The sequence below is a fragment of the Saccopteryx bilineata genome, chromosome 5 (assembly GCF_036850765.1).
Source record: "Saccopteryx bilineata isolate mSacBil1 chromosome 5, mSacBil1_pri_phased_curated, whole genome shotgun sequence".
Taxonomy (NCBI): domain Eukaryota; kingdom Metazoa; phylum Chordata; class Mammalia; order Chiroptera; family Emballonuridae; genus Saccopteryx; species Saccopteryx bilineata.
The window spans coordinates 141,771,628-141,843,716 of NC_089494.1; the positions used below are offsets into that span (position 1 = coordinate 141,771,628).

Consider the following 72,089-nt stretch of genomic DNA (forward strand, 5'->3'; position numbering starts at 1 on the left):
GTGTCTAAGTCATTACCAGGTGGTGGTAGTGGTGGTGGTGGTGGGATGTCTACTGTGTGAAGATGCTGGCCAGAGGGAGGATTCAGGTCCTGGGTAGGATGAAGTGGGAGGCATAGGTTTTCATCCCAATTCTTAAAAAGGCCTGCAATTTAAAACACATGAATTGTTTAAAAATGCTCAATGTCACTAATCATCAGAGCGATGCAAATTAAAACTACAATGAGATATCACCTCATGCATGTTAGAAGGAAATAGCCAAAGGTGAAGATGTGGAGAAAAGGGAACCCTCCTGTCCAGTTTGTGGGAATGTAGATTGGTGCAGCCTCTGTGGAAGGCAGTGTTGTGGACTGTAAATGGCAAAAAAACCATTGTAGATTGGAGGCTTGGCAAAAGGCTAAGTTCTCCCCCCTTCACCTCCATATTGGCTTTGATGCTGAGTATTTGCACCCACTTCACTTGCTTCCTTGAGTTGCTGGAAGCAATTTACATGCCTTTCCTCTGACTTGTTTGTTTTCAGATGTTGGTAGATTTCACTAATGCATCCTGTTTTGCGTTGGGAGAGTTCCTGTTTTAGCCTGGATGTGTAACTTTGTATCAAGGACTTTCTTAATTTGCATATGGCTATATAATAAAACAAACTGGGGCTATGGTGCACTCGGATATTGCCATCAGCATTTGAAGAGTCCTCCCGGTCCCATTTTTTCTTGATGAGTATGTTTCCTCAATTCTGCACCGTTATTAGGAGCTGCTCTGGTCCGCGGCAAGGCAGTATGGAGTTTTCGCAAAAAATTAAAAGTAGAACTGCCTTTTGACCAGCAATCCTACTTCTGGGAATATATCCAAAGAATCCAGAAACACTTAATTCAAAAGAATATATGCAGCCTTCTATTCATTGCAGCATTATTTATAATAGCCAAGATTTGGAAGCAGCCAAAATGCCCATCAGTAGATGAGTGGATTTTAGAAACTTTTTAATGATTGCATGGTATTCCATTGTGTAAATGTACCACAGCTTTTTCTTCACAACTTGATCTTGTTGTTTTGTTGATGAGCACCATTCTGACAGCTGCGAGGTGATATCTCATTGTGGTTTTTATTTGCATTTCTCTGATGATCAATGACACTGAGCATCTTTTCATTTGTCCATTAGCCATCTGTATGTCTTCTTTAGAAAAGTGTCCATTCAAGTCTTTTGCCCATTTTGTTAATTGAAGTGTTTGGGGGTTTTTTAGTTGAATTTTATAAGTTCTTTATAAAATTTGGATATTAATTCCTTATCAGATATATCTGTGAATATGTTCTCCCATTCAGTTTGTTGTCTTTTCATTTTGTTGATGGTTTCCTTTGCTGTGCAAAAAAACTTTTTATGCAGTTTGATGTAGTCCCATTTGTTTATCTTTTCTGTCATTTCTCAAGCTCAAGGAGATATATCTGAAAAAATATTGCTGAGAGAAATGGTTGAGGTTTTACAACCTATGTTTTCTTCTAGGATTTTTATAGTTTCCTGTCTAATATTTAAATCTTTAATCCATTTTGAGTTTATTTTTGTTTATGGTGTAAGAAAGTAGTCTAGTTTCTTTTCTTTTCTTTTTTTTTTTTTGCATGTACCTTTCCAGTTTCCTCAGTCTCATTTTTTGAATAGACAGTCTCAACCCCACTATATGTTCTTTTCTCATTTGTCATATATGAATGGACCATATAGGCAAGGGTTGATTTCTGGGGTCTCTATTCTGTCCCATTGATCTATGCATCTGTTTTTATGCCAATACCATGCTGTTTTGGTTACTATGGCCTTATAGTATAGTTTGATATCAGGTAGCACGATTCCTCCAACTTTGTTCTTCTTTCTCAGGATGGCTGTGTCTATTTGGGGTCATTTATGGTTCCATATACATCTTTGGAATATTTGTTCTAGTTCTGTGAAATACACCATTGGTATCTTCATAAGAATTGCATTGAATATATAGATTGCTTTGGGAAATATGGTCATTTTAATAATGTTAATTCTTTCTATCCATAAACACAGTATCTTCTTCCATTTCTTTCTTCTGTGTTTTATAATTTTTTGAGTTGCAGTTGATATTTTGTTGAATTGTACACTTGAAACATGTATAGTTTTGTGAACCAATGTCACCCCAATAAAACTAATAAAAAATAAAATAAAACTTATGAATTGTTTAATTGTGGAAAGTTCTATATAATATTTTCAGACCACAGGTAACTGAAACAGCAGAAAGTGAAACCATGGTAAGCAGGGATGTTGTATACACACATTTATGGCCTGGAAGGATTCATGCTAGTGATGACTCTTGGAAAAGGAGATAGGGAATAAGACTACAGAGAGAAATGAAGGGGATGCAAACTTTATCTGAAGCATTTTATTCATACAGACACACAGATATGCACACCCACAAATCCACGCATTACTACCAGAGGATCACATTGGCAGTGCTGCTGGTGAACAGTACAGGCGTGTGTGTTAGATTACTCGGCTACTCTACACTTTCAGTATTAAAATTTTTTTTCATACCCCCAAGTGTGCTTTGTACTTTTATTTTTATAAAATAAAAAGCATGTATTTTATGGTGGAAAAATGACCCAAAGTAATTATAGTGGTTATCTTTTGGTGTTGGGATTATGGTGATTTAAATTTTCCCCTTTTTGCATATCTATTTTCTAAGTTTAATATTTATTGATTTGTTTATTTTTCATTACATTTATTGGGTAGAACCTGTTAACACAATTATATAGACCTCAGGTGTCCAATTCTACAGTGCATCATCTGTACACTGTATTACGTCTTCACAGATCCAAGTCATGACTTCGTCCGTCACCATTTATTCTCCTGTGCCCCCTTCCACAACCCCCTTCCCCACAATCACCACACTGTCCTTGCCCATGACATTTTTTTTATCCTTTTTTGGTTTATCCCACCACCTTCTTCATATTCACAAAAATGGAAAAAGTTATTTACATGAGTTTAGAATCCATGTGAGAAAGGAATTTAGAACCCTGAGTGAGGTATTTTTACCCTTTCCTTCTTGTGCTCAGTGTGTCTGACCAGCACTTGAGTGTTAGTTGTTGGGAAAAAAACCGAATTAAGGGGGACTCTCTTTTTCTCTTTTTCTTCTTCAAAAAGAAGAGTTTAGGGTCAGCAGTGACCTGCATAAAATACATGGGCAAGGACAGGCTAGTGGCAGACCACTTTCTGTAGACAGGAGAAAAACAACTTCTATCTTCATTTCTAGCTTAGAGCAGTTATCTAAAACAGTGATTTTCAACCTTTTTTTTTCATGGCACAAACTCACACTAATTACTAAGGTCAGTGCCCCTGACTAAATACAATCATTTTCATCTCATGGCACAAATAAATTAGTTACTAAAGAAGAAGAGATCAGGGCCCCTTTTTCTTTAGTAAATAGTTTATGAGTGCGTGAGAAACAAAGGTTGAAAATCACTGATCTAAAAGATCTGCAGCTAAACTATGAAAAAGTCAGTTCAAAATATGAATTCCTTGAAATGATTTTGATTTTTTTCATTAAGATGTTTTTATTTAATAGAAGAATTTGTATTGGCTGGTACTTCCACTAGGGTGTCCAAATATATTGTCACCCATTCTAGGTAAGGTAAGAACAAGTAAGGACTAGCAGGGCAATTTGGCATATGATGTCATCTTAACTAGGACCATTAGAAGTTCTTTGTGCAGCCCGTGACCCAGACTGCCGGGCATCCAACATTCATTCAGTAATGCAAGGAGTGTTTATTGTGGGCCTTCTAGAATCCAGGCACTATGTAGGTCCTGAGAAACCAGCAGTGACCATGACAGACTTGGGTGACCCTCTCTGAGCTCATCATCTCCACTGAGAGCACCGGCCCTGTCTTTGGAGATGTCTCCAGGGCCCACCACTCTGATGTGGTAAACAGCAGACTGGTGTTTAAGCCACATATGAGACTTGCATATTTAAACCTGCATTTGATTCCTCCATGGTAGGGAGTGGCTGGGGGGGGCAGACATATGGAACAGGACTGCAGTTAAGTATTGGGATAAGTGCAGTCCATCATCAAGAGAAGAAACTACTAAATAATTATGTAATTTATGAATTGTAAGTGTAATAAGTGACTTGAGTTCAGGATGTATGCCAGGAGGATCTGACCTGGTTTAGAAGCTCACAGATTTTCCTAAGGAAGTGACAGTAAGCTAAGACCTAGAGGGTTACAGGGTGTTAGGCTGGTAAGAAGGAGAGAAGGGGCTCCATGCAGAGGTCCTGTATGTTCAAAAGTGAGAAGGAGCACATGGCACATTCATGCACTCAAAGGATGCCGATATGGTTGAGACATAAAAAAGAGACGTCCATATGTTTGGTTTATTTCCTTATTTTCCTAAATCTTTAAAGAAAAAAGGAAAAGAGGCACATCCTGTTCTTAAAAGCCACACATCAAGAAGCATTTAACAGCAATAAAAGGCTTTCTGGAGGTTTTGAGTAAAGCAGTCTGCAGACACACCCCGTCTCCCAGGAAGTGCACAGAAGTGCCATGGACAGCCAGAGAGCGAGAGGAAAGAGCCTTTCCTGGTGCTGGCCTGCGGGATAGAGCCAGCACTGCTTCAGCTCTGCCAGGCCTGTGTCCCTGTGACTTGTGCTGCTGGGGTCTCCCTATTGACTGGGATAGCAGCTGTGCTCTGTCAGGGCCCCTGCAAACGTTTTTATGAGCTGACTGGTTTGATATCCCAAACTCCCTTTTGCTGCTTCCTGTGTTAGGGTTTTACCTTTCTTTTCTTTTTTTTTTTTTTTTGCATTTTTCTGAAGCTGGAAACCGGGAGAGACAGTCAGACAGACTCCCGCATGCGCCCGACCGGGATCTACCCGGCACACCCACCATGGGGTGGCGCTCTGCCCACCAGGGGGCGATGCTCTGCCCATCCTGGGCGTCGCCATGTTGCGACCAGAGCCACTCTAGCGCCTGGGGCAGAGGCCAAGGAGCCATCCCCAGCGCCCGGGCCATCTTTGCTCCAATGGAGCCTTGGCTGCGGGAGGGGAAGAAAGAGACAGAGAGGAAGGCACGGCAGAGGGGTGGAGAAGCAAATGGGCGCTTCTCCTGTGTGCCCTGGCCGGGAATCGAACCCGGGTCCTCCGCACGCTAGGCCGACGCTCTACCGCTGAGCCAACCGGCCAGGGCCGGGTTTTACCTTTCAAGGAAACTAGAAATCTTGTTTCTGGGGGCAATGACAGAGATGGGGTCCAACCTGGCTGATCAGTGGGACAGGGCAAATCTGGCACTGATGAAAACGGGCTTCTTGTCTCTGCAGGACTGGCTCTTCCATGTTTTCTGGAGTAGTACTTCCCCTACCAGCGTCATCACTGGAAGGTCCATTGAGATGCTTGTTCCACAATACATTAAGTTACTGAGGGGAGAGCGTCCATGAGTAGTGAGCAGATTTGTGCTAAGGACTGCATGACCCCACCACCAGGCAGCACTGTCCAGCTTCTGGAGCTGGGACCCCCGATGTGGGTCAGTACTGGGTGCCTCAACAAAGCTGCATGTGACACAGGGACACGCTCTGTCCAGCCACAGCTCCACACAGTACAAGGACAGTTATGGGTGGACATGCTACCCAACATCATCATGCTCTTTCTCTCGCTCTGGCTTCCAGGTGAAGATATTATGATTGTTATATAAAGTGGCACCAAAAACCAGATTTTGGAATCAGAAAGATCTGGGTTTGAATCCCAACTTTGACACTTGAACTCAACTGTAAAATGGGGCCATGGATACCAAGTGCACAGGGTTGTTGTAGAGATTAAATGAGATGATGTTTGTCAAACATTCGGCATTGTTTCAAAGGGTGGGGTGCACTCACTAGCCCTTTGGACCAGGGAGGAAGTAATCTTTTTCTCCCTTATTCTCTTTGGTGGAGCTCACCTGCTCTGCAGGCTGGTCAGGGACACCAGGGGTTTTAAAAAGACAGCCAGCAAAGGCTTTCAGCTTCTGCCCATTATTATACATGAACTTTTAAAACGTGGGCTAGAGAACTTTTGGAGGCTGGTCCTCCTCAAACTCCAAATTAATATTGTCTTTCATTTCAACTCACCTGTGCCTCTGCTGTCTGGTTTGATAAGATCTTCCAAATGACAAAACAAGAATAAAACTTCCCAATCCCAGCCCAGTTAGTGAAGTGCCATGTAAAATAAAAATTAAAAGTTACTGGTCATTGAGATTTTTTGACATTTAAAGCATATCACCAATTTCTTATTGCTTCAAACCATAGTTTGAGGTTCCCTAAACATACTTTAGAAGGGTCACAATTATGCCTATGTTTCCCAGTCATTCTGGGGAGTCTCTAAAGGGGACCTCAAAGGCAGCGACCAAGCAGAGAGGGGAAGTCACCACAGCCGGCTGGTGCCTGCCGTGCGCTGCGCAGGGCTTGCTGGCGCGGGGCCCTGGCTGCAGTAGTGCATCGTGGGGCTCCCTGCTGCCATGTGGATGGTGACTGCTATGAGGAGCCCAACATTCACACACACACAGCCACAGGCTTTGGAGGTGACGGGACAGTGCCCCCAGCTCTGTGCTGTACCGTCTCCTGACCCCTCTCCCTAAACCAGAGCCTGTTCTCCTAAACTATCCTTTGAAGAGCTCAGCCTGTTCTGACTTGGAATCTGTTCGTAATCACACAGGGAAGTGCACAGTTCCAAACCACCCGGGGGCTGCCTCTCTGTGAGGCAGGCGCTCCTGGGAACGCGGATGAATGCAGACAGCCTGAGTTAGAGGGCCATGTGCCCCGTTAGCACCTGCAACTCTAAAGTCCCACCCCAGGGGCTTGCCTTGCCTCACACCTCACAAGAGCAGGAGCCGAATACACAATGAGTTGGCTCTTACTTATAATAGTAAAAGGGAATTACTGATTGAAGGTCAACGTGAATCAGGTGAAAAGGCAAAGTAAGTGAGAAAGTAGACAAAATTGCTGTTGTTACACGTTCAAAAATAAAGCACCATGGAGTGTATAAACATTAACAATAAAAATAGTAGTGATTTGAAAGTTTTATTTTGGATTAATATTCTTTCAGAGATTTATTTGAACCAATGAGAAACTTTTAAATTCATGGAAAACATTGTTAAGTAAGCAGAGTAAGCATTACTAATTTAAGTGATTCAGGACAAATATGCCCCGATTTGAAAACAAGTTTCCAAAAAACACATAAAATTCATAAAATAGACTGAGGACACAAAAATATATATTACCATTTTTGTCCAAAATACTCTTACATTAAAACAAAATCATGGTAAGTGAAAAAAATTGCTTGAAGGCACATCAAATTTGCCAGAATTTCTTTTTTACTATTTATTTCTTTATTATTTACTGTCATTTTTATCAGTGGTTGTTGTGTCATAAGCTATCAACCTATTTGGTTTTGAACAACTCCAAGTAACTTGTTAAGTGCAAACTGCTTGTGGGGGATCTGTTGGGTCCCACTCTCCATGGCAGAACATCTAGAGCAGGGGTCCCCAAACTATGGCCATGGGCTGCATGTGGCCCCCTGAGGCCATTTATCCGGCCCCCGCAGCACTTCCGGAAGGGGCACCTCTTTCATTGGTGGTCAGTGAGAGGAGCACATTGACCATCTCATTAGCCAAAAGCAGGCCCATAGTTCCCATTGAAATACTGGTCAGTTTGTTGATTTAAATTTACTTGTTCTTTATTTTAAATATTGTATTTGTTCCCGTTTTGTTTTTTTACTTTAAAATAAGATATGTGCAGTGTGCATAGGGATTTGTTCATAGTTTTTTTATAGTCCGGCCCTCCAATGATCTGAGGGACAGTGAACTGGCCCCCTGTGTAAAAAGTTTGAGGACCCCTGATATAGAACATGAGCACAGACACAGGAAGCGGTGCTGAACTTTCAGTTCTAATAATTTAGGCTTCACCAGCCACTGAAGACAGTTTGCAGGCGGGTGTAAACTGACCACGTCTCACTGTGTCTTGTCAAAATGGGACCCTCAGCTGCTCTTCCCAGAGTCCCTGCTTGTGGATTGCCCAAGGGCTTCTGCTTCCACAGTTATTGTTCCGATGCTGGAGTGAGAGTTTAGTCTAGGATCTAGAGAAGACAAAAGTCTCAGGATAGGTAGAAATGGTTACCTCCAGGCTTTAACAGGGATCCTCCCTTCCATTCCTGACTCAACCCCAGGCCCCAGGTGTGGTAAGCTTGACTGCTGCTGGGGACATTTCTTCTCTGTTGTACTTCATCTTGGTGATGCTTCTAGGTGCCTATACCCTGTTCAGGGCAACCTGCCCCTTGCCATCTTCATTCTCTGCATCATCCTTTGGGGTATCTCTGGGAGTAAGGGTGAGGCAGAGGTATCTGGGGTGGAAACTGTCAGATGGCTGCCTCCGGGGATGGGAGTCAGTGCCCGCTGTCCAGGGAGGTGCCTCTCCCAGCTCAGCCCAGTCCTGGTCCTGCTGTGGGCCTCGCCCTCCGTCCTCAGCAGTCCGCTCTGGGACCGTACGTGAGGACGAGCTGACACGGGACAGCTACCCATGTAATGGAGCACTGTTATACTTCTGCAGTGCTCACACGCAAGTCTGCTCTGTTCCCTGAAATCAGGGTCATGCCTGAACTGCTATGCAAATCACCTCGCTTTTGCAAGAGAGAAGCTTTGTAACATAATTTCCAGCCATAAATACCATGTAGGGGACAGACTGGTCTAAGGAGTCAGGAACCTTGGGTATGGTCATGGCCATTTCGTTTATTTATCTGGAAAATCCACAGGAGTTGGACCTAGTGACATCTCATTCTCTTCTATCTGTGGCACTTTATGGTTCTAAAAGTCTTGCTCTGGGAATGATCCTGATAAAATAGCATCTCTGAGCAAAGTGCCTTATGGGCTGTGGTTGGGTGACAGGAAGAACACAGGTGTGCCAGGTGTTCTACCAGCACTTACCTTGACCAGGTGGTTTCTTCTAAAGACATTAGTCCTCAGGTTCGAAATCCGAGGTTGCCAGCTTGAGCGTGGGCTCATCTGGTTTGAACAAAGCTCACCAGCTTGAGCCCAAGGTCCCTGGCTTGAGCAAGGAGTCTCTCATTCTGCTGTAGCCCCACGGTCAAGGCACATATGGGAAAGCAATCAATGAACAGCTAAGGTGCTGCAATAAAGAATTGATGCTTCTCAACTCCCTCCCTTCCTATCTGTCTGTCCCTATCTGTCCCTCTGTCACAAAAAATAAAATAAAAAATAATAAAATAAAATAAAGACATTAGTCCTAAGCAACGGAGATTTGAAGGGAATCCTGATGACTCCCAGAAGCATGTCCTCAGGACAAGGCTTCAAGTTCAGCGCTGAAGTTAATGATGCAGTATAGCTTCACCAGCTCTGAGAGCTGCCTTCCATCACTTGAGATGCCTGGAATGAATCCTGGGCTGCAGGATTGGGAGCCAATGCCGTGAGCAAAGTGGAGCCAAGACTGAAATTAATCAGGCAGTCTCGTTTATTTCGTAAAGTGTAGAAAATAGGTGATTTTAATTGCTAATTGTTCTCGAGACCCCTACCAAGATTTTTTTTTTTTTTTGTAAATGTGGCTTAAATGTTCCTGACTGGCACAGTGGAGGCATTATAGGTTATTCAGGGGCTGATGTGCTGCTGATTGATGTACAAAGAAGAGTAATCAAGGTGGGTTTTTTCTAAATATGGCTTTTAACAGTTACAAAGAAAATGATTTCAAGGGGTATGTGTGGAAAGGGGAACAAGCTGTAAACAGTCATCAATCAGCCAAATATTCCAATTACTAAGACTATTCACCTTACTCATCTCTTACCACTTCTCCCCCATAATCAGCATCTAAATGTAAAAGGAATTATTCTTTTGTTCTTAACGCCTAACTCTCAGGAAACAGGTCAAGGGTCAGACAGAAGGGCATGCTGTGCTCTGGGACCCCAGGCCTCCCCTGGATAACTTCACAGACACAAAGCTTCCTCCCTGACACAGGCAGGACAGCAGCCTCCGGAGGCTCCCACTCAGGTGAATAAACAGAAGCCTCAGTGGGCAGGCCTGCCCCAGAGACCAGCTTTCCACCCCTGCTCCCCAAAACTAGACTGGGGAGGGGGGTTAGTGCGTTTTAATATGGAAGAAAGATCAGAATATGAGAAAGGAAACTGGATAGCTGTAGAAAGCAATGGACTATGCATTCTTTGAAGAAGTTAGCCTAGAACCTAGGGATTGCAGATGCCATAGACAAGGTAAAAATAATCACCCTAGGGGTTCTGAAAGGGAATCCTTCCTTCCATTCCTGACTCAGACCCAGTGTGCAGGTGCTTTGAACTACACATCATATCGCCCGACCTCCCGACTACTGGGTAAGAAAGGGGAAATGGAAATGGACTTCAATTCCATGGCCAGTCATCAATCGTGTCTCTGTAAGGGTGTTCGCTGAGACTTGAGTGAGCCTCCTGATTGGCAGGGCATCCGGATGCCACAGGGAGAGGGCTCAGAAGCTCTGCTCTGGGACCTCACCCTGTGTGTCCCTTCACTGACTCGTCTTGATTTGTACCCTCTAGAAATAAATGGTAATAATAGGCATAGCATTTCCCTGAGTTCAGCAAGTCATTCTAGTGAATTATTGCACCTAAGGGGGGGGGGGTAGAGCACCCTTGAATTTGAAGCCAGTTGGCCAGACATGCAAGTAGCCTAGGGTCCCCTAAACTTACACTGACCTCTGACATGGGGGCAGTGTTATTGAGGACTGTGCCCAAACCTGTGGAGTGGGCACTAACTCTGTGTGGTTAGCATCTGAATTGCATTGCACTGCAGTTAATACCTATATAATATTTTATTTAGACTATTTAACATTAACATTTATATTATATAATGTTAGTTTTATTCATTTTAAAATTAATTAAAAATTAATTTCCCAATTACAGTTGACATACATTATATTATTTTCAGTGTACAACATAGTAATCAGGTATTTATGTACCTTATGATCACCCTGATGAGTCTAGTACCCATCTGACACCATACATAGTTATTCTTATATTACTGTCTATATTTTCTATGCTGGCCTTTAAATCCCCATGACTATTTTGTAACTTCCAATTTGTACTTCTTAATCTCTTCACCTTTTTCATCTATCCTCCTAACACCATCCCATCTGGTGACCACCAGTTTGTTCTATCTATGAGGTGTTTCTGTTTTATTCTTGTTTATTTATTCATTTATTTTTTTTATTCCACATGTAAGTGAAATCATATGATATTGATTTTTCTCTGATTCATTTCACTTAGCAAAATTATCTCTAGGTCTATCCATGTTGTTGCAAATGGCAAGATTTCATTCATTTTTGTGGCCGAGTAGCATTCCTTTGCATATCAATATGTATACCATACCTTGTCTGTTCATCTATCATTGGACACCTAGGTTGCCTCCATATCTTGGCTATTGTAAATAATGCTGCAAAAGGTATTTGAATATACCTTTTCAAATTAGTTTATTAGATTTCCTCAGCTACATATCCAGATGTAGAATTGCTGGGTCATATGGTAATTCCACTTTCAATTTTTTGACGAACTGCCATACTATTTTCGGTAATGGCTACATTAATTTACTATACTACCAACAGTGCATGAGGGTTCCCTTTTCTCCACATCCTCACCAACACTTGTTGATTTATCGATGATAGCCATTCTAACAGGTGTGAGGTGATATCTCATTGTGATTTGATGTGTATTTTTCTGATAATCAGTCATGTTGAGCATATTTTCATAGGTCTGTTGGCCATCTGTATGTATGTCTTCTTCAGAAAAATATCCATATCTCTGCCCAAAATGCTTTTGCATTTTGACATTCCTTACAGATTTTAAGATATAAGTCACTCCAGTCACTTAAGGGGTATTTTGTTAACAAAGAGAAATGTGTAACCAACCTACCAACACATAATCCAATAATCCAATGATCATTCATTAGTTATAACTCTCTGTAGTTATTCAAACAAGTCACTGGTTTCAAGTTCTTGCTATATTGGTTCTTTTACACTGTGTATATGTGTGCACTAATTTGATATGAGAGGTAGGCATGAGGTTCCTGAATATGAGAATAATCTATAAAGTTGTTAATCCAGCAAAAATAATTAAGATTCTCTTCTGTGGCCAAAGAAAACCATACCTGGAGAGATAAAAATGATGTTCCATAGAGCCTCAGCTCGGTGTGTGGAAGTCCCGGGTTTGATTCCCAGCCAATGCACACAGGAGAAGCGCCCATTTGCTTCTCCACCTTTCCCCCTCTCCTTTCTCTCTATCTCTCTCTATCCCTTCTGCAGCCAAGGTTCCACTGGAGCAAAGTTGGCCCAGGTGCTGAGGATGGCTCCAAGGCCTCCGCCTCAGGTGCTAGAATGGCTAAGGTTGAAATGAAGCAACAGCCCAGAGGGGCAGAGGATTGCCCCCTGGTGGGCATGCCGGGTGGATCCTGGTTGGGCACATGTGGGAGTCTGTCTCTCTGCCTCCTCGCTTCTCATTTCAGGAAAAAAAAAATTGCTATACTTGCCCTGGCCAGATAGATTGGTTGGTTAGGGCTTCATCTTGAAGCTCAGAGATTGCCCATTTGATCCCCAGTCAGGGCACCTACAGAAGCAGATCAATGTTCCTGTCTCTCTCACCCTTCCTCTCTAAAATCAATGAATAATTTATTTAATAGCTATACTACCTTCCCCTGCATTTCTCAGCCTCGCAGTGTGAGAGCGGTACACAATCAGTACTAGGTTTACATGGCAAAGGCCTCCAGAAAGTTGAGGCTGCAATAACTCTTTCTACTTTTGGGAAAAGTCCTTCTTAAATGAAAATGTAGTCAGAGTGAAAACTATTGTGGCAAACAGTATTCTGAGCAGGAAACCCCTGGGGAACAGTGCGACAGAGGTAGATACTAAACGGGGCAAAGGAACCTCCCTGATTAGTTGGCATTTTCTGACTTTTCTCTTTTCTACCCTCTTAGTCCAGGGACTGTATCTGAGGTTCTAGGAGAGCCCCGGAGTGAATTTTGTTGTCTCTGACAGTTAGCTTGACTTTAATTTCTCGGCTGTAAGTTGGGTGAGACGCAGAGAAGAGGACAGGCAGCGGAGCCCAGCAGAGTTTGCCTTCTAGAAAGACAAAAAGGCAACCACATTTAATATCAAGGAAATGTGGCCACCATATAAATATACAACTACTCTGCCTAACTTCCTTTCTAGAATAAATACATTTCTTCAAACTATTATATAGGGATAGAAAATAATGTGGCAGAAGCCAACTCACAGGCAAAATGAAACCGGCAACTAGGAATTTTTTTTAACTGCTAGCATAACAGCTAGCAAATGAACTCTGTGGTCCTTAAAAATGATTTATATTTTTTATAATATAATGATAACCAGTTATTAATGGTGATTTATATGTTTGTATCAAGATCTCCACTGGCTATACTATAAGGAATATACTTTAAACCAGGGGCTTGCCTGCGGCCCCCTGAGGCCATTTATCCGGCCTCCGCCGCACTTTCAGAAGGGGCACCTCTTTCATTGGTGGTCAGTGAGAGGAGCACATTGACCATCTCATTAGCCAAAAGTAGGCCCATAGTTCCCATTGAAATACTGGTCAGTTTGTTGATTTAAATTTACTTGTTCTTTATTTTAAATATTGTATTTGTTCCCGTTTTGTTTTTTTTTACTTTAAAATAAGATATGTGCAGTATGCATAGAGATTTGTTATAGTTTTTTTTTATAGTCCGGCCTTCCAATGGTCTGAGGGACAGTGAACTGGCCCCTGTGTAAAAAGTTTGGGGACCCCTGCTTTAAACCCACTGAAGTTTGGGAGCCAGAATACAGCAGATAGTTTGTATTTATAGGCAGCATTTGGCACGAAACATCAAGCACCTCAGGATAAGGTCCTCACAGTCCAAAGGCTGTGAGGGCTTCAGCCAGAACCACCATCTTCTAATAATCGCTAAAATGACAAAAACAAAGGGAAAAAAGAGACAAGCCTGTTATATGTTCCCAGGTCTCTTAGGAGGCATGGAGCTGTTCCTTTGGCCACATACATGAAAATGCACAAGAAAAGGGATATTGGAGACATCAAGGGGACGCCCCACCAATGTGACCATGGCAAAACAGAAGAGTCTACAGTGTTCTCAGCATGTCTAACCTTATCATGCTGGGTAAACTTAACAAAGTTAAGGGCAAGATTCTTGCCAAGAGAATTGCTGTCCTTGTTACGCATATCAAGAACTCCCACAGAGAGACAGCTTCCTGAAACACATGAAGGAAATAATCAGAGAAGCTGCGGCAGAGGTAACATGATTGCACACAATCATTAACATTCAGCAAACTGTACACTAAAACAAGCGCATTTTACTGTATGTAAATAATCAGGGCGGGGGAGTGCTTGATTCTGATTATGGATCATAGGAACTAGAATAAGGGGAAGAGGACTAGATGCTAGAGACTTGTGTTGCAGACCTGGCTTGGCTTCTCACCCATTATCTGATTTTGGGTAATTCATTTCATCTGTCTGAACTTCCATTTCAAATACAAAATAGGAAATAACATACTGTCTTTGTCTCCCACACAGAGAGTTTTGTGAGGGCAAAGCTAAAACTAGCAACTAGAAATTGCGGGCTGCCATCCTGAAGCACTGGGTAGTCAACAGCACGCCAGCACTCTCCCTCGGGAAAGCCACAGGGCGAGTCAGAACATGGACTCTGCCTCTCGAGGTAGCAGGAATCTCTGCGTAATGAGAACTAAGGGGCCGAGGTTCCTGTATTAGTTTTCTATTGCTGCTGTAACAAATAACCACAATGTAACGGCTTAGAAAGTGCATCTTTACCTCACACACTGTGAGAAGAGGCTCACTGGGTAATGCAGGGCAGCAGGGCTGTGTTCCTTCCTGGAGGCTCTAGGAGAGAATCCGTATTTTTGCCTTTTCTGGCTCCTCAGGGCCACTCACCTTCCTGGCTCATGGCTCTCTTCCTCCATCTTCAAAGCCAGCAAGATAGTATCTCTTTGACCATTCTCCCATCACCACATCTTTCTCTGTCCTCAGCCATGAAAGTTCTCTACTTCTAAGGACTCATGTGATTAGAACAGACCTACCTAGATGATCCAGGATAATCTATCCCCCTGTATCAGGGTCCTTACCCTATTCACATTTGCAAAGACCCTTTCTGGCATGAAAGATAATGTATTCACAGGTCTGGAGACTAAGATTTGGACATCTTTGGGGAATCGTTATGCTGCCTAGCACAATCTTAGGGAGGGAAGAATCTCAGAGAGCCACTATCATGGGATCATTTGCCAAGTGTGAACTCTGCCAAGAGTATGAGAATCTGGGCTTTGTACCCACAAATGACATCTGCCAAGGGGACATAGAAATGAGCAGACCATTAAGCAGACTTGGAGCCCTTAAATAAATGGCTTGTTTTCCTTCTAGCATATTTGATGAATGTCAGATCTGTGTGGGTCAGGATGCTAAAACCCTAAGTGGAAAGCCTCTGAAATGCAGAGTATTGTTTTTCATTAGTTTTGTGAGCAGAGCTTAACAGTTCAAACTGTTTTAGGATAAAGGGCCTCATAAACTACACAGGCTCTCAGGTGGCCTTCAGGCTGCACGGTCAGGGGTAAAACCAGCTCCTGGATATACAATTTAACTCAGTCTTTGTTTGAACTAAAATAAGTGGCTACCATACTACCTACCCAGCACAGAGAAAAGTGTCTCTCTCTAGAAGAAGGTAATATCAGCTGGGAGTGCAATATTTTTAAAATACATAATATCTGAAATTCAATTTTAAAACTCCTAGACATTCTAAAAGGTAAGAACATGTGATTAAAAACCAAAAGACAAAATATATCCACAGGTGATCCAGACAGTAAAGTTTAGTAACAAGGTCTTTTAAAATTATGCTTAATATGTTCAAGAAAAAAAAATAGGAAGGAAAAATATACCTGTGGAGAACTTCAACAGAGATCTGGAATCCATAAAAGAAAATCAAATGGTTATTTTTAGGGCTAAAAAAAGTTAAAATTAAGAACTCATAAGATGTGTTTAAAATCAGACAAGTCAAAGGATGAAACTGGTAAATCTGAGAGCACATTGACAGAAAATTTCTAAACTAAAGTACAGAAATGTAAAAGAGTGGGAGAATACAGAAAAGAGCCTTACAGATAGGTAGACTGCAACAAATGGTCTGAAATTTGTGTAATTCAAGTTCCAGAAGGAAAGGAAAGAGAATAGGAAAAAAAAAAATCAATAGTGAAGATGTAAGAAGCAAACTTTCCAAAACTAATGAAAGTTATCAACCTAAGATTCATGAGCTCTACAAATCCTAAGCACAAGAAATACAAAACCACCACACCAGGGTATATTACAAACTTCTGAAAATTATATTAAAAAATTCATAAACACAGCTGGGGAAGGAGGAGAAAACATTACTTTCAAAGAAGCAACAATAACACTGACAGTTAATTTCTCAGAATGAAGAAATGGGAGCCTTAAGACAGTAGAACAAAACTTTAAAATGCTAAAATAAAATTTCTCCAAATTAGGATTCTATACCCAGGGAAAAGAATTCTTCAAAATGAAAGGAGAGGCCCTGGCCGGTTGGCTCAGCGGTAGAGCGTCGGCCTGGCGTGCGGGGGACCCGGGTTCGATTCCCGGCCAGGGTACATAGGAGAAGCGCCCATTTGCTTCTCCACCCCCCCCTCCTTCCTCTCTGTCTCTCTCTTCCCCTCCCGCAGCCAAGGCTCCATTGGAGCAAAGATGGCCCAGGCGCTGGGGATGGCTCCTTGGCCTCTACCCCAGGCGCTAGAGTGGCTCTGGTCTCGGCAGAGCGACGCCCCGGAGGGGCAGAGCATCGCCCCCTGGTGGGCAGAGCGTCGCCCCTGGTGGGCGTGCCGGGTGGATCCCGGTCGGGCGCATGCGGGAGTCTGTCTGACTGTCTCTCCCCGTTTCCAGCTTCAGAAAAATACAAAAAAAAAAAGAAAGGATAACAACTCCTTAAAACTCATAAAAATTTATATACTACATATGTGCAAATTTTTTGTATATAAAATTTTCCTTAATAAGCTTAAAAATGAAAGAATAATAAATGCATTTTCTCAATAACAAAAACAGAAGAGTCACCACTAGGAATCATGGACTAAAAGAAAAAGTAAAGAACTTCTTTAAGCAGAAAGAAATAATCGCACAGGGAAACATGGCATTTCGGGAAGAAATAAAAAGCAATGGAAAGTGTTGCAAATTTGCAGGTAAATATAAATGACTATGACATATACATTAACAATAACTTGTGGAGTTTTAAATGTGTGTAAAATGAAATGTACGACAATAGTAACGAAATATGGAGGGTGGTCATGCAATTTAAAGTATTCTAAGGTTAGCATTCTTTTCTTCTTATTTTTTTTAGCATTCTTGGAGAAGTAAACATTTTCATAAGACTATAACAAGCTAAGAACGTGTGTTGAGATTTCCAAGGTAACCACTAAAAGAAGAATTAAATAATGCATTACAAGTGAATAAAGAGAAAAATGGAATAATTGTTTCCTTTCTGCTCATAAAGTCCCACAGAAAATGATTTTAACACTTTCAATAGCAAATTATTCAAGATTCTCAGTTTATAAAACACTTGAGTCGCTGCTGTTGATGTTAGTATAAACAAATGTCTATGATCATCTGATATAATTATTTTTTTGGCATTTGAGTTAGAGTCATTTTTTATAAAAGAGCAAATTCATAAACTTAGTCCAAAAGCAAAATTAAATTTTAGTAAATATTTTATTTGAATATTTTAAAGTTTAACATTGTAGCTACTCTTATCCTTTATTGCTAAAATCTAACAAGCACCCACTGGAACTTATTTGAGGGTCAAAAGTTGGAAATAGAATATTCAAGACATTCCAAACTTTTGGGAAAGAATCCTGCACCCCATCCATCAGCACAGGTGCCGCCCAAAGCTCAGCTCTTCCCCAATCCTACTCCTTGGGGGATTGGGGAAGATTGTTGTGTCCAAACAGACACAACAAAGAAGCTCACCTGCTTGATCCTAACCAGGTGTCAATCGTCTCAGGATTCCTGTGCTGCTTTCATCAGAGCCGGATGTCCCGTGGGCCTCTGAAAATGAAGGCCACCCAGTGCCGAAGCAGTACTTCTCAGAACTAACTACTCTTAGAGCTGGATGTTGAATAACCCTGTATTTTCCTTCCTCTTTTTCACTTGATCCCCCACCTATATACATCCATGAAAGGCTTAACTGCAGTGAAAAGTTTGGGTTGTTTTGTAGGAATTTTTTGGTTTATAGTCCATCAGCCTTCTAATGTCCCCAAAGAGTCATGCTGTCAGGTTCCAGGCGGAATCTACAGAAGCCGACCTGCTGGAAATGGCTGCCACTCTGGGAAATCCCACAGTGAAAGCAGGAGTCAGGGTTGAGTTCGTTCCAGATAAATACAGAAGTTGTGACTTACTTGGTTCAAGCAGCAAACTTAAACCAGTTTGGTATTAAATAAAACAAGTCACTCACATGAATTTTGAAAATTGAGGATGTAAATGAATGAGAAGCAAGGGAAGGGGATTTAAAATCTCTTGGAGGAAGTCAGGGTGTCCCTGGTTTGAACTTCAGTGCCACACTGTTAATACAAAACCTCTGACCAGTGGGCCCAGGTCCATCGGGAAACACGTGGCCAAGATGAGCTTCACACTGCAAAGGAGAAACATCTCTGTCATTTCTCCACCGAAAGAAAGCCCTTTACATGAAAGGAAACAGATGAACCCCACGGGGCAACCCAGCGTCTGGCATCTGTGTGGGGGAAAGTCCACTGAAATTGATTAAGCATGCAGAGCACAGCAGTGGTACACGGCTCTGTGTTCTGTCAGTGAGGGTGTGAGCCAGGTACTGAACATAGACCTTGGTTTATTGACCCATAAAATAGAAATAATTGTACCTATTTAATAGAGCTGTTGTGATAATTAATTGATATAATGCATATAAAGCAATAACAAATTTCTGGGTGAGTACTCAATAATGATGTTGTGCGAGTGTATTATTATTACTATTATTATTATTATTTTTGACAATAAGACCATGCTCTGCTCATCTGCTTGCTTCTGGTGTTTTACAAAACCAGAACACTTGAAGACACAGGCTATCAAAATGTATCCATTATCTGGATTTAAGCACTCTCTCCTACTAAGCTCACAGAGGGAGCATACGCTGATGTTACCTGCAGTGTCACTCTGATGGTCCATGACACACTGCAGAGTAGAGAGGAAGGTGGGGAGATGCCATCCACGCCAGGCCTTTGCTACCTGTCCCTGTTCAAGAGACAGTAAAGGGCCAGCTCCTCCTTTCAGATCGTCACTCTGCTCCCGGCTCTGGAGGGCCGGGACCAGGATAGACTGCTCAGACAGGGGCTCAGGAAGGCTCTTTCTCTCCTTGGCAGGGCCCAGAACCATGGGAGGGAGGGGTCAGAAGCAGCAAGAGGAGAAGCCCAGTGTGCTGCAGTGACAACAGACATGCTAAGGACAGGAGAGCTCGTCATGGCACTAGGGGCTGCATCAGGGAAAACCAGACAGACACCACAGAGAAGCTCACCTGCTTGCAGACAACCTCTGTGCGAACTGATCCGAACGAGGTGTCCACTCGTCTCAGGATTCCTGTGCTGCTTTCATCAGAGCCGGATGTCCCGTGGGCCTCTGAAAATGAAGGCCACCCAGTACCGGAGCAGTACTTCTTCTCAGAACTAAGGGAGACATCCCCAGCGTGACAGCTGCTAAGACCGTTATGGACACACAAATAGCATTTTATGTCCTACTTCATTTTTCCTCCGAGCAGATAGGATCCCCTCCTTCCTCTGCCAGATCCCAAGGCCACTGCTGTGACAATAAATTCCACAAGAAGTTTGTCCACTGCATCTTCACTATTAAAAACAATGTCCCATCACAGCAAAAGGATTTCCTATTCCTTTGATATGGAAGGCTTACCTCTCAATGTTCAACAAGGACCTAAAAACACTAGGAGCTTTGTGAACTGTGTTGCCAATTAACAGATCAAATCCATGTGTTCTAAATGTAGACCAGGGGGAAATCAAAATGAAGTAAGAGTGGTCGAAGGAGGCATCACGGGCTCGGCTTCTCAGAGAAGTGTGAGCTCTGATGAAACAGCCATTTCCAGCTAATGGAACTTCCGGTTATCTAAACACAGGAGCTTCCGGCGGCCTGCCTGCCCGCCTGCCCGCCTGCCCGCTTGCCTGCGGGGGTCCAGGAGCTGCCCCTGCCGCGTCTTAGCTGTGTAAAATCGGGCACACTGCTTCACCCCTCAGCCTCAATTTTCTCATCTGTAAACAGGATAACACAGAGATGTTTGAGAATTTAAAGAGCTACTCTGTGGAGCACATGGTAAGTGCTTATGAACGAATGTTCGCTACGGTCATTAATAAAGAAGCTTAGTCACTCTAAGTCAATCACTGCAGTGAAGCCTGACCTTCTGGGGGAAGTCCCACAGGGACCACTGATGACCAGGCTGGGGAGGGCCAGAGGGAAAGGGCAACAAGCAGTCCGCCCACCAAAGACCCACTCTCTAGTGCTTTAAAAGATAAGCTCCTTCAATAGCACTAGGAAAATAGATTTTTAAATTTTAAGTGGCAGTGAGATAGTTCTGTCCAAGTAAAAATTAGAAGAAGTAGATTAAAAATCTTGAAGAAGAAAAAAAAAAAAAAAGCTGAGCAAAGTGAAAAAAAAATCTTGCAAATACTGAAATCCCCAGACTGTGAACAGGGCAGGAAGCTCCGCGGGAGACAGGGCCAGGCAGAGACGTCTAACATGACGCGGGGCTTCTCCAGCACTCTGGTGGCATGGCCCTTAATGCTGACTACTGAGGGTTGCTGAGAGCTTTTGTTTACATGAGTTGTGTATAACAATATTTAATAAATTATAAAACTGAGAATTTAAAATATGAGCATGCATTACCGGGGTAATTCTTTAAAACAATACAGTCATTACATAATATAAATAACATTTTTATGATAGACGGTTATATTTTCCAAGATGAAACACACATTTCGGGAGAAGAGGTGCATTGCTTTACAATTTTGCAAATCTTTTTTATGTCTAGCTTGAATAAGAGCAACTGGGCCTTTGTGTGGACCTCGGATTTTCCTGCTGCAGGGCTGTTCTGAGTGAAGTGCAGGAGATGTGGCCTTGCAAACATGTAGTTAGAAAAGGCAGGAGGACCACACAGGTCCCTAAAAGGACCCCAGGAACTCTTGAGATCCTCAGAGCAGGCTTTGAGAAGTACAGGTCTGACTTTGCGGAGTAAGGGCTTTGATTTCTGAAAGTCCTGGGTGTGAATCCAGCCTCTGCATCTTCGTCTACGTGAACTTGGCAAGTTAGTTAACTTTTTAAAGCCTCAGAGTCCTAATCAATAGATTAGTAATGGCCTCATTACATCACAGGGTTGCTGCAAGGATTAACTGAGATACTTTCTGTGAAGCATAGAATCAGACATGTAGTACATAAGTCAGTGCCCAGTATTTTTTAATATCTTTACTATTATTGTTAATAACAGATATCAATGAAATCTGAACAACTGTGGGTCTAATCAGAAGTATCTGCACATTCAGGTTGGGTTCTTTGCAATACTTTTCCAACGGTTCAAAAGCCTTCATCTGTACCACACTAGCCCAGGGAAAACCATGGTTAAGTACATTTTTATCATAACCTTTTTATCCTCAACATGACATATAAACTAGTAACCATTAAAAGAATTTCTTTTTTTTTAATTAAAAAATAGATAACAAAGATCTTGTTCTTTTTTTTATTTTTAGTAATTTTAATGGGGTGACATTGACAAATCAGGGTACATATGTTCAGAGAAAACATCTCCAGGTTATTTTGACATTTGATTATGTTACATACCCATCACCCAAAGTCAAATTGTCTTCCGTCATCTTCTATCTGGTTTTCTTTGTGCCCTTCCCCTCCCCCTCTCTCTTCACCTCCCCCCCCCCCCGTATTAAAGGAATTTCAATGGAGAATGATGAATATAATAAATTTTTTTTTCTTTTTCTTTTTTTTTTTTTTTTTTTTTGTATTTTCCTGAAGCTGGAAACGGGGATAGACAGACAGACTCCTGCATGCGCCCGACCAGGATCCACCCGGCATGCCCACCAGGGGCGACGTTCTGCCCACCAGGGGGCGACGCTCTGCCCCTCCGGGGCGTCGCTCTGCCGCGACCAGAGCCACTGCAGTGCCTGGGGCAGAGGCCAAGGAGCCATCCCCAGCAACCGGGCCATCTTTGCTCCAATGGAGCCCTGGCTGCGGGAAGGGAAGAGAGAGACAGAGAGGAAGGAGGGGAGGGGTGGAGAAGCAAATGGGCGCCTCCCCTATGTGCCCTGCCCAGGAATCGAACCCGGGTCCCCCGCACGCCAGGCCGACGCTCTACCGCTGAGCCAACCGGCCAGGGCCTATAATAAATTTTTTAATGAATGAATCTAAGACTAATGAAAAATTATTTAAAACATTTTATGGGGAACAATAAAACTGTACTGATGCAATTAACAGAATCTGGAGATTTTGCCAAATAATATGAGAGGGCCATCATACACAAGTTAAGACTAGGAATCTAAATATTAAGGCCAATTAGATGTCCCAATATACATATTGAAATAATTAGCAGATTATAGGCCCACCCTTGAAAAACAAAAACCATCCTGATAATCTCTTCTCATGTCCTCTTTTTTTATTATTCATTTCTAGAAATTCTACAGCCCCTAAACCAACAGCACAGGCATCTGGTAACAACTGACAACCCTAGTTGTTTAGAAGAATTTCTGTACATTTGAAGGAATCAGAGCACCAAAAAGGGTTTTTAAACAATGGTAGTTACTGGTAACACGTAAGACATTAAATATTACGTAAAAAGGGAACAACTATCAGCTCTCTGTCTTCTTCTAAGATTTATGACCATGACGTGTGATTTCATAGCAGAACTGGTGTCTGAAGGGAAGGATAAGGAAAGTGAAGGGAGAAAACAGGGAGAGGGCAAAGTCACAAAGTGACAGCCTGGCATCAGTCCCCAGGGGGTTGATAACATCCCAAGAGTGTTCCTGACCCTGGAAACCCAGTTTAGAAGGTCCCCAAGTTGGACAGCGGGTAGTTCTCCCAGGACACACACCATCTTGGCTCTGTGCGCTGGCAGCAATGAGCACACCTGCGAAGAGGCAGGCCCTACACCAGCGTGACTCTTTGGTTAGTTTTGGTTGACTTGATTTTTCATCTCCTTTTGATCTGTACAAGCACCTGAAGGAATGTTTCTTTTTCTCTACCCCTGCTCCCTGGTGTTAATGCTGAACACTGGGGGCAGAGAGAGGGGGAAGTGAGAGGCAAAACGGCTCATTCCTAAGACTAGCCTCTTGAATATAGTTTTCACTTACAGATTCTCATTAATTAGAATGTATACTCGAGAATTTCTCATTATCAAAGACATCCGAGTACACAGCCGTAAGAAGAACCCATCTCTATTATTGCTAACATGGCTAAGAATCGAGGGCCTGGCACGTTTCAAGCATCGCTCTGCTGCCCTTAAATGTACTATCTCATAACTCAGTTAATCCTCCCAACAACCTTACAAATTCCGCACTACTATCAATGCTCATTTCACAGGTGAGCAAATTAAGCATAGAGAGGTTAAGAAACTTGCCCAAGGTCACAGGTCAATGGAGCCAGGATGTACCCCTAAGCAGCCTTAACTGCTCTGCTACACTATAAACAAATGCATCTTTAAAAAGAGTTTATTCTGGAACTGAAATGATCCAAATGCATATATTTTTGTTTCCCTTAGTCTTGACTGCCACAACCACAGTAAACGGAAGAGAAACAAACTCAAAAGTCCTTAAAAAAAGAAAAGTTTTCAACTAAAACTAAGTGAAAACAAACAAATAAGGTTGGTGAACGGGCAGTGCAGGAAACTGGCCACTTGGTAAACAGGCTGTTGGAGAAATCAGCTGGCTTTCCTGTCACTCTTGGCTGCTTCACCACCTTAGTGACCTAGGGCTGGTCCCTCAACTTCTTGATTTTAACTACCGCTGTGCTAATACAATAGCCTGGCCATGTGTGCCTTATAAGTTAAATTAATTAAATTAAATAAAACATTCAGTTTTTCAGTAACATTAGCCATATTTCAAGTGCTCAATAGCCACACAAGATTAGTGGCTACTATATTGAGCAGAGCAGATACAGAACATTTCTATCATCGCAGAACGTTCTGCCGGATAGAGCTTTCTGCTCTGGGCTCTTGGGTCCTTCCTGCTCCACCACTGTGTGATTCCACACCTGATCTACGAGGCAAAGGGATGGTGGGCACTGTGTAGGAAGGTCTCAACTTTACCATTGCCCAAATTGGAACACAAATGAAGTAAAAGAAATGAAGAATAAAAAGTAGGAGAATGCTCTTACAAGGATGGCTTCTAATCTTTTGCCTTTACAGTCCAAAGACAGACACAGAACATCTGTCTGTTTACCACCTAGTACCAAGGCAGTTCTTAATACTTTTACAACATGGTTCTTTGGCTTATAGAGGGGTGGCCATCTTAGGGCCTACTTCTCTAGAACAGAAGCACAGGTCATGGCATAAGTAGTCTCTCAGAAATACACATTTCACATTTTACTGTGTCAAAATTAACCTTCATCTCTTGTTATCCCCAAGCCATATTGGGCTGACTGCCATCTTAGATGTCTCCTCATCAGCCAGTGACAGAATGAATGAGTCTGGGCAAAGGCCTGCCTTTCCATGAGCGTGAGGGGAAATCAATCCTAACCATGCCTCAAACTAGAAGGCGGGATCTGGCTTTCCCAATTCAGCCCTCATGAGCAGGAAAGCCCAGTCTGCTCAAAGCCCCAAGGACAGGCTGAAGCACTCACAGAGCTGGCTTGATTTATATTTTATTCTAAACCAACTTAGGGTTAATGCAAAAGAAAAAAATCTTTAAAGTTCTGAAAAATAAGACTTCAAAGATGATTTCCTTTCTTCTCCACTGAACCTACTTTTTAAAGACTGTTTCCTGCAATATCTAAACAAAAAAAGCCTTCCTTGAGAGATTTCAGATCCTGATGAACTTAAAGGAGACTTTGAAATTAAGGGACAATTAAATTAACTTTTAGCTACATAGAAGAGGGCATATTGTTCACTACTGTCAAGCATTGTGGAAAATCTGTCCTCATAAAATTCTACACTTCCTAAATTGAATCATAAGCCCATTTCCCTGGGAGAAGTAGAGTTTTAATCATGGCCAAGCAAATAGTATTATGGTTTAGACTTCTTTAAATACTTTCCCAGGGGGTGGGGAGTCTAATCACTTTCTCTTAATGTACCCACCAAGTTTTATTATTTTACTATTTCTCAGGGACACAGATAGAAAGCATATGGGCTAAGAAGTCTTGTTAACTGCTCTAAATGCTAGAAATAAGACAAGCAAGTATGTAATGTAAATAGCTCTCCTCACAGCAAGCATGCCAGATGAGAAGGACCATCAGAAACAACATGGGTATGTTTTTATCCAAGGTGTCAGGCAAGGAAGAGTGAAAGCCCTTAGAAGTCTGTTGCCCGCTAGAACCTCTTGATGTTTTATCTCACCTGAAGAGTGGACTGTTGCAGCACACACAGTGATACATTCCCGACTCCTTGTTCTTCAGGTAGATCCCACTGAAAGGCTGAAAGCCAATGAAATACATCATGTTTAGCTTTCTCATAACAGGAGCAGGAAATAGTACAGTAGATTTAAATTCAAGATGAAGTCCACAAACAAGGGACTTTTTGTACTAATTTGACAAAGTGCAAATATCACCAGAGAAAAAATGACCGCATACTCAATGAAGCAGCCTGTGGGTTTATTTGCAGCCCAGCCTTTATTGTGCCAAATATTCAAATGATGACATTAATAATGCCCTGTATATACATAGCACTTTTCATCCAGGAAAATGAAAGTCCATGAACAGGGGAGAGAGCAGTCCCTGGGATTGTGTAAGATTTCAGTCTCCATTTCAAAAGAATCAGTCCAAAAGGAGTCTAGCCTCTGTTGGAAACAATCTGAAGTTTCCAATTAAAGACTGAATATAAATACCTAAGAAGTATCGCTCAGTGAGATGAGGGATGTGCCTTTAATATGCTTCCCTTAGTATTTAGGACACTGTGTACTTAATAAATGTGAAATAATGAGCTAGATTTGCCCAGTACAGAGGTTGGGAAACTTTTTGGCTGAGAGAGCCATGAAGGCCACATATTTTAAAATGTAATTCCGTGAGAGCCATACAATGACCCATGTACATTACACATTATCCAATAAAAATCTGGTGTTGTCCCGGAGGACAGCTGTGATTGGCTCCAGCCACCCGCAACCATGAACATGAGCGGTAGGAAATGAATGGATTGTAATACATGAGAATGTTTTATATTTTTAATGTTATTATTTTTTTTATTAAAGATTTGTCTGCGAGCCAGATGCAGCCATCAAAAGAGCCACATCTGGCTTGCGAGCTATAGGTTCCCGACTCCGGGCCCAGTACCTATGTGATGACTTAGATGAAATGACTATGTTCACCTTGGCTTCAGAGGTTGCAGGTTTTCAAAGGTGGCCTGTGAGGAACACAAAGGACTTGAAGCAGTGGGTGAGCTGAATCAATGTTTTTTGTTTTTTTTTTTAAAGATTTTTTTTTTAAAGACTGAGATTTTATTTTTTTTTTATTTATTTATTCATTTTAGAGCGGGGAGAGAGAGAGAGAGAGAGAGAGAGGAGAGACAGAGAGAAGGGGGGAGGAGCTGGAAGCATCAACTCCCATATGTGCCTTGACCAGGCAAGCCCAGGGTTTCGAACCGGCGACCTCAGCATTTCCAGGTCGACGCTTTATCCACTGCGCCACCACAGGTCAGGCTGAATCAATGTTTTTTAAATGTTGTTTTGCAAACTGGATCTCACTGCTTTAAAAAAAAAAGGCCATTTTCATCCAATTCTTTTTATTTCCATTGTCAAAGAAAAAATTCAAACAAAAGAAACCTCTGCACTGGCCGAGTGGGAATCACCATCCGCTTCTGGGTGGAAGAGAAGCGGAGCGCAGAGTTGCCCACTGCGCCGCGGAGATGGCCCAGGACACATACTGGACTCGCCCGGCCAGCCAGATTTCCCAGCTTACCCCACTCACAGGCCAAACGTTCCAATTCCCTGGTGGAACTAACAGCACATTTCCAGTGAACTAAAAATAATGGACACTTTCAAATTAACCGACTGCACACACCTGGATGAGTCCCCGCTTTGAGGACCCTAAACTTAGCTGAACACTAGTGCGTTGCCGTGTCCCAGCCCTTGTCCCCTGAACGTGTGCTCCGGATCAGCATGCATGAGCACCTGTCATGAGGAGGAGGAAGTTTCACATCCCTCCCTCCTGGGCTCCCAGGCCTGAACCTGGTCTGGAAGAGTTGACTCAGTATCCAGACAGCCTGATAAGATTAAAAACATAATGTTGTCATTGTAGGTGGCATCTGGACAAAGGAAGTGACAGGGAACTGGTACTAGTTTTTTGGTGTTTTTTTAGAGTTGAAAAAAATAAAAGAAACCCTAGCTGACTTATTTGATGAAATGACATGCCTGAGCTACCTCCTTGCCTGATTTTCTGATATCTCCTTCAACCCTCCCCAATTTTATGAGTCCTAGATCTCATTTAGGGCTAAATTCAGCTTCCATCTCAATTGTTTGTGCTAGTGCTTACTTGAAAACCTACTATGTGCCCAATGGGACGTCAACTGGGCATGCACACAACACACACATGAAGAACAGGCTGGAGCAGGGGCAAGGGGACACTGGAGGCCAAGAACCACCACAGAGCCACTCACACAGGCCTGGGTTCAGCTGTGGCTGGATCAGGGCAATAAAAAGAGGAGAAATTCAAGGCTTATTTAGAAGAGAGAACTGAAAGGACTGTATGGGGAGAGGGCAGGATAAGACACAGCATGACACTAAAGATGTCCCTTGGGTTTTTCCAGGTCTGTGCTGTGGGCTGACCATTTGTTGAAGTCTAATCCCCAATGTGATTGTATTTGCAGGTGGAATGTTTGGAAGGTGACTAGGAATGGGACTGGTGCCCTTATAGGAAGAGATATGAGAGAGAAAGTTGCTTTCTTTCTCCATCATATGAGGACACAGTACAAAGGCACCCATTTAGAAATCAGGAAGAAAGCTCTTTCCAGTCATCGAATTGCCAGTACCTTGATCTTGGACTTTCTAGCCTTCAGAATGGTGAGGAAAAATATGTGTTGTCTAAGCCTCCAGTCTGAAGTGTTCTGCTACAGCAGCCCAACTGACTGAGACAGTCTGTCTGGGCCAATGAGAGTTCTCCCTTTGCTCTTGTCAACACAACATACCTGTTAGTAACAGATGACACCAGGAAAAGGGATGATTCTGTGATAATTTAATACAGGACTATTTACAAAGGTGGAGACAGGGTCAACAAGGGAGGGTGAAGTACCGCTGGACCACTGACCATAAGAACATACTGCCACTACTAGGCCTATGGGACAAAAGAAGGGGCAGTTACCAGGACCTGTGACACACAGCTGCAGGTGAGGGCTGTCTGCGGCAGCTGCCACCTGCACTAGAGGAACACAGCTCAGGGCAGGGCCCTGGACCCCGACTTCTCTAGCCAGCCACCTGAGCGCTCTGGCATCGCCCATTGGTCAAGCTCAATCAGCAGCCAGAAGGTGAGGGAGGTGGCTGCTCTTCCCAGAGCTCAGAGCAGGGTCAGCAAGGGGAGCGCGGCCTGGGGGCAGGCAGGACAGTCTGGATGGAGCCTGCCTGCTACTGATGGCGGGCTTTTTGTTACTGCTCAACCAGGCAGTAACTTCCTTCACCGCACCCGGCAGAGCGCTGGCACATCTCTCCTGCCCAGCGAAAATGGGAGACCCTTTGAGCAGTACAAATGTTCATGTACGCCCTCGTGCCTCCTGACCATCCAGAGTACGATCGTACAAAAATTTTTATTTTAAAAATATGTGAGGCAACATTAAAAAAAGGCAAATGTATGTTCTTCTTATTTCGATAAATTGGTTATCAAACAAACATGATTTTAAGTTAATAAAACTGTAACTGGAACTAATTTAATTTTTTGGAAAAAGAAAAAAAATGTGCTCCCGGGCATCAGTGAGCATGAAAATAATTCAGTACTCAAAGGATTGATTTTGAGTCGCCAAATAGAAAGCCTAGATGTTTTAGGCTTTCTCTTTCCTTTGCCTCATGAAGCTAACAAAGGCTTATAGTTCCGCAATATTCTAAAAAGTTAAATATGGAAATAGGTCAAGTAAAAGGGATTTATAACATTAGTTAAAATAATGGATGAGTCTCATTTTGTAAAATGGCCAAATGTGCAGGGTATATTGCACCATCTGCTTGAGAATCCCACAGATTTATTCTCCCAAACACCTGGTAGCTCATCTTCAGGCTCTGTATATATACAAACTCTGCCAGGGAACAGGGCTGGCTTAGAGTATTCTGGGAATCCATGCGACGCTACAGAGCATCACATATGGCTTCCTTGTACCATCTATAATAATGGCGAATATAGTCTCTTTTCCAATGAAGGCTTTATTAAAATCCCACCCACAGGAAATTTTAAAAAATACCAGTCTTTCATAAAAATCTACTGGGATCTGCTGGCCTGTCCTGTGACGTTAGCATAGTTCAGCTGGGGCGGAGCCTATGCACAGGGACGCATGCACACGGTCCGCTACCTGAACTTTGTAGGGACTGCTAAAGTAGATACTGTATAACTTCTCAAACCCACTGTGTTGTGGTCACTCTGTGGGGTCTGCTTCACGAGTGAAAACATCTACTAACCAAGTCCAATAGCTACTGCATTTCCCCATGTATAAGACGCACCTACATTTGGGGGCCCGAAATTTGAAAAAAAAATATATTACATAATGTTGTTGAACTCAAGTTTTATTCATCATAAAATTCATACAACTCCTCATCACTGTCAAAACTCCCATCCATTAGCTTGTCTTCATCTGTGTCTGATCATGAATCACTGTCTTCATATATCTACATACAATGAGCACAAAAACAGGCGTGAAAAATCGGGAAATGGCAAGTAAAAAAATCCACAACCACTGTATAAGACACACCAGTTTTGAGACCCCAATTTTTTTGAAAATGTGTGCGTCTTATACATGGGGAAATACAGTATATTCCAGTGGCCATATTTGGGTCTAAGACAGATCATTTGTTAAGCAATGCAATGTTGTAAAAATGACAAATATAATGAACCACTGAGGACTGTTCCCTCAGGCAGTGAATAAAGGTGAGCTTGTTGAATGTAGTGTAAATAATGTTTCTACCTCTCAGGTGTTAGTAATTCAGCATTCAGAAAATGTATTTTTTGAACACTAGATGCCTTATTATGTGCTTAGGATATACCGACAAGTGCTCTGAAGGAAAGCAAACCCAGCGTGGGGCTGAGAAAAGGCTTCCCCAAGGAAGTGAGGTTCAGGCCGAGCGTAGAACTGCAGGTCTGAAGGAATGGAGGGGTGGTGAGAAGGGAGAACACAGCGTATAAGGGCTGCAGGAGAGAAGGGGGCCGGGTGTCTGAGAGGTGAGAGGAGAGTGTGGCCAAAGTGCAGAGACAGGATCTAAGGATGGGGACAGGAGGTAGAGGCCAGAGCCATTGGAGCCTTATGAGCTATTTAAACACTTTTCTCTTTACCTTGAAAGCAGGGGGAACCACAGAAGGATTATGAGCAGGGGAGGGATGTGACCAGATGTGCATTTTGAAAAGCTCTCTGGTGGCGGTGTGGAGAATGGCTAGAGGCGTGACAGGGATGGCTGTGAGCAGAACAGCTTAAGTCCCCGCAGTGTGACCAGCGACCAGCGAGCTGGCAAGACCCTGCACCAGCGTGGCAGCAAGAGCAGGGGGAGAAGTAGAGTGACTGGGATGCAGTTTAGGAGGCAGAAGAGATGGCGAGGTGATGGAGGACAGAGAGTGACCATCCAAGGGACAGTTTCTGGTTTCGATAGCTGGTGGATAATGATGGCCTGAGAAGAATAATGGAGGCTTCCAGATTAGTAAAGCAGATGATGAGGAGTTGGCTTTGTAACTAGATCTGGTCCAAATTCCACTTTCCACACATGTAATCCATGCATGTACAGCTGTAGTCAGGCTGGCTTACCGGTTCGGTTCCTTTCTCTCTAGTGACATAGAATTGCTCTGGAGTCAGCTTCTTCCGCCACTCACCCTTGGCCAGAGATGGCTCGTGCTTTGTAAGAGACCCTGTATTGTTAAATAAGATGTTTGCTGTTAAAATAGAAAGGCACAGTGACCTTTTCCTCCTCAGCCTTTTTCCTGAAAACCCTTAACTCCCTGCAGAATACATCAGTGTCTTCCCCTCTCCCCTACTCTTGCCTTCTTCACAGGGACCAGAAGGCTCTGGTACAAGATGCTTTAATTGAGTCATTAGTTTAATAAGAAATGAGTAATAAGTACGAAGTCAGTTTCCTAGTCCCTCTGGGGCACAGAAGCTAAAGAGGCAGCTGAAATATGAAATAATGCAGAATAAATTCTCCTCATGTACCTAAGGGTAGAAATTGATCCTTCTTCCATTACTATGTTCAAAGGAGTAGTTCCTGTCAGGATGCAGCTGGGAGTAGTTGAGTGATTGGAGAAAAAAGAACGTTGAGCTGGTGGGTTATTAAACTCCTTTCTCTTGCGGGTTTATAAAGATATCTCTGATTTTGTTTGTCAGGGGAGGTCTTTATTAAAAATCTTCTTGAGTGGAAGAAAAAAGAGATTCCAACAGCACATACTCCTGAAAGGGAAACTGAGAGCTGCCATAACCTATTCTAACGCTTCATAATTTTTGTACACATTTTGTTTCCTGTCTTCTGCTCTCTCTGGCTCCTTTCTTACTACTTCTCTCCAAGGAACATAAACAGAGAAACTAGGACAAGACAGTGTTTTTTATCCAAAGCTGGGAATATGCACATGCAGAGAGCCAACCAGTAGTTAGGTGCAGGGTTTCAACAGTGCCCCTAAGACCCATGTTGCTCAAGGTCAACTGGACTCTCTTTAGCCAAATAAAGTATGTAGGAAGCCCAAGATGCATAATAAATGCTTTTTTCATCATTCTGCATTACAATTTTGAAGGAATCTTATAATCTATCCACCTCAACTGACAAGTGAGAAAACAGAGGACCAAAGGGCAAGTGACCTGACCATAGTATTGAAGATGGAATTTTATACACACGTCACTAACAAGTATCAAACATGTCAGAAAATCATATTTGAAATTCATTTTTGTTTACAAAAAATTCCTAAATAATCTTTTAGCAAGAAGAGACATACCACTTCATTAGCAGGTCATAATAATGCACAGTGTGTTATTTCTATATTGCATATTATTGATTCCTTGTTGTTTACATTCTAGTAGAGGATTATTATGTGTTAAAATATATTAAAAGTTGTCTTTTTAAAATAGTTTTTATAAGGCTACAGGAATTTTGTTTTTACTATGGAAATATACCTCTGAAATTTTCCTGTGGAAATAGGGCTCAATTCCACACAGTCCAGGAACTCACCTATTGAGGAGCAAGGCAAAATGTATTTCTGTGACAATTACAATTGCTCAATGGCTCTCAGAGTTATCAGACAGAATGCCAACTAATAACTGGAGATGTAATGATCAAATTTTTAAAAATCAGCATTTTTGGAATCACTAGAATAATAACTGATTCAAGCAAGAATCATCAGGGAAGTCTAACCCCCTAGGTGAAAGACTGCTGAAGAAGGGAGTAGTCAAATATTTTCAAAATATGAGGTCAAAGAGTATTAATTACAAGGAAGAAAATATTCCTTTACAATGGAAAAACAAAGAAGGCTCCACCTTAACCAAGTTAAGTGAGCAAAGTTAGATCAGCAACGTGGGGCAAGCTGTCAACATGAGTGCCTCAGGTGTGACTCACTGAGGACACGTCGCCCCTCCCACTGCACTGAGTCAGCTCTTAGAGAGCTAACGGGGGGCTTCTTAGAAAACTAGGAACACTCCTCCTTATCTCCTTTACTTCTCCGTAGTACTGACGCACTCTCTCCTTTGGGGTCACACTCTCTTGAACATCCAGTTTGTCCCTTTCAGGAGCCTTCCTCACTCCCCTTCCTCTCGCCCCTGGCACCTTGGGGTTCTTCAGCAGAATCTCTTCTAGGCTTCTGTCATCACTCCACACCTGCTCCCAGGTGGTTCTATCCATTTAGTAGCCTTCCTCACTCCCCTTCCTCTCGCCCCTGGCACCTTGGGGTTCTTCAGCAGAGTCTCTCCATCCTAGGCTTTCTTCTGTCATCACTCCACACCTGCTCCCGGGTGGTTATATCCATTTAGTAGCCTTCCTCACTCCCCTTCCTCTCACCCCGGAACCTTGGGGTTCTTCAGCAGAGTCTCTCCATCCTAGGCTTTCTTCTGTCATCACTCCACACCTGCTCCCGGTGGTTCTATCCATTTAGTAGCCTTCCTCACTCCCCTTCCTCTCACCCCGGAACCTTGGGGTTCTTCAGCAGAGTCTCTCCATCCCAGGCTTTCTTCTGTCATCACTCCACACCTGCTCCCGGGTGGTTCTATCCATTTAGTAGCTTCAAGCATCATCTACATGATGAGACTCCAAGTCTGTTTTCTCTCACCCTGCATCTCTCTGCTGAGTTCCAGATCCATATACAGGGCTGGGCAAAGTAGGTTTACAGCTGTGAGTGACATTCTTTTGAGTTAAGAGAGCTATTATAATAATCATAACCTGCGTGTCTTTTTCCATAAGAACTGTATAGCTACTTTTGCCCACACTGTAATGTAAACACCTGGATATCTCCACTGCAATCTCCCACCTCAAACAACCTACACAAAAGGCCTTCATGAATCTCACCCACCCCAGCCTAAAGCTGCTCCTCCTCAGACATGTTTTAGCTCATCCACCCCATGTTTCAACCCAGAAAGCCAGGCCGTCGTCTATGACTCTCCCCTTTTCCTTGCAAGCCCTGTTGGTCCTACTTCCTAAATCATTCCGGATCTGTTTATTCTCGCTTCCTTGCTACCATCTTGCATTAGAGGCCACCATTACCTCTGGCATGGATTACTACAAAAGTCTCCTCACGTGTATGTCCTTGCCTATCCTGACCTCTTCCTTTTTCTTACTGCCCCAAACTTCTCAGTGCAACATAATATACCCAAGTTCAATTTCAAAATTCTTAATGTGACTTACAGGCCCTGTCTGGTTGGCCCTGGTCACCACTTTGGACTCCTCCCTCCCACTGTGCTCCAGTCCCTCTGAACTGCAGTCCTCCAAGTTCCACAGCACATGTCATGGTCTGCCCAGCTTTCCACTGGTTCAGGTGGCACGAAGACTTCTCAGCTTCTTACAGCCTGGACCAGAAGCTGGAGGTCTCTCATCTTTGACCGCAGTTTATATTCCATCCTCCGAGAGACCTTCCCTGGCCGTCCCTCTCCCCCAAGCCTGTGCTGCAAGGTCCTCCTCAGTGTTAACGTCCCTCAGCACTTCCCTGATAGACTATTTAGTCACAATAATCGCAGGTTAATTTGTCTGGATGTCTCATTAGACTAGAATCTGAAAGTCTGAAATAATTATCTTTGTTCAATATATTCTTAGTATATGTTACAGTGACTTGGCAGTTAATAAATATTCATTTCTTCATTCATTCAGTTAGTCAACAAATATTTACAGAGCACCTACTGTATATGCCAGATACTGTTCTAGATGTTAGCAATACAGGGATAAAAAAAAAAAAAAAGACAAGAATCAATGCCCTTAGGAATTAACTAAGTAAATAAATACAGAACTTCAGGTGATTTTTCAAAAATCACAAAGGCGATTAGAGAGTGAGGATGTGTGTGTATATGTATTTATGTGTGTGTGCATATGTGTGAGCACACACGAACGAAGTAGTCAGGGAAGGCCTTCCTGAGAAGGCGACATGTCAGCAGAGATTTGAAGGAAATGAACAAACAGCCGTGTGGACATCTAGGAGAAGAGCACTGCAGCAAGAGGACAGACAGGTGGGGCGGGCCTGGAGGCCCGAGAAGCGGCCAGGAGGTCAGAGCCACTGGGTGGCGCGAGCGAGGGGAGGTTAGTGGCCGTGAGGACGGAAAGGTAATGGGAGCCGGATCAGTTAGGGCCTTGAATGCTACTGTATAGACTGGCTTTGATTCTGAGTAAGTTTGGAAGTCAGTGGGAGGTTAGCAGAGGTATGGCAGGACTTAACATTTTTAAAGGATTAGTAGCAGATACACATTAAAAAAAAATTGAAGCAGGGCAAAGGCCAAAGCCAGGAAATCAGTACAAAAGTAATCCCCCTGAGAGATGGAATCAGGTGGGAGCTGTAGAGGGACTGAGAAGCGCTCAGACACTAGACGCCTTCTGGCAGCAGAGCCGATGGATGTGCTGCTAGACCAGATGTGGCATGTGAGAGAAAGAAGAGGGCCCAGGGTCGCTGCTCCAAGGTGTGGATCACACACAGGATGATGGGGAAGATGACAGGAGGAGTAGATTTGGGAGCTTGGTATTGGATGCAAGTTTAACAACATCGATTAGATATTCAAATGAAGAGGTCATGTTGGCAGTTGGATACATGGATTTAGAGTCCAGGGAGAGGCCTAAGGTATAGATGTATTTAAAGCCATGAGACTGGGAGATCTCCACGTTAGTGAATGTAGTCAGAACAGACAGGCCTAAGGGCTTGACTCTGAGGCACGCCAAATAAGCTGAGGATATGGGGAGCAGCGGGCAGAGATGAGAAGGAAGCCAAAAGACTGTGGCGTCCTGGGTGCTCAGTCTTTTAAGAAAAATAATATAATCTTAATCTACTGTGTTGAAAGACCAAGAGATGACTGATAAATGACCACTGAGTTTAGCAGCATGACCACTGCTGACCTGAAACAGAGCAGCTTCGGTAGAGGAGCGGGGCCAAATCTCACCGGCAGCTTTAATGAGAGAAGAGAAAGGCGATGGTGCCTACAGATCCGGCTTCTGAGTCCCCTGGTGGGAGCTGAAGGAAAGTGAGGTTAAGAGCATTTTTTTTTAATATGAGAAACACCCCAGTATTCCAGTATTTGAATGGGACTGACCCAGTGGAGAAGATACACTGATGATTTAGGAATAAAAGGGGAGAACTGTGGAGCTATTCTTGACCTTGAGTACACCAAATATGGAAACCGATTAAATTGAGAAAAATGTGCTATCTAAGCTTTAGAGCACTATTCAAGATGACAATAAAGGAGTTTTACAAAGCAATGAAAGTTAAACTGCTGACAGAATGGTGGAAACATTTTAAAAAACGTTTTAGGCTGGGTTATCAAGTAGAGTTGTTTCTGTCATTGTTTTAAGAGCAAGTAGTATTAGAACTAATTTTAATGGATGTGAACTATGTGTTTAAGCATAAGGGAAGTGGAAGGCATTCTAATTTAGGCAACTTAAAAGACTAGTAGATATATGGGTATAACTACATCTTGTAAACCTTCTACCAAGGGCAAGATGCTAACAGACGACCAGTGCCAATGTGCCAGAGTGATTTAAGCTGGGACCTGCCACACAGAGGCGACCTCAAAGGTAAAAAACAGGAAAGTCCGAGTAAAGCCCGTCTTTGCTAGTTAGAATGAACTGTCCTTGATTTCTCCTCCCAGAACTGCCCCTTCGGTCCTGAGGGGCCTGGCCATCACTGACATCTGTCAAAGAAATACGTTTCTGTGGTCTCAGCCACCCAGCCCACAGTATTCTTGTCATGGCAGCCTGAGCAGAGGAACAGATGCTTCAGGAAATGACTAAAGCTTGAATAAAACTGTATTATGAGCCAATTCTGGGCATCTTTACCAAACAGTAATTTAGGTGCACATACGTATAGCACACAGCAAGGTCTCACTTGGGAATGAGTTAAATCTTTGGGCCACCAGTGGCTAGAGAGCAGGATTCAGCACTAGCCTCCTCATCCTTTTGTGCATGTGTGCAGGTGTTTCCTGTTCTCAGCCCTCATCACCTGCATCTCATATGGGTCCTTTGGGAACCTCATGCTGTTCGATTCTCTCTGCACTCTCTTGATATCTTCACTACCAAAAAGTCAAAATACCTGGGTTGCTGCTGTCGAATACATAGCCGTCGAATGTATGCTTGAACTATGTATGCTTTCATAAACTCAGATTCCTTTGGTTCCTCTCTTTGTGCTGATTTGCACAGGCTGTATTTCTTGTTGCTCATATGTTCCAAGAGGTGGGCCTTGATTTTCTCCTCTTTACGAAAGCATACTCTTGCTCTTATGGTCACCCACTGTCTATCTCCTTCTGGTTTTGCTAACCTTTCCAGTCATGGTTGCAATTGTCATACACGAGCCAGCCTCATCTCAATAACTACTGGTTGAAACTAAAAGAACCTATTACGAACTGGGGTAAAACGAATCCCAGCCAACCCTAATCTGCAGAATTAACCTTCTCTCCCACCACAGCGACTGGACTGTTTTAAACTTCTGCTCAGATGGTCTCTAAGCAGAGTATCTCTAGAAAGAATGTTTTCCTGAAACAACAGATTATTTCCTCCAAATACTTCTAACTTTCCTGTTCAATCTGCTCTTTGTCAGTCTGGATGCCAAAATCACAGGGGCCTTGCCTCTGGCATATCAGAAGTCTCAGGGCTGGAGGACGGCTCTCTGTCACTCTCAACATCTTCTCATTTCTCTTTCTCTTCAACCTTCCCCAAGTCCACAATGGGAGTTAAATGTGGACTATACTTTTGTCTTTTCCATTTATTTATGTAAGTATAATTAATATTTATAGTGTGCTTACTAAGTGCCAACCATTGTGAAAAGCATTTTAAATTATTTTTCCCATTTATTCTGCACAACCCTACTATTGTCATTATTCATAAAATAAAAAAACAGGTTTAAGCTTACCAAGTTCAAGATGTGCCCAAAGACACAGCCAATAAGTGATATTGTCCACACTGAAGCCCTTTATTACCTGTCAATCATTTTTAATTGATGCCTAATAGTTTACTGAACTTTCATGGTTTATGTAAGCATCTCTTAACTGATGGACATTGGCTTATAGCCAGTTTCTGGTTCTTTAGTGCTCTTAAAAACATCTTTGCAGGTCTTAAAACTAAGCCTTAAGTTGAGAGACAAGATGGCGCTGGAGTAGGCGGACGTACCAGCATCTACCTCCCAGAACCAATGTGGATTACAAACTAATTTTATGAACTATCAGCTGGAAAAACCAACTTTGGACTAAACTAAAAGGACTCTTCAACCAAGGAACGCTGAAGAAGCCACACAGAGACTGGTAGGAAAAGCGGAGACGCGGAGAGGGCTGCCCAGCTTCTCGGAGTGAACGGCAGCAGGGAGAGACTCGCGTGGCGGGAAGTGAGTTTAGCAGAGGGGAAAAGGTCCTGAGCCCCAGGAACAAAGACCCAGCCTGCAGCCCCAGAGCCCAGAAGAAGCGTAAGGACAGTATTTAGCTGGAAACAAGTCAGGATACTGTTTGTGAGAGAGTCTGATTTCTCAGACCCAGGATCCTTCTTAAAGGGACCACGCAGAACATCTCTCTCACAAACACTCACCCGGGGCTCCTGGAGACGGAGGGAGAGGGGAGAGAACCACAGTAACAGGAAGAGAGTGCAATCTAGGAGGCATACGGAGAAACATTTTGGGAGATAGCCACCCTAACCCCTGCGACGAGTCACTCCCCAAAGCTGAAGTGAATATTTCCCCCGGAAACCGCAATACCAGCAAAGGGAAGCAGGAGAGCAGCCAAACAAGCTCCCCCGCAGCATTCAGAGCAGAGTCGCATAGAAGGAGGGAGCTTTCGGGTCTACAGTAGTGAGTCTTAGGGTTCGAGCTGCAACGCCCCCACCCACGCGGCTGAGGGCTCCCCGGAGGGCGGGCGGCAGCGGGAGACAAAAGCGCGGTTCTGCTGGCAGGGGCGGAAGCCGGCTGGCCACCAGTGGGCTCAGGTGTGAGCTCAATCTTGCCCGGCTAGGGAGAAGGGGGCGTGCAAAAGCGGCCAAGCTCAGCTGCCGGCAGCCTGTAATCCAGCCTCCGGGAGAAGGGCAGGAAACCCAGAAAGGGTAGAAACCAGCCCCGGAGCAAGGGCAGAGGAGCACATCCCTGCCCCGCCTGTGCAACCCAGGCTTGCGGTCTGACTTGGTAGCCTGCTCCTCCCGCGAGGGTGGAGCCAAAAACCCAGAAGAGGCGGAGTTCCACTACGAAGCTGAGCTTGGGCACGCAGCCCTGCCTGGCGGTAGAGCCAAGGCTAGCAGCTGTTCCTTGAATGGGAGCATCCTGCAAAGGCAGGGCGAAAGCTTGGAAACAGGTGGAGACCCGCAGCAGAGCAAAGGTGCTTGCCAGTGCCCTCAGGACAGAGCATAACGTCACACACAGGGGCGGCGCAAAGGCCAAGGCCACCAACCCTTGTGCACCCGAGCACGTGATCACAGCCACTCTCGAGAAGATAAAATGCGGAGGCAGAGAAATACAACACAAATAAACCAAGAGAAATCCCCAGAAAAGGACCTAAGTGAATCAGATATAACCAAATTACCAGATGCAGAGTTTAAAATAACGATTGTTAGGATGCTCAAAGATATTAGAACCACCATAGATGGCCATTACGAAAACCTAAATAAAGAGATAACAAATATAAAAAAGGACATTGAAATAATAAAAAAGAATCAGACAGAAATGACAAATACAATATCTGAAATAAAGAATACAATGGAAGGAATTAAAAGCAGGATGGATGAAGCAGAGAATCGAATCAGTGAGTTAGAGGACACAATAAATAAAGGCACGGAAGCAGAGCAGAAAAAAGAAAAGAGACTCAAAAAGTCTGAGGAAACTCTAAGAGAGCTCTGTGACAACATGAAGAGAAATAACATCCGCATCATAGGGGTTCCTGAAGAAGAAGAGAAAGAACAAGGGATAGAGACTTTGTTCAAACATATTATAGCAGAAAACTTCCCCCAATTAAGGCAGGAAAACATTTCACATGTTCAGGAAGCACAGAGAACTCCATTAAGGAGAAACCCAAAGAAACCAACACCAAGACACATCATAATTAAATTACCAAAGCTAAATGATAAAGAGAAAATATTAAAAGCTGCTAGAGAAAAAAAGACAATCACCTACAAAGGAGCCCCCATAAGGATGACTTCTGACTTCTCAACAGAAACACTTGAGGCCAGAAGGGAATGGCAAGAAATATTCAAAGTAATGCAGAACAAGAACCTACAACCAAGACTACTTTATCCAGCAAGGCTATCATTTAAAATAGAAGGAGAAATAAAAAGCTTTACAGACAAAAAAAAACTCAAGGATTTCACTGCAACCAAACCAAGGCTGCAAGAAATGCTAAGGGACCTCTTGTAAACAGATCAAAGGAAAAAAAAGAATATAGCAAAAGAGAAAAACAGTTTTAAAGAAAAAAAATGGCAACAAACAATTACATATCAGTAATAACCTTAAATGTTAATGGATTAAATGATCCGATCAAGAGACATAGGGTAGCTGCATGGATAAGAAAACAGGACCCATACATATGCTGTCTACAAGAGACACACCTTAAATCAAAAGATGCACACAGACTGAAGATAAAAGGATGGAAAAAAATATTTCACGCAAATGGAAATGAAAAAAAAGCTGGGGTAGCAATACTTATATCAGACAAAATGGACTTTGAAACAAAGACCATAGCTAGAGATAAAGAAGGTCACTACATAATGATAAAGGGAGCAATACAAAAGGAAGATATAACCATTATAAATATCTACGCACCTAATATAGGAGCACCTAAATATATAAAGCAGACTTTGATAGACTTAAAGGGCGAGATCAACAGCAACACTATAATAGTAGGAGATTTCAATACCCCATTAACATCATTAGACAGATCCTCAAGAAAGAAAATTAACAAAGAAACAGCAGACTTAAAGGACATATTAGATCAACTCGATTTAATAGATATCTTCAGAACCTTTCACCCTAAAACAGCAGAATATACATTCTTTTCAAGCGCTCATGGTACATTCTCTAGAATAGACCACATGTTAGGGCACAAAAGCGGGCTCAACAAATTTAAGAAGATTGAAATCATATCGAGCACTTTCTCTGATCACAATGGCATTAAACTAGAAATCAACCACAATAGAAAAATTGAAAAACATTCAAACACTTGGAAACTAAATAGCACGTTATTAAACAATGAATGGGTTAACATTGAGATCAAAGAAGAAATTAAAAAATTCCTAGAAACAAACGATAATGAGCATACATCAACTCAAAATGTATGGGACACAGCAAAAGCAGTCCTGAGAGGGAAGTTTATAGCATTACAGGCATACCTCAAGAAGCTAGAAAAAGCTCAAATAAACAACTTAACCCTGCATCTAAAAGAACTAGAAAAAGAACAGCAAGTAAAGCCCAGAGCTAGTAGAAGGAAGGAAATAATAAAGATCAGAGCAGAAATAAATGACATAGAGGCTAAAGAAACAATACAGAGGATCAATGAAACCAGGAGCTGGTTCTTTGAAAAGGTAAACAAGATCGATGAACCTTTAACAAGACTCACCAAGAAAAAAAGAGAGAGGACTCAAATAAATAAAATTAGAAACGAGAGTGGAGAAATAACAACTGACACAACAGAAATACAAAATATTGTAAGAAAATACTATGAAGAACTGTATGCCAAAAAACTAGACAACCTAGATGAAATGGACAATTTCCTTGAATCATATAATCTTCCAAAAATCAATCTGGAAGAATCAGAAAACCTAAACAGACCAATTACAACAAATGAGATTGAAACAGCTATCAAAAAACTCCCAAAAAAGAAAAGTCCTGGGCCTGATGGCTTCACAAGTGAATTCTACCAAATATTCAAAGAACTAACTCCTATCCTTCTCAAGCTATTTCAAAAAATTCAAGAGGAAGGAAGACTTCCAAACTCCTTTTATGAGGCGAGCATAATTCTGATTCCAAAACCAGGCAAAGACAACACAAAAAAAGAAAACTATAGGCCAATATCCCTGATGAACTTAGATGCAAAAATCCTCAACAAAATATTAGCAAACCGGATCCAGCAATATATGGAAAAAATCATACACCATGATCAAGTAGGATTTATTCTTGGGAGGCAAGGCTGGTACAATATTCGCAAATCAATCAATGTGATTCATCACATAAACAAAAGGAAGGAGAAAAACCACATGATAATTTCAATAGATGCAGAAAAAGCATTTGATAAAGTCCAGCACCCATTCATGATCAAAACTCTCAGCAAAGTGGGAATACAGGGAACATACCTCAACATGATAAAGGCCATCTATGACAAACCCACAGCCAACATCATACTCAATGGGCAAAAATTAAAAGCAATCCCCTTAAGATCAGGAACAAGGCAGGGGTGCCCCCTTTCACCACTCTTATTCAACGTAGTTCTGGAAGTCCTAGCCACAGCAATCAGACAAGAAAAAGAAATAAAAGGCATCCAAATTGGAAAAGAAGAAGTAAAACTATCATTATTTGCAGATGACATGATATTGTATATAGAAAATCCTAAAGTCTCAGTCAAAAAACTACTAGACCTTATAAAAGAATTTGGCAAGGTGGCAGGATATAAAATCAATACTCAGAAATCAGAGGCATTTTTATACACTAATAATGAACTGTCAGAAAGAGAAATCAGAGAATCAATCCCCTTTACCATTGCAACCAAAAAAATAAAGTACCTAGGAATAAATCTAACCAAGGAGATTAAAGACTTGTACTCGGAAAATTATAAAACATTGATAAAAGAAATCAGGGAAGATACGAATAAGTGGAGGCATATACCGTGCTCATGGTTAGGAAGAATAAACATCATTAAAATGTCTATATTACCCAAAGCAATTTATAAATTCAATGCAATACCAATGAAAATACCAATGACTTACTTCAAAGACATAGAACACATATTCCAAAAATTTATATGGAACCAAAAAAGAACACGAATAGCTTCAGCAATCCTGAAAAGGAAGAAAAAAGCGGGAGGTATCACACTTCCAGATATCAAGTTATATTATAAGGCCATTGTACTCAAAACAGCATGGTACTGGCATAAGAACAGGCACATAGATCAATGGAACAGAACAGAGAACTCAGAAATAAACCCACAGCTCTATGGACAACTGGTATTTGACAAAGGAGGTAAGACAATACAATGGAGTAAAGACAGCCTCTTCAACAAATGGTGTTGGGAAAACTGGACAGCTACCTGCAAAAAAATGAAGCTAGACCACCAACTTACACCACTCACAAAAATAAACTCAAAATGGATAAAAGACTTGAATATAAGCCGTGAAACCATAAGCATCTTAGAAGAAAACATAGGCAGTAAGCTCTCTGACATCTGTCGCAGCAATATATTTGCTGATTTGTCTCCACAGGCAAGTGAAATAAAAGACAGGATAAACAAATGGGACTTTATCAAACTAAAAAGCTTCTGCACAGCTAAAGACAATAAGAACAGAATAAAAAGACAAACTACACAATGGGAGAATATATTTGACATAGCGTCTGATAAGGGGTTAATAACCAAAATTTATAAAGAACTTGTAAAACTTAATACCAGGAAAACAAACAATCCAATCCAAAAATGGGCAAAAGAAATGAATAGACACTTCTCCAAAGAGGACACACAGATGGCCAATAGGCATATGAAAAAATGTTCAACATCACTAATGATTAGAGAAATGCAAATTAAAACCACAATGAGATATCACCTCACACCAGTCAGAATGGCGCTCATCAATAAAACAACACAGAATAAGTGCTGGCGAGGATGTGGAGAAAAGGGAACCCTCCTGCACTGCTGGTGGGAATGCAGACTGGTGCAGCCACTGTGGAAAACAATATGGAGATTCCTCAAGAAATTAAAAATCAAACTGCCTTTTGACCCAGCTATACCACTGTTAGGAATATACCCCAAGAACACCATAGCACTGTTTGAAAAGAAGAAATGCACCCCCATGTTTATGGCAGCATTGTTCACAATAGCAAAGATTTGGAAACAGCCCAAGTGTCCATCAGAGGATGAGTGGATTAAAAAGCTTTGGTATATATATACTATGGAATACTACTCAGCCCTAAGAAATGATGACATAGGATCTTTTACAACAACATGGATGGGCCTTGAAAACATTATACTGAGTGAAAGAAGTAAATCAGAAAAAACTAAGAACTATATGTTTCCATACATAGGTGGGACATAAAGATGAGACTCAGAGACATGAACAACAGTGTTGGGGTTACAGGGTGGGGGGAGGAGAGGGAGGGGGTTGGGGGAGGGGAGGGGCACAAAGATCATGGCCTTTCAGCATTTGCCATATTCCCCCCTTAATCTATAGACAGACAGCAAATATTTACGTATGGTGTTCCCACTATAAAGACTGCTGTCTTAGGGACAAATGCTGATAAATTATTTCAGCAGTTCCTCCTTCTTCAAAGACTTATATGTCAACATAGAGCTCCATGTTTCATAGGACATACTCAAGCTCACTCCATGCTCCCTGGTGCTTTAGCACAAGGGTATGCCCCCCCCCCTTTTTTTTTTTTTTTTTTTTTTTAGTATTTTTCTTTTATTTATTTATTTTTTGTATATTTCTGAGGATGGGGATGGGGAGGCAGTCAGACAGACTCCTGCATGTGCCTGACTGGGATCCACCTGGCATGCCTACCGGGGGGAATGCTCTGCCCATCCGGGATGTTGCTCTGTTGCAACCGGAGCCATTCTGGTGACTGGGGCAGAGGCCATGGGGCCATCCTTAGGGTCCAGGGTGGATTTGCTCCGGTGGAACCTTGGCTGCGGGTGGAAGGAGAGGGGGAGGAATGGAGAGGTAGATGGGCACTTCTCTTGTGTGCTCTGGCCGGGAATCGAACCCGGGAATCCTGCACACCAGGCCAATGACTCCGACGGGCCTACCATATCATGCTTTTTACTTAAAAAAAAAAAAAAAAAAAATTACATTTCTTTTGAATGCTGATGAACAGGAGACACCAAATCTTTTTCGCCTGCAAACTACTACCTTCTTTATTAGATCTAGCTAATAACACTGTTCTGTCTTTTTTCCAAATAGCTCCAGATATATGGAAAAGATTTATATAGGCGGAAGGGGATCCTCAAACCCCTCAGCGAGATCTTCTGAGAATGGCTTTTAAGATACCTAGAGGCAGAAAAAGCCCAATAGAGATCAGGGGAACTACCAGCTTTTAGGATACACCCTTAAAGGCTCCAACACCCAAAAGGGTCTCATAGGATGCCATCTGGGTCCTGCTTCAATAGTGGAAAGGAAGGTCATTGAGCTAAAGCCTTCCAGGCTTACACGCCTCTGCTGTGAGGAAACAGGGACACTGGAAGGTGGGCTTCCCCCTCGCTCCCCTAAGGGAGGGTTCAGTCTCTTCCAGCCCTGCTCCAACCACCTATGACCTAACCTTGCCCAGAAAGCTGGGGTTTGCCACTGAAGGCTGAAGGTGCCCAGGGCCATCGGCCCCATCTACGACACTGTGGACGAGCCTAGGGTATTTCTTCCAAGAAGCAGGTAAACTGATCTCATTTGCACAAGGGCCACTTAACTATGTTTTGCCTGAATAGTCAGGTTTTTTATTCTTCCCTCAAAGATCTCTGTTGTGGGTGTTGATAGTCCTATTTTCTGCTGCTTTGCTTAATATATAGTGTTTCCTTTATCCCTCCTACCTCAATGCCCCACTCATATTTCAGGCTGGGACCTACTCCTAATTTAGAGCTCTCTTTCCTCCTTATGCCAACTTGTATTATGAATTTACCTTTGCCACCCAGCTTAGTGTATCCTAAGGTTCTCTTTACCAGGCCACAGTCACAGAGCTCCAGGGAAAAGCAACCTGGTCTCAACTCCCCAGGCAGAGGAGAACAGAAGCTCCATATCCACGCATGCTGCAAATGGTTTTTTCCAGTCTGCCTGAATCATTACCAGCTAGAAGCAGCGGTCATTGGGACATGGACATGAGCTGCAAAGTATAGAATGGTGACAACAATTCCAGTGCCATGCGGACTTTTCCTGTGGGGAACTTTCCTGGACTCCTGCTCCCTGTGGCGGCTCCTAACAGACTGAACTGTGGTTGGGTTGCATTTTTCGGGGATTTGGCATGGTGATGGGGCCAACTTGGACTTGGGGAACATGTTAAGGACACTACTCATTCATGGATTCTTGCTGTATTGGCCAAGAGTTTGCTTAAAGGCTGTTAATCACTGTAAAAAAAATAGAGGACTGGATAAAGAAGACGGGGCACATATACACCATGGTATATTATTCAGCTAGGAGAAAGGGTGACATCGGATCACTTATAGCGGAATGGTGGAGTCTTGGTAGCATTGTGCGGGGTGAAATGGGTGAATCAGAAAAAAACAGGAACTGCAGGATTCCATACATTGGTGGGACATAAAAGCGAGACTAAGAGGCATGAACAGGAATGTGCTGGCTATGGGGGGTGGGGGGAGGGAAGAAGGGAGAGGGGAGGGGGCGGGGTACAGAGAGAACTGGATGGAGGGTGGTGGAGGACGATCTCTCTTCAGGTGATGGGTATGCAACAGAACTAAATAACAAGATAACCTGGAAATGTTTTCTTTGAATGTATGTACCCTGATTTATTGATGTCACCCCATTAAAATAAAAATTTATTTATAAAAAAAAACTAAGCCTTAAGCTATAATGACCCTGCCTGCTTACAGTCTGTCCCCCACACCCAATGCAAACTATAAGAGAGAAAACATATATATCATATTTACAAACTTATTTGACCAACAGCTCCGTTGTTTCATTACCATCTGTCCGAATCAAATGCGAACCTGCATTGGCCAGGCAGCAGTGATGGTGGCCATGGCTACTGGCTTTACACTCTCCTTTAAAGAATTTAAATTAAGGACCTTGCCTATAACAAGAGTTATTACTAGAGATAGTGTTATGACCTATCCAGAGGTCAGGGCAAACACCTAATTACTGAATATCTGCTCTTCTTATCATCTGGCAATGACCTTCCTCCCCTTCAAAGCCCCAAGGCACCTTACCTCATCCTTAGCTCCGAATGCCATACCTACCTCACTTTCATTTTGTAGCTCTGAACCTCTTGTGTATGTGGGGTTCCCACACATATCCATGTAATTAAATTTGGTTATTTATTTTCTCTTGTTAATGTTTCATGTTGATCTAATTATTAGTCTAAAATGGCATCACTTATGCTAAAGCCCATGATACCAAATCTTGACTTAGTACCTGACCTAATACAGTTTTGACCATCCCCAGAAATGTAATCTTAATCAGCTAGTTTGGAATTTTCTAGTCAACACCTATGAGATAACCCAGTGGTCAGCAAACTCATTAGTCAACAGAACCAAATATCAACAGTACAATGATTAAAATTTCTTTTGAGAGCCAAATTTTTTAAACTTAAACTATTTGGTAGGCACATTGTTATTAACTTAATTAGGATACCCCTAAGCTAGCCTTTGCACCTGCACTCAAGGGGCCAAAGAGCTGTGTTGGGCCAATAAAATATCAATACATTATGCTCACTTTGTTAAAGATGGTGCTGCCCATGTGGAAGTCCATCGCCCAGGTGATAGTATTAATTGCCCTTCTTGCTTGGGATGGGCGTGATTGTATTAATGTGTGTTGGGGGAGGGCTTTCGTGCCAAAAGGTTTTAAAAAGGGAAGAGTGATGGCGTTCTAGGAGGAGGGCAGAGAGCAGGGAGGAGAGCAGAGAAAGGCCACGTGGAGGAGGCCAGGAGAAGCAGCCAAGATGGTGGAGTGCTGAAGAAGAAGCCAGTTTGTGCAGAGAGAGAGGAGATGGGGAACAGAGGTGAATAAGGCTAGTGAGCTAGAAACCTTTGATTCTAGGAAACTCGGATAAGTCGTGGCTTTGGGAGCCCTGAATGGAAAGGGAGGTGTTGTTGAACTGTGTGTATTTCTTGCCCGCTGGGTGCAAGCTAGTATTAAAGCTAATGGCCCACCAAAAAAAAAACAAAAACAAACAAACAAAAAAAAACATCTTTGCACATACAGCTTTGTGTGTTTGAATTACTTCCTTAGGATAATTGCCCAGGAGGGGGTGTCTGGTAAGTTACACAGCTCTAGTTATATATTGGTGTCTGGCCAAATTCTCCTGTTGCCGAAGAACTTTAGATCCGAGGGCAATTCATTAGGCTGTTTCTGACAGCACAAAGTGCACATTCACAAAGGACACGTTTCTGTTGAAACCACTAACCTATAAAGAGGAGTGACAAGACTTCCAGCCTACAATTGTGACATTTCCATCACTGGCGGTTCTCAGCAAACCAGTGCTTGGCACACAGTAGGCAGGCAACAAATATCATCAGACTGGCTACTAGAGACACCAAAGGGTTTTGAAGGCCATGACGGGTAGTCATGTTGGATCAACTACCACTCCACAATGCTGGTGTTTCTCTTTAACACGACATTTTGAAAACGTTCAGGAATAAAGAGCTCCAAGCGACTGGGTATATTTTCAGCAGCGTTGAAAATATCTAAATGTTTTCAGTGGACACAGAACATAACTGGATTCATAGACAGCTTGGAAGTCAATCCACAAGGCCACTAAATTACCCTGAAACGGACCTGAAATACGGGGGACTCCGTACTAAGGAGCAAAATGCAAAAGTGCCCCAATCTGACTGAGACGCCAGAGACATTTTGCATAAAACACACACACATTCCCCTGGTCCGCCTCAGCAAGGGGACAGTTATCAGCCCCATCTCCCTGGGTCCTGCAAACACAGGGAAATAGAGCAGGCAGGAAGCCAATCTACAGGCGCTCAAAGTCTTCCAGACAGGACAAACAGCACTGGAAGGGAAGACTGTAAAAGACGAAGGGCCGTCCGTCACAGGAAAGCGCACGGTTCTCCGCCTGGAGTCCCAGGATAAGCGTCAGGGGCTCCTAAGCCCGGAATTTTGTGCAAAAGAAAAAAAAAATGTGTGCATGGTCTGGGAGAGGATCTATACCTTCCTCCAGTTCTCAGAGATCCCCTTCTACCACTCCAGGTTTACAAGCTGGTGTCCGAGGTGGGTCCAGAACCAGCACTCAGACACCGAAGCCGCGGCAAGTGAAACTGGAAAACCAGAAGACTGGAGGCAGCGGCGGGACCTGCGAGGCTAGCGTCCTACCTGCGTCCCGGTGACTCGCCCTGGCGCGGAGGACACAGCTAGCGGGCCAGCAGGGTACAACCCGTAAATGGGCTTCTCGGAAGCGCAGGCTCCAGAGTCTGCGGAAGAGGCGCGCCATGATGCAGAAGTCCGTAGTCTCCACCTACCGTGCCAGCTGACCCCGCTCTACTGCCCTCCCTCCTTGCCCGGGCGTTCCCGCCTCCGCGCCCGCCCCCGCGCCCCTCCCCCAACGCATGCGCTCTTACCTCTCCCGCTTCCTTTCTCCTACCCTCTCCTGCTCCTGCCTCTACCAGCTGTCCCTTGGCTCTCCCCACGCCCTTGCCCTAGCTGATACCCCCCTCCCCCCCTCTTTTGCCCTCTGCTCCCTCCTGCTCCTCTCCTGCCGCTGTCCCACACCACCCTTGCCCACTCCATTCCTCTGGGACCCAAACACTTGTCTGTTTCAGTTTGTTTGCATTTTCTAGAATTATATATAAAAGGATATAGATTAATTTGCATTTTCTTGAGTTGACTGTAAATGAAATCATATGATTTAATCATATAAATGAAAGTACACAGACATTATATGGTCTTGATTTTATGTAACTTCTTTCATTCAGCATGATTATTATAAGTTTCTGCTTTTTAAAAATTTATTTTTATTTTTATTTTTTTGTATTTTTCTGAAACTGGAACCGGGGAGGCAGTCAGACAGACTCCCACATGTGCCTGACCGGGATCCACCCGGCATGCCCACCAGGGGGCGATGCTCTGCCCATCTTGGGGTGTTGCTCTGTTGTAACCAGAGCCATTCTAGCGCCTGAGGCAGAGGCCATGGAGCCATCCCCAGCACCCGGGCTATCTTTGCTCCAATGGAGCCTTGGCTGCGGGAGGGGAAGAGAGAGACAGAGAGGAAGGAGAGGGGGAGGGGTGGAGAAGCAGATGGGTGCTTCTCCTGTGTGCCCTGGCCGGAAATCGAACCCGGGACTTCCGCACGCCAGGCCGACGCTCTACCACTGAGCCAACCAGCCAGGGTTAACAATTGTTCATCCCTTGTTAGTGCTGAGTAGTACTACCATTATGTGTTTATGTAGTCACCTGTTGGAAGACTTGTAAACTGTTTACGATTTTTCCTCATTGGAAATAAAGTTGCTATAGGAACATTACTGTACTCATCTGTGTACAGACGCGCTTTCTTTTCTTTGGGGTAAATGCCTGGAAATGGAATGGTTAGATGCGGGGCAGCTGTGTTAGGCTTGCTCATGGGGTTACCGGCTGCAAGCCCTTTGCCTGATTGGTATGTGAGTGTGTGGCAGCCCCATGTGCGCATGGCCTGTATAAGGCTATGGGTACTTGTGCTCCAGGAGATGGGGGATTGTAGATGATGGGTTGCCTGGCCACCACTGTGAGGCGCCATTCTTGATGTTTGTGTGTCAGACAAGAGGTTTTCCCCTGCCTGTGTGCTTGTCCACGGTTGTGAGACTTTATTAAATGGAATGGCCCAACCTTTCTGGCTCTGCAGTTTCTCTACCATCTTCCTGAATCCAATATGAACCTGCCTGGCCTTGGCCACCAGCATTACATTAAGTCATAAGGTAGATATAACTTTTAAGAAATTACAAAAATGTTTTCCAAAATGGCCATTTCCCTTTACATTCTCACCAGCAATGGTATAGAGTTCCAGTTCCTCTACATCCTTGTCAACGCTCAAATATCCAGACTTTTTTAAAAATTAAATTTATTGCGATGACATTGGTTAATAGGAACATATAGGTTGTAAGTGTACATTGCTATGATGCATGATCTGTGTATGGCGTTGTGTGCCCACCACCCAAAGTCAAGTCTTCTGTCACCATCCAGGCTTTTTCATCGTAGCCATTCTAATAGTGTGTGTTGGTATCTCATTGTCGTTTTATTTTGCATACTCTATGACAGGGGTCCCCAAACTTTTTACACAGGGGGCCAGTTCACTGTCCTCAGACCGTTGGAGGGCCGGACTATAAAAAAACTATGAACAAATCCCTATGCACACTGCACATATCTTATTTTAAAGTAGAAAAACAAAATGGGAACAAATACAATATTTAAAATAAAGAACAAGTAAATTTAAATAAACAAACTGACCAGTATTTCAATGGGAACTATGCTCCTCTCACTGACCACCAATGAAAGAGGTGCCCCTTCTGGAAGTGCGGTGGGGGCCGGATAAATGGCCTCAGGGGGCCGCATGCGGCCCATAGGCCGTAGTTTGGGGACCTCTGCTCTATGACCTGTAATGTTGACATCTTTTTCATATTTTTATCTACAGTGGAGGCAGAGATATATATAGATATATATACATATATATATATAGATAGATAGATAGATATATACACACACACACACACACACATATATATAGGTGAGGCATCTTTTCAAATTTTTTGTCCATTTGTTATTGGGCTGTATCTTATTATTGAGTTCTTTATATATTCTAGATACACATCCTTTATCAAACATATGCTTTACAAAGATTTTCTCCCAGTGTGTGTCTTGGTTTTTCTATCTCCTAATAGTGTCTTAGGAAGAGCAGAGTTTTTAATTTCGATGAAGTGTTTTGTTTTGTTTTATCAATTATACTATTTGGTATTTTTGAGAAAGTATTGCCTAACTCAAGTTTTTCTCATGTTTTATTCTAAGTTGTATAGTGTTTTTGGTTTCACATTTAGATCTATGATCCATTTTGAGTTAATTTTGTATGTGCCAAAATTTTTTGTTTTTATTCTTGTGTTTTTGTTTTTGCATATGGAGATCCAGTTGTTGTAGCACCATTTGTTGAGAAACTACCCTTTCTCCACTGAACTGCCTTTGCATATTTGTCACAAATCAGTTTGCCATCAATGTGTGGGTCTATTTCTGGATTTTCTATCCCGTTCTATTACTTGGTTTTTCTATCCTCACGTCACTACCGTAATGTTCCGATCTTCACACTTGGAATCAGCCAATGTCAGTGCTGAATTTTTCTGTTATTTCCCAAGGTTGTTTTCACTATCTTAGCTCTTTTGTATTCATCATAATTTCAGATTCCATTCAATTTCTACAATTTCAACTGGGATTGCATTGGCTCTATCCATAAAATTTGGGGAGGATTGATATCATAGAATACTGAGTCTTCTGACCCATGTATAAGATATGCCTCTCAATTTATTTAGGTTTTCTTTAATTTTTCTCAGCAGCATTTTATAGTTTTCAGTGTAAAGATGTTATACATCTTTTGACAGATTTATCCTGAAGTATTTCATATTTTTATACTAGTGTATTGTTTTATTAATTTTAATTTCTCATTTATTTCTTGGATATAGATTTGTATGTTGATTCTGTGTTTTCAATTTTGCTGAACTCATTTATTAGTTCTAGTAACATTCTTATAGAAATTTATCAGATTTTCTATGTAGACAACCATGCCATCTGTGAAGAAAGAGTTTTTATTTTCCTTTCCAATACAGATGCTTCCGTTGATTTCTTTTTCTTTCCTTTTTGCACTGGCTCGAATCTGTACAATGTTTAATAGAAGTGGTGAGAATGAGCAGCCTGGTCTTAGAGGGAAGGCATTCAGTCTTTCACATTGTCTGATGTTAGCTATAGGTTTTTTGTAGATACTCCATCAGATCAAGGGAATTCCCATCTATTTGTTAGCTGCTGAGAGGTTTTTATCTTGAAGGGATGTTGGATTTTTATTAAATTCTTTTTCTGCACCAATTAAAATAATCATATTTTTTCTTTTTATTTCATTGATTGGTTTTCAAAAGTTAAACCAATTTAGTATTCCGGTCATAAACCCTACTTTATCTGTTTTATTATTCATTTTCCATATTGTTGGATTTTATGGATTAAAATTTTGTTTAGAGTTTTTACATCTGTGATCATGAGGGATGGTGGTCAGCAGTTTCATGTTTTAGTTTTTGGTTTTTTTCTTCCTTGTAACATCTGTCTGGTTTTGTGTCTGAGTAATAAAGAAGTGAGTCAGATCCAGGGAAGGTAAGTAGTATGTCAATGGTCAAACTGCTATTAGTGGAAGAGTTTGTAAAGCCCTTCTAAAGTTTGTAATTTAAAAACCATAAAGGAAAACAGCAGTTTAATCTACCCATCTTCACTCCCAATCACAAAGTAAAGAAATGAATTTAACATGTGACATTATAGAAAAACATGGAGTCTGCTCTAAAACCCAGTTCAGAATGTTTTACACTTGAAAGATGCCTAACCATGATCAAGTATTCAATCCTTTTCAGCTTCAGTTTCCTTATCCCTAAAGTTGGGTTATTATGAGATTAAGAGACAGTATATGATAAAAACAACAAAAATAAATCTAGCAAACCCTCTGGTACATGGTTTTAATAAATGTTAGTTATTGTTATGAAGATTTAATTAGGAAGACAGTGATGGATAAGCAAAATTGATAACCAAGCCATATCTGCATTTCTGTGTATCCTTCACTCGCAGAAAGACATTCTAAATATCAATACCTAGGGGAGGGGGCACCTCCTTCCCTACTGCTATTCTCCCTCAAACCTGCTACGATAACTTTATTTTATGATATCACAATTATCTCATATGTATTTATTGGGCAAGGTTTGTCTTTACAAATGGTTTCTTAACTTTTTTATTGAATTTATTAGGGTGATACTAGTTAACATAATTTTACAGGTTTCAGATGCCCAATTCTACAACACTGTACACTGTGTCGTGTGTTCACTCCCCCAAGTCAAATCTTTGTCCATCACTGTTTATGCCCCTATACCCTCCCCATCTTCAGCAATCACCACGCTGTTGTCAGTGTTCATGAGCTTTTTTTTTTTTTTTTCCTGTATCCCTTGCCCAGCTCTCTGCACTTTCCCTACCCCAAGAACTCTTGTGTCATTCTTGCTCGAGCCCTTTCTGGTCTTGAAATGCTCTCTCTGCCCACCATCATTTGTCTAACTTCAATTTAACCATCAGGACCATGCACTAATCTCTAATTAGCTGTATTGTCTTAGCCTGGACAAAATACACCTTTATACTTCACCTTCTACCTAACCCACCGGGTTTAAGAGACAGCAATAGTTGCCTGGCCGATATACATTCTCTTCTCTTTATTTACAATTGGATAGTTTATTTTATTGAGGGTAGCAATGTGCCTAACTAAAATGTTACACCCACTGACTAGCTCCCTTGTGGCTAGTGCTGGTCATTTCACAGTCTGGGCAATGATAGAAGCAGATGTCACTGGATGGCTTCCCAAAAAAGTAAAGAGGACCTGATTTGATTAACACCAGCCTTTTGCTCTTCTTTTTCTTTATGCCTGGAAAGTAGTCATGAGCATTAGCAGGCTTTTGATATATGTGATGATGGGACCCACACTCTTAATATTCAAGAAGTAGATGTCAGGGTCCGTGATGACTTTGGAGCACCGTGGAATCCATATAGTGGCCCTGGATCACCTACCTTCACATTTCCCATTCCATGAGAGACAAATCCATACTTTCTTTAAACCACTGTTATTTGGATTTCCTGTTGCACTTCATTTCTGGTGTCCTGAATTTGATTGTGAGAATCTTCTGAAGAGGCAAATTCTGTAACTTTATCTCTTTGTGTACTAACATACTTCTCTGCAGAATATAAGTGCACAAGAAACTATTTTTCATAGCAAAATCCTTTAATACATGATATAGAGTGACCCAGAAAATGGGAAATCAGTTCAAAAGCCCATTTGCTTTCCCTTATCAAACAAACCATTCAGGAAAGTGTGATGTGATGGAAAAAGCTTGGCATATTTTCTCCCCACTGAAGAAACACTATGCCCAAAGTTCAACATTAACAATCATTTTTTTTTTGCCTACTGCAATCTAGAAAAAACCTGTAACACCTGTAAAAGGGAGTTTCAAAGTGTTAAATGCAATGAGTGAAGATTTGAATAAATGGTGTGATAACCTTTGTTTTCAGCTATTCCCCTTACCAGACACAGGTTTGGGGCCTTAGTTTGACCACCTGTTCCTGGGCCTTAGGTTGATTATAAAATGGCATGGGTGCAGAGGAGGGCGGCCTAGAACCAGAACTTAAATGATATTTAAACTCTCTTAATTCTGTAATCATATGACTTTTGATGAAAAAAGGAAATTTATACTCTCTTGCTGACCAGAAGGTTGAAATGATGACTATTAAAATAATGTTCAAGTTGATTAATAGATTTAAGTAATATTATTTATAATCCCAATGGTTTATTTTAAAGAAAATGTCAAAGGAACAAATAAAATAAATGTAGAAAAATGTATATTTTATAATGAAGATAATACTGGAGAAGTGGCCTCACCACATATTAAAGTGCCTTATTAAGGAATAGAACTTATCAAAACTGTCTAACCAAAAATTAGGCCAAAGAGATAAAATACAGATTCCCTAAGTTAATCTATTATAAACAAAAAGCTATAAAAATTTTAAACAAATGTTTTGGGGTAATGGGGAAAATAACCTTAGAGTCTAATGTTTTGATTAATAACTCACTTCAACCAAAATAATTAATTTTTGAGTTAAATATATATATATATAGTATCACATATATATATCTACATATAAAATAAAACAATGCTTCACTTATTGGAAGAAAAAGAATTTTGGACAATGGAAGCAATACGAGGAATTACCAGTGAGCTGACAATGATAAGGCTGACCAGCTCAGGTACACAAAAATTAAAATACATGCATATCAACAACAAAGCTTTAGGGTTCTCCAGAGACAGAAAACTATATATATATATAATATATATATTATATATATCTATCTCAATCACATTATATATATTATATATTATATATATTATATATACATACATACACACATCCATATATATATGGAGAGAGAGATATTATTATAGGATACTGGCTTACATGATTATGGAGGCTGAGAGCTCTGCAAACTGGATACCCAGAGGAGCCAGTCCTGTGGTTCACTGGCCTGAGAGCCAGACAGCCTTCCATGCTGGGTCTGAAGACCTGAGAACAAGGTATGCTAAGAGCAGGAAAATACCGATGTCCCAGCACATGTTAGGCAGAGAGTGAATTCAACCTTCCCTGCATTTTTGTTCCATTCAATGGACTGGAGGATATCCACCCACTTTTAAGAAGGCCACCTGCTTTATTCAGTTCAATTGAAATGCTAATCTCTTCCCAAAACACCCTCAAAGACATAACTAGAAATTATGGTTAACCAGTTTTCAGAGCATTCTGTGGCCCAGTCACCTTGACACATAAAATTAAACATCACAGTCCCAAATTGGAAAATGAAAAGGAAAACAGCAAGGGAGTGTTGTAATAATATATAAACATTTATTATTTAAAATATTATGGAAATGAATATTATCGATAAGGGCAGCACTCGGTTCTGAGTAGACAGCTAGCTAAAGGGTACAAACAGATGGTTTGCATAGGGGAAATACAAATAGTGAAAACACGCTTGGGAAAATGTTCATCTTCCCTAATAATTAAAGAACTGTAAATTAAAATAGCCCAATATATTACTTAAAAACATATTAAATTATTAATACTAGACATTTAAAACTAAAGTTAATAGCACTTCGGGGACTCAAGTATACTCATACATTGCAGAAATAATGGTATAAATTTTCTGGAAAGAAATCTAACAACATGTACCAAGTATCATAGAATACATTTTAGCCTTTGAATTAGCAAATCTGCTTTGGAAAGCAAATCCCAAGGGAAAAGATCATTAAGGGGAAATACCCAATTTTTGCAAAGATTATTATAGCTATGCTTTTCATAATGGTAGAAGAATCCAAAATCATTGACAGCCAGGAAATAACTAACTAAATCTTGACATAGTAATACAATAAAACACTATATATCATTAATCATCAAATATAAAGATTATCTGAAGTTATGGAATGATCTCTGTGACATAATTTCAAGGGGAAAAAGAACACACAATGGTTGGAACCTAAGAATATTAACATGTGAAAGAATACACTATGAAACATAAAATTTTGGAAGAAAATATAATATTTTTTGGCTAAAAGATACCTTTTTTGTACTTTTCAAATAATTATCTTTTAATTTCACAAACACTTCATGTTCTTTATAAATAAAATAGAAAATAGAAGTATACACAAAGATATTCTTGAACACTATCTCAAAAATCTTTACTGATAATATTTTGATGTAAATTCATTCAGTTTTTTCATCTATATTGTAGTTCATATGTTTTATTTACTTCCCCTTCTCCTTGACCTATAGTCTTGAATTTTCTGAATGACAAATTCACTCCCCTTCTCAGCTATGTGATTTGGATAGGATGATCTAGACCAAGGTTTCTCAGACTCAATATTTTGGATACTTTGGGCCAAGTAATTATCTGATGTGTATTAGAGGCAGGGAACTATTGTTTTCTGTGCATTATAGGATGTTTAGCAGCATTCTGGCCTGTACCCACTAGATGCCAGTAGCATCCTCCTCTAGTTGAGACATTGCCAAATACCCCTTGGAGCAAAATCACACTTGGTTGAGAACCACTGACAGGATACAGACAACTGTATCCTAAAACACTTGACTATTGTTCAGTGTGTTTTAAAATCTCACATGAGAGGCATCATAGTGTTGGTATGCTTTTACACCTTGATTTTATCATTCATTAGTTTACTTTTTAAAGATTATTGCAGTAAACAGATAGAGGTCTAGTTCATTGATTTTAACTGCTGTATAGAATGCATTGTATTAACAAACCAGAGATGATCCATTATTATACTTAGAGTTGGTAAGATGTTTTCATTCTTCACTTATTACAAACCATACTGCCATGCTACCAATGAACAACTCTGTACACACTTCTTTGTTCATGCAAGATTTCCTTAGAGTAGACATCTAGAGAATGGCTAATCAAAGAATAATGAGCCTTTGTCTTTCTTAAGACTTCCACTATTCTTCAAATGGTAGAATAAAGTATATGACTGTTTCTCCACATCTTCATCAGTATTTAGTTTCACTAGGAACTCTGAACAAGGCTTTCGGAAGAAACAGCATTTGTGCCTTTGTGTGCCTTCAGCACTCAGCACATTCTTCAAAACCATGGTGGCCAATCTCTGAACATATTTGCAGTGCGTGGTGAATCTTCTTCCTCCAGATGGCTTGCCACAACAAGCTAATCCCACTCATGTTATTGGTAATTGAATTCTCCCGTGAGAAGAAAATTGAACGAGATCCATGAACATTTGATGTATGGATATTTCTAAACAGCCTGACATGGAAAAGATTAAAACAGCCTTATATTCCCAATCCCTCAGACCTCCTCATCAGAAGGACCCAGATTTTAATCTGCTCCAGGTGGCTAAACTCAGGAACGCTTATAGCTCTCAGCATCTTCAATTAATGCCAAGTGTAATCATAGCCGGCAGAGTACAGGGTGTTTAAGAGATGGGCATAGAACCTTTCAGCCAAGCCCTCAGCATACTATATATTGGATTGCACTTTCCATAATCAAAAGTTACTGTGATTAATGAGCAATAGACACTGAGTAATCCCCTACGCTTAAAAATTAGAACCATGGGGAAAAGAAAGTAAGAGCAAATTATTCTTCACAGCCCTAGGTTTCTCCACCTCAAAAGCTTTGTGCAAAGCCTTTTTTAGGCCCTTTGCTGTGCAGACAGCTGAGACTGATCGAGTTATGTTATACCTGTGTGTCAGAGTTTGCTGCTCTGCATCGGTGTGTGTATTTGTTTTAATTTTGCTCATGAGCGGAGAGGCATTTGGACTTGGCCTCATTTAAAAGTGAAACAAAAGCATCAAACCACTGGATTTAGAAAAGAATCATAACTGTTCTCCCCTCTGCCTGTTTAATTGGCTTTTGGTTCAGGGCAATCTGAAGCAAGCAGTTTCCAGAGCTCATTACCAGGACAGATCTACACTGCAAGCTGGGACTCCTTTGACACCACCTTCATTTCAGCAAGCCATAAAAGTCCAATTTGTACTCCAGAACTGAAATGAAAGTGCTAACTGAAAAAATAAGGAGTTGATGTTTTTTATTTGTTTTGTTGTTTATTTTCATTTGAAGGCTATTGTGAGGTTTAAAAAAAGTGAAGCTTTCTAAATTCCACAGGAAAAAAAAAGAAAAACAAAGAAACCAGGGCTACAAAGCAGATGAAGAGGAGACTAGATGTTGTATTTCAAGCCACTTTAGAAATACTCCCAAAGTGATGGAATAAAGAATAACCCCTGGAAACTATCCTAGATTTACATTTTTTATATACATAGTATCTCGATTTTTGTGACTATCAAAAAGTCATGAGAAAATAAGAAAAAGTTTTAATTTGTTTTGACTAGGGTAGAAAAAAAAAGAAAAGAAAAAGTAAGTCCTTGAGATTTCTCTCAGTTTTATAAGTTACTAAAGTTTGTATTTAAATTAGATTTGTTAGCCATTATCAAATGATGTATTGACTTCATTACACATTAGTTTAAAAGCCAGAGAAATGGACTCTTAATTCTATGTTATCACACACGGCATAAGTCTCTGCAATCATTGCGTTTCATGATACCCCTCTCCTCTCAGAGTGAGGTGCCTTGTAAATCTCCTGTTCCACAGTTGATATAGACGTACATAACAAAGCACGTGGAGGTTAAATTGCTGGTGTTCATGTTACAACAGGAGTGATGGAATTAAATCTGAGACCTTTGTAAGGGAAGAATCTGCCTTCTTACATGAAGCATGAGTCCCCTGAGTGTTTGGCAGAGAAGGGCTGTGGGAAGGAGAGGAGGGTTCACGCACGGGTCCCCACTCTCACCCACTGGACGTGGCCTGCCCCTTTGAAGCGCTCAGTGGCTTTTGTCTGTTCTCCAGCAAACAACAACAAACGAACATACTGCGCCGCTCTAAGCGCAGCCCGGGCATAATGAAAGTTTTTTAAAGAACGCAATGCAAAAGGAAACAAGCCGAGAGCGAAGCCTGTCCTCCCCAGGATCTGACTTCACTGAGCTCCATTCCTCTTCCCCCGGAAAGACCTCCTTTCCCCCTAACGCGCGTGCCCTCTGCAATTCCCTCTATTGTAAACAGACTCCCACTTTGAGGCTCGGATTACTAATGTCCACAATACCGATGACCTGTTCCTCAGTCCTGCCATCCGTCAACCTGCAGGTCTTTCTCCCACATTCACTGAGGACATTTGCACCTGGCTTATTGTCTTTCTTTCCAACCCAACTGCCGGGAGACCTCAGAGTTCACTGCCGACACCAGAGTGGTGGGTCTGTTTGGCACGCTGTTGGCTTTTTAAGTTGCACCTCTTTGTTTTATTTCTTTTAATGGTTGCGCTAGAGATGACCACATGCAGCCTTAACTTATACAGTGTACTACCCCAATTTCAATATAAAATATTAAACTATATCCATCCACTTACCACCTTGTCATTTTGTGCTACTGTTGCTATACATCTTCAACACATACTACAGGGATGGGGCAAATGTCGGTTTACTGCCGTATGTATGGCAGTTTATTCTTGTATTATTTATTAATTATTGTGTTACTTTCCATACACCAACTGTAAATCTACTTTTGCCCACCCCTGTACACACCTCAAAACACATTGTTTTATTTATTTTTTCTTTAAACAGTCAATTTACCAGTAGGAAAAAATTTCAAAACAAAAAGAAAAGGTGTTTTTTTTTTTTTTTTTTTTTTTCTGAAGCTGGAAACGGGGAGAGACAGACAGACTCCCGCATGCGCCCGACCGGGATCCACCCGGCACGCCCACCAGGGGTGACGCTCTGCCCACCAGGGGGCGATGCTCTGCCCCTCTGGGGCGTAGCTCTGCCGCGACCAGAGCCATTCTAGCGCCTGGGGCAGAGGCCAAGGAGCCATCCCCAGCGCCAGGGCCATCTTTGCTCCAATGGAGCCTTGGCTGCAGGAGGGGAAGAGAGAGACAGAGAGGAAGGAGGAGAGGGGGGTGGAGAAGCAAATGGGCGCTTCTCCTATGTGCCCTGGCCGGGAATCGAACCTGGGTCCCCCGCATGCCAGGCCGACGCTCTACCGCTGAGCCAACCGGCCAGGGCCGAAAAGGTGTTTTCTATTTACCATTTCTGGTATTTTTCATTCCTTTCTGTCACTTTGAGTTTTCCAACTGATATTATTTCTCTTCAGCGTGAAGAACATTCTTTAATATATATTGTAGGACAGGTGTGCTGCCAACAGTCTCTCAACTTTTGTTTCTGAAAGTATCCTTTTTCATCTTCATTTTTGAAAGATACCTCTATTGGTTATAGAATTCTAGGTGGACAGTCCCTCCACTCCCCCCTCCCCCCAGCACACAGCACATTAAAAGTGTCATCCCATTGACTTCCGGCTTGCACTGTGTTTTATGAAAGTTAACAACTATTTTTATTCTCTTACAGGTAATATGACCCTCCTGCCACCCCCAGCCCACCTGCTAATCGCAAGTCTTGGTTTTCATCACTGAGACTGTGATGTGCTTAAACTGGTTATTTTTGTTTATCGTATTTGAAGTATGTTGAGACTCTTGAGTTTTTGGGTTAAGATTTTTCTGCAAGATTGGAAACATATTAGACATTAAGTTTTCAAATGGTTTTTTTTTTCTACCTCATTCTTTCTTTTTCTTCTTTCTCTATGACTTTTATTATGTGTATATTAGATTACTTGATGTAGTCCCACAGGTCACTAAGCCTCTATTAATATTAACTTAAAAATTGCTTTTTTCCCCTTTTTTTCTCTCTGTCCTTCTGTTTTGAAGTTTCTATTATTTTGTCTTCTGGTTCTTGTGCTGTGTGTAATCTAATGTTAAACCAAAACAGTGTAATTTATATTTTAGATGTTTTATGTTTCATCTCTATAGTTTCCAGTTGGTTCCCCTTTTTATACTCTTCCTTTCTAGGCTGAAAATATCTCTTAACTCTTTAAGTTAATTTTTTTAACTGAATCTCAGTTTCCTCAGCCCAGTGAGACCACTGCTGTCTGTTTGGGCTCCACTGTCCTGAGCCATAGCTTAGAAAGTGCCCCCAGAACTATTCCAGGGTCATGTGTTTTTTTTGTTTGTTTGTTTTTCCAAAGATCACAACGCTGTGCTCTCTGTTGTCTACTGCCTGAAAACAGTTGCTTTGTATATTTGATCCAGTCTTGTCATTTTTATGTTGGGAGATTAAATCTGATACTTGCCACTTCATCATGACCAGAAACAAAAGTCAGCTCAGAGGTTTTGAGATAGAGAGAGAGAGAGACAAGAGAGAGGGACAGATTGGGACAGGAGGGAGGGAGAGAGATAAGAAGCATCAACTCTTTCTTGTGACATCTTAGGTGTTCATTGATTACCTTCTCATATGTGCCTTGAAAGGGAGGCTACAGCAGAGCGAGTGACCCTTGCTCAAGCCAGCGACCTTGGGCTCAAGCTGGTGAGCTGTGCTCACATCAGAGAGCCCATGCTCAAGCCAGTAAGCTCGAGCTCAGGGTTTTGAACCTGGGTCTTCCGCCTCCCAGTCTGACGCTCTATCCACTGTGCCACCACCTGGTCAGGCCAGCTCATGGGCTTTTTAGAAATACAAACCTTTATGTTTGAGGGAAGGAATACAATACTTTTATTTGTTCATTTGTTCTCCTAAGGTGGTACTAAAAAAATTCCGCTTTCATTTTTCTCTCCTTTTCTCTTCCCTATATCCAGTTCCTTCTTTATAACATTCTCCTTAATAGGAATGCCCAAGATTTGCTTATATGCAAACTGGAATTTTGGCACCTAAAGAAAATTTTTATGCAGCAGTGATTTGGCATATACTCGAATTTTACTTCTGGGGAATAAGAGAAGGGTTTATGTATACAAGGCATTTAATAGCTAAGTTTAGAAATCCCAGGTGAATGTAGCTTGCAGAAAACTTGCTTGCCTTATTTCCATTCCAGTTCCATGTTCATGCCCATCTAAATGATCTTATTTCTCACTGTTCAAGAGTGATCTCAAACCATGTCTTTTGCTCAGACATGGCCAAGGGACCCCAATTCAAGCTTTCCAAGTTCCCTGAGACTTCCAGTTCATTTTCTAGTCTAGGAAAGCAGCTTGATCCCAAGAGAATGGCAAAACATTTATGGTTTATACTCTGGATATGATCAGAGTTAAAGTGAAACTCCACTTTCAAAGCTATCCACACCAGCATCAAGTTAGAGGATAGTCAACCCATTATAGGGTCATGAAATAATGTTTTAAAGATGCAATCATCTTAACATTCCTAATAAAGAACTTGAACACATAGTATAATAAAAGTTTATCCTCCCAATGGTATGCAAGGATTGTGTTGAATATTAGAGTAGGAGCATCGTTGAAGTCATCAGATTCAAACTCTTCATCTTCCATTTAGTCAAATGAGCCCAGAGAGGCTGATGTTTCCCCCAGTGTCAGTACCTAAAGGATCAAGATCAGATTGACAGCTGTGTTTTCTGAACTTTAGTGTAGATTTTTTATGCTTCACTATGCAAATGAAAGATTCACTCATTCTGGTTCCTTGGTCTTATTAGAAGTAGATCTATTTTCAGTAAGTGTAGTCACTAAGAGCCTTGTAGGAGGGTATGGTGAAATAGAAATGGCTAAAATGATCATATCTATTTTGTCTTAAATATATTGATGCATTCCAATTTTCTTAATTTTTGGTTTATTGCTCTAAAAGCCCATATTTTAATTGAACAGATTCATTTTTGTTATAATGAATGCATACCTTTTATATTTTTAAATAAAAGTATATATTTACTGCATATCTTTGCTGAATAAGCAGGTGATTATAGCTTATTTTGATTACATTTATCTCACTTCTCTTTATTTACCCAGATCTGTCTGGGCTTTTGAATGACTGAATTGCAAACTAACAGGCAGAACATCACACATGATTTCTCTGAAAGTCGAGTTCACATAAATCTAGCAATTATCCACATAGGTTGTCATTTATTTTTATATCTTTGTAAATAAATGATGTTCACCCTGAATAAAAAATCACTCATTTCTTGATTACTTATAATTTTATAGAACTTTATATGTTCAAATAATGAATTAAAGAGGCATCATCTGTAACTTCACAATACTATAGCTGTTATCTCATATAAAGATGTAAGTAAACAAGTATTTAGAAAGTGTTTATGAAAGGTCATAAGTACGCAGACAGGATATCATTCCTATCTTCAGGTTTCGCATCAAGGTGAAGAGTCAAGATGTAAATCCTCCTGTATGAAAACTTAATTATGGACAAGTTGGGAAAGTCAGGGGTAGTGTTATAGAAGTGAGAGTGGAGGTAGGCATAGAAATAGAATTTGTGAAGCCAGAAGGAAAGCATTCCAAGCAAGAGCAGCAGAGCAAGCCGAGAGAGCAGGCAAGCATTTTGGGGCCAACTTTTAGGCAAGATGGTACATAAGAACCAATAATATCTAACAGTCCATGAATCCCAGGAACTGAACCGATCCCTGTGTATACTTGATCTTATTTACCTCCCCAATGATGAGGCAGTGTTGTCATCTTATGATTCCTGTCCTTATTTCATGGATGAATGAATTCAAGTTCACAGAGAGAAAGAAGCGACTTGCCACAGTTGCATGGCCAATAGTGGTGATGGTAGTAATGGTTAGAGCAGTGGTGGTCAACCTGGTCCCTACCGCCCACTAGTGGACGTTCCAGCTTTCATGGGGGTGGTAGAGGAGCAACCAATATAAATAAAAAGATAGATTTAACTATAGTAAGTTGCTTTATAAAGATTTATTATGCCAAACTTAGCAAAAATCTGACATAAAGTACTTGGTAAGTAATTATTATTATATGCTTTAACTTGCTGTAACTCTGCTTTATAAATTTTATAAAGTAAAGTTACTTCCCTACTTTATAAATCACCATTACTGTGGAACCGGTGGACGGTTAGAAAATTTTACTACTAACAGAGATACAAAAGTGGGCGATAGGTATAAAAAGGTTGACTGCCCCTGGGTTAGAGTTTGATACTCCAAATGTCTGGCTTCATTTCACATGTTCTTAACAGCTATGTGTTAATACCACTTCGACAAGGGAATCAGATGTGATGTTTTATCTGTTTTTATTCATGGTGTGAGCCTATGGGACAGATTCCTATTTAAGATTTTGCACACAGCAGTAACCTTGTCTACTTTCACCCACCTCATAAACCAGGCTGCAAACTTATGCTTATGTAATAAGTAGTAACAAAAATATAATACTACATTTTAGTTTCCATATGGTGTTTTTTAAATTCAGCCTCAACCCAGGTTCTAGCCTTAGGTCTGGCCTCTTACCTATATTATTTTGAGATTACTATTTAGATGTGGACAAATCTTTTTCACTATTATGATAATTATAGCTTCAAATTTAGAATTTCTAACTTCTATTTCATAGAGGAGGTAAGACTTGAAACAGATCTTAAAGAAGTCAAGTTGAAGGAGTGAATGAGCTGGAAGGAAAACCCTCATCAGGCCCCCGGCATTGGACCTGCTGGATGAAAAATACTTTTATTGGCATACTATTTCTGGTTTATTGTACAAATTCATATCTAGGTTAATATGTGATGATTAGGCGGTCAGATTCCTTACAGCCCAAGTGTACTGTGGCTTTAGCAGAGCCCTATTTTTCTGCACTCCTTTGTTCTGATAAAGAATAAAAGCTGAGATGTGCTCACACCTGAATTTCTACCTGTGCTTGCAGGTGTGTCACATGGAATATAAATAAATAAGTCTGAGTCTAATAAGATTCCCAAAGAAAAATGTTGCCAGAGTAATAGTTTTTTAAAGGCAATCAATTGGTTAATACTTTAACCCACCAATATTGTGGATATTTTGCTCATGGTACCAACAATTTTCCAGTACTTATTATATACAAGAGTAAGAAACCCTTTTGTGTTAGAGCATCCACCTGGTTTAATAATAAGTCAGCAATATTTTTGAGTGCCACACTGTGCGAAAACAGATATCTATTTTTTTTTTTTTGCATTTTTCTGAAGCTGGAAACAGGGAGAGACAGTCAGACAGACTCCTGCATGCGCCCAACCGGGATCCACCCGGCACGCCCACCATGGGGTGAGGCTCTGCCCACCAGGGGGCGATGCTCTGCCCATCCTGGGTGTCGCCATGTTGCGACCAGAGCCACTCTAGCGCCTGAGGCAGAGGCCACAGAGCCATCCCCAGCGCCCGGGCCATCTTTGCTCCAATGGAGCCTTGGCTGCGGGAGGGGAAGAGAGAGACAGAGAGGAAAGCGCGGCAGAGGGGTGGAGAAGCAAGTGGGCACTTCTTCTGTGTGCCCTGGCTGGGAATCGAACCCGGGTCCTCCGCACGCTAGGCCGACGCTCTACCGCTGAGCCAACCGGCCAGGGCCAGATATCTATTTTAATAGCTGATTTAAAATGCTTGCATTCACTCTGGGTTAGTAGGCCATCCCTTAGAAAGTTCTGTAATTTATTTTTCTAACTAGGTTTTAGTCACTGACCAAACTATATAAGTCAAAGTTTTGGGCACACCACATACACACATGCACGTGCATGCACATGCATGCACACATGCACACACACCCCATTAATGAAAAGTTTTAGTCATGCTGCATATTAATTAATTTCTCCCTGAGGAACACTCTATCAATCCTAACATATTATTAGTTCCTGAAAAATCAAGGCAATTGAAGGTTCTTTTGGGGCCATGAGGTAATATTTTCCTGGGTTGTAAGGCATGATGCATAAGGAGCCTTCTTTTGCAAGGCTAAGAGATAACGCGGCCTACAAACAGTGAACAAGCAGACCATGGCACTTCCATAGTGGTAAGTGATGGATATCTGAAGGTCAGCTATATCAACGTATTCCTTTTTCTTGTTCACATTCAACTTTTTAGGAGTTACCCATTCTGAGAAGAGTGAAGCAACACTCAAGTTTTTTCCTGAGAACTTCTACTTTAGTCCACTTACTGATCATATCAAATATGTTCCAGAATAAGACTTAAGCCAACCCTGCCTTCCTTTTCTTTAAATTAATTATGTCCTTTTCTCCAAGACAATTATTTATGGAAATAGGAGCACCTGAAATAAGGGAAGACTTGCCTCTCTGATCCCATGACTGGAGGCTTAACATTGGAGCAAGAATGAGTGAGAGACTTTTTAAGAATACTTGACATTAACTCTCTGGAGCTTGGGGCATACAAGCACATAGGAGCTGTTGCCAATTTTTGGTCTTGAGCATTCTGAAGGTTGAAAGACTAGTGGAGTACTCTGTGCCAGAATGTTTTGAACTATAGTAGTCACCTGGGAAGAAGTAGTATTCAGCTCCACCCCAGCCAACTTCTCTGTGCTTCATAAGAGAAAGAAAAAGAACCCTCATCATTCCCATGGTTCCACATGAAGGATGATAGAAACTTGAGAAAGGTTAAGAGCTCTAATGCTTCCCAAGTAGCCACTGAGCCAAATGATGGGGCGCTCCACCCTGAGAAAGGGTCAGGACTGTTGAGTGCTGGAGAGACTAGAGGGAGATTAGATTAGGCTATTGTTCTGAGGGGTCTTCAGTGCCCAAGAGGACTGGGATGAAGCTGAAAACCAACCAGTGAAAGGGCAAAAACTACCCATGTGTTATCTACCATATCAGTCTAGAGACCTGTTATTTTGAGTTTTATAACACATATCAAACTCATCTGTTTACTTAGACTTGGATAGCAATCCAGCTGCCTGTAGTGTGCTGATAGGTATTCAAACATCAGTTCCTGACAAACACTTCATTATCATAACTGCTACTTATCAAGGGCTGAGAGCACAGTGCTGCCATGATACATGCCTCTCCTTCCTCTACCTCCCCACCAACAGCAATTCAGCTCACAAGTGGGGTAAGCAGCCCCTCCATTCCCCAGCCACCACCAACATGCTAGGATGGGAGGGAGAATGAGCAAGCAAACCCTACCCCAGGCCCCAGGCCTTTGTCCCCCGAACCTAGCCTGTCCTAGGAATAGAAGTAGCTTTCAATTTAGCCGTCTGTCTTTATAACTGAAAGTAAACAGACATTGTGGATTCTGCCTCACCTCTCATTAAGAAAAGGAAAATATTCATTTGACAAAGTACCACTGAAAGTTATGGTTGAAGGGAAAAAATATCTTTTTTTAAAAAATTTTTTTTAGATTTTATTTATTCATTTTTACTGGAGAAAGAGAGAGAGAGAGAGAGAGAGAGAGAGAGAGAAGGAGAGAGAGAGAGAGAGGAGAGGGGAGGATCAGGAAGCATCAACTCCCTTATGTGCCTTGACCATGCAAGCCCAGGGTTTCGAACCGGCGACCTCAGCATTCCAGGTCGACACTTTATCCACTGCACCACCACAGGTCAGGCCAGAAAACATCTTTATATCTGCAAAAAATTGGAATTCATGGACTCTCTGGGAATGATGTCAGAGTAATGGTAGGGTACAGAGAGGGAAACTTGAAGGGACTGGGTCTCCTTCTGCCAGGAGGAGTGGTGAGACAGAGGGGCACAAGGGGAGATAAACCAAAGTGGCCAAAATGTGGGGTCATGGCCAGTGTTCTCACAGTCTGCCTGCAGCTCACACTCAGCAGAGACAGAGAGAGCTAAAGTGCTGCCCTCAGTCCCCTAAATCCTACCTCCCTCACCTCACAGTACCAAGAGTGGGAGAGACAAATGCCACAGCTAGCTCTCCAGAGCCACTTTCTCCCCTGAAAAACAGAAGTGCTCCACATTCGGTCCCAAGGTCTGTTGAAATGTGGGAAGGAGTGCCTAGAAGCCTGAGATCACCATTGCTAGAGCCATAAAGCCCTCACAACACACCCTACCTATATTGGTAGGTGACTGCAGCCCCACCTACATCATTGTTATAGCAGCATCTCAGCAGACACCCTAGGAACTTCACATAGCTAAAAGTTGTAATACAGCAACACCTAATGGAAAGGACCTCTCAAAACTGAAATTTATTTTTCCTTTTATTTTTTTGCTCCTTTTTTCTATTTCTTTTTTATTTTTGAATTTCATCTTTTTTAATTTTTATATTTTTATTCTTATTTTGTTGTGGGTGTTGTTTCTTTCTCTGCTTTTGATCTTCTTTCCTGTGGTGTTTCTTCTTTACTTGTCATAATTTTTAAAATTTCTTTATCTTATATTGTATTTTTTTACATTTAAAATTTTTTTAGTTGTTTTTTGTTGGGTTCTTAAAAATACAACTCTCAAATGTCATTAGGGAAGAAGAAATTGAATACTATGTCTACACCGGACAGAGACGTATTTCAGAAATGAAATGGAAAATCTTCAGAAAAGAAAATCTCAATCACATGGAAACTTTGTAGTTAAATGATAGAGAATTCAAAATTGAAGTTCTGAAAATACTCAGTGAGATGTGAGAAGATATCAATAGGCAACTTAATGAGCTCAGAAAACAAATTAATGAACAAAACAAATACCTCACCAAAGAGATTAAAACTTTAAAACAGAGATGAAGAACTCAATACATGAATTGAAGACTGAGGTAGCAAGTTTAGCTAATAGAACAAGCAGATAGAGGAAAGAATCAGTGACATCAAAGACAGGCAACTAGAGATGCTACAGAGAGAAGAAGAGAGAGAGAGCTCTTTAAGAATTGTCTGACTCCATCAGAAAGAGCAGTATAAGAATAATGGGTATAACAGAAGAAGAAAAGAGGGAAAAGAGAATGGAGAGCCTATTCAAACAAATAATTGATGAGAATTTCCTGAACTTATGGAGTTAGAACCTCAAATACAAGAAGCAAACAGAACACCAAGTTACCACAACCCAAACAAACATACTCCAAGGCACATTGTAATAAAATTGTCAAAAATCAATGACAAAGAAAAAATTCTCAAGGAAGCTAAGGAAAAGAATACCATAACCGATCAAGGAAACCCCATTACACCATTAGGTCTTCATCAGGCTTCTCAGCAGAAACTCTACAAGCCAGAAAAGAGTGGACCCAAACATTCAGAGCACTGGAAGAGAGGAATTACCAACCAAGAATACTATATCCATCAAAGTTATCCTTAAAATATGAAGGAGAAATAAAAACTTTTACAGACATACAGAAGCTGAGGGAATTTATCACCAGAAAACCCCACTGCAGGAAATATTCAAGAGGGTTATTTGAACAGACACAAAGAACAAAACAAATCAAAGCTACAAGTAAAAGCTCCAACAAAGTTACAATAAAAACAAGGATATGCCTGACCTGTGGTGGCGCAGTGGATAAAGTGTTAATCTGGAAATGCTGAGGTCACTGGTTCGAAACCCTGGGCTTGCCTGGTCAAGGCACATATGGGAGTTGATGCTTCCAGCTCCTCCTCCATCTCTCTCTCCTCTCTCTCTCTCTCTCTATCTCTAAAATGAATAAATAAAATAAAATTAAAAAAAAACAAGGATAATCTGTGACAACAATAAGATAAAAGGGGAGAGAATAAAGATCTGTAGTAACAAAGAAAGATGGAGTATAGAAGCACTCATTGACAAAGGACTCTTGTACTTATGAATTTTTTTCTTAACTTAAGGGTAACCACCCACAAAAACGTCACTACTGAAACACACAACTTAAAAAAGAAGAAACAGAGGAAAGACGTATGGAACACCACATAAAACAACAACAACAAAAAACTGACAGAAAGAAAAAAGATAAGAACCAAACAAGACACAGAGCTTCCAGAAAACAAAACATAAAATGGCTATAGGAAATTCGCAAGTGTCAGTAATTACCCTAAATGTAAATAGACTAAATTCACCAATAAAGAGGCACAGAGTAGCAGATTGGATCAAAAAGCAAAACCCAACCATATGCTGCCTTCAAGAGACACATCTAAGCTGCAAGGACAAAAGTAGATTCACAGTGAAAGGTTGGAAAACAATTCTCCAAGCAAATTGTATCCAAAGAAAATCAGGTGTAGCCATACTAATATCTGGCAACAAAGGTAACCAGAGACAAAGATGGACATTTCATAATGATAAAGGGGACATTTTATCAAGTATATATGCACTGAACCAGGGAGCACATTTACTAACAGGTCTAAAAATAGAAGCAGACAAAAACACAATCATACTTGGAAACTTCAACACACCATTGATGGCTTTAGATAGATTATCCAAACAGAAAATCAATAAAGAAATATCAGCCTTAAACGACACTCTGGACCAAATGGACATAATAGACATTTGTAGGACATTTCATCCCCAAATGTCAAATTATACATTCTTCGCCAGTGTGCATGGAACATTCTCAAGAATAGACTATATGTTGGGCCACAAAACTTCAGGAAGATTGAAATTATACCAGACATATTTTCCAATCACAACACTTCGAAATTAGAATTCAACTATAAAAAAGGAAGTAAAGAAACACACGAAAATGTGGAAATTAAACAACATACTTCTACAAAATGACTGAGTCAAAGAAGAAATAAAAGCAGAAATAAAAAAAATATACAGGCAAATGAAAATGACAACATGACATATCAAAATTTCTAGGATGCAACAAAAGCAGTAATAAGAGGGAAGTTTATATCATTACAGCTTATATCAAGAAACAAGAGAGATCCCAAGTAAACAACCTAACATCACACCTTAAGGAACTGGAAAAAGAAGAACCTAGGCAACCCAAAGTCAGTAGGAGAAAGGAAATAGTAAAAATTAGAGCACAACTAAATAAAATAGAGGACATAAAAACTATAGAAAAAATTAATATAACAAAGAACTGGTTCTTTGAAAAGATTAATAAATCCGCCAAACCACTGGCTAGACTCACTAAGGAAAAAAGAGGGAGGACTCATGAACAAAATCCAAAATGAAAGAGGAGAAATTAACACAGACATCATAGACATACAAAAAATCATAGTAGAATATTATGAAAGATT

The 72,089-nt window shown here is 41.5% G+C and overlaps 1 protein-coding gene across 4 annotated transcripts; it reads right to left on the minus strand.

Moving 5' to 3' along the window:
- Window positions 1–17,755: 17,755 nt before the first annotated feature.
- Window positions 17,756–49,409, minus strand: MSRB2 (methionine sulfoxide reductase B2). Of its 4 annotated transcripts, XM_066232814.1 has the most exons (6): window positions 49,250–49,409; window positions 31,201–31,301; window positions 25,624–25,700; window positions 19,588–19,765; window positions 19,217–19,307; window positions 17,756–18,693 (listed from the first exon to the last, which is right to left on the minus strand). In XM_066232814.1, the coding sequence occupies exons 1-6, from the start codon at window positions 49,365–49,367 to the stop codon at window positions 18,689–18,691; spliced, it is 570 nt and encodes a 189-aa protein (XP_066088911.1). In that variant the 5' UTR covers window positions 49,368–49,409; the 3' UTR covers window positions 17,756–18,688. The 4 variants fall into 4 exon arrangements, with proteins under 4 accessions (XP_066088911.1, XP_066088910.1, XP_066088908.1 ...); XM_066232813.1 differs by lacking the exon at window positions 19,217–19,307 and having other exon boundaries at window positions 19,588–19,762; XM_066232811.1 differs by lacking the exon at window positions 19,217–19,307.
- Window positions 49,410–72,089: the final 22,680 nt, after the last annotated feature.

Bases quoted from the DNA above. Each gene is read 5' to 3' on its own strand.
- MSRB2 (XM_066232811.1), bottom strand. From the start codon at position 49,367: ATGGCGCGCCTCTTCCGCAGACTCTGGAGCCTGCGCTTCCGAGAAGCC. The intron at 25,701-31,200 runs GTAAGCCAGCCT...ATTGGCTTTCAG, and splicing joins GAGAGAAAGGAACCGAACCG to CCTTTCAGTGGGATCTACCT. The intron at 18,694-19,587 runs GTGAGCTTCTCT...TCTCCTTTGCAG, and splicing joins CAGAGGTTGTCTGCAAGCAG to TGTGAAGCTCATCTTGGCCA.